The 72,089-nt window shown below is 38.9% G+C and overlaps 4 protein-coding genes across 4 annotated transcripts in view; 2 read left to right on the forward strand and 2 right to left on the reverse strand.

The window, feature by feature from the left end:
- Nucleotides 1-16,298: 16,298 nt before the first annotated feature.
- Nucleotides 16,299-24,547, forward strand: LOC108664895. Its single transcript, XM_047880662.1, has 12 exons — nt 16,299-16,412; nt 17,660-17,689; nt 17,851-18,058; nt 18,267-18,404; nt 18,512-18,775; nt 18,940-19,038; nt 20,004-20,210; nt 21,344-21,607; nt 21,789-21,869; nt 22,483-22,689; nt 23,152-23,340; nt 24,519-24,547. The coding sequence occupies exons 1-12, from the start codon at nt 16,365-16,367 to the stop codon at nt 24,545-24,547; spliced, it is 1,764 nt and encodes a 587-aa protein (XP_047736618.1). The 5' UTR covers nt 16,299-16,364.
- Nucleotides 24,548-25,015: 468 nt separating this feature from the next.
- Nucleotides 25,016-26,569, reverse strand: LOC125177932. The gene has a single exon (XM_047880660.1). The coding sequence runs from the start codon at nt 26,567-26,569 to the stop codon at nt 25,607-25,609; it is 963 nt and encodes a 320-aa protein (XP_047736616.1). The 3' UTR covers nt 25,016-25,606.
- Nucleotides 26,570-26,596: 27 nt separating this feature from the next.
- Nucleotides 26,597-28,405, reverse strand: LOC125177931. Its single transcript, XM_047880659.1, has one exon. The coding sequence runs from the start codon at nt 28,268-28,270 to the stop codon at nt 26,597-26,599; it is 1,674 nt and encodes a 557-aa protein (XP_047736615.1). The 5' UTR covers nt 28,271-28,405.
- Nucleotides 28,406-70,289: 41,884 nt separating this feature from the next.
- The window catches only part of LOC125177933, a 3,517-nt gene continuing 1,717 nt past the window's right edge, over nt 70,290-72,089 (forward strand). Inside the window, exons 1-2 of the mRNA XM_047880661.1 lie at nt 70,290-70,760; nt 71,259-71,394. Of these exons, the coding sequence (XP_047736617.1) occupies nt 70,653-70,760; nt 71,259-71,394 (244 nt within the window). The 5' untranslated portion in view covers nt 70,290-70,652. The remainder of the gene's footprint in view (nt 70,761-71,258; nt 71,395-72,089) is intronic.

Here is a 72,089-nt window from a genome sequence, read left to right on the forward strand (position 1 = left end):
TACGTTAAATTCCACTCTGTGTTAATTTCAACGCTTTGTTAATTTCATCGTTGAAGCAAGTTTAAACGTCATATTAATATCGTTGAACTAATCTCAACGTTGAATTAATTTCAACGCAGTGCTTGTTAGCGATGCAGTAATTGCAAGGACAGGCACAAAATTAGGAGGAAAAAGTTATCACTTAGAACGGCATAACACCTGTAAAAGAGACCGGAACTTATTTCCAAGAACCATTCCAGACGTCCATCTATTCCGTGGTATGGAAGTCCTGAAACATTGTAAACACGGTTTAAATTTAAACGGAAAAAGTTGTTATAACATGCATGGATTTTTGAACACAATACTAATGTTTTATCGATTTAATTTGTCTTAAATCGCGTTAATCTTGATCGCTGACATGTTTGCTCATCAAAGTGATCGTGGAAGCTCAAAATTTTACTCGTAATATAACGTGAAAGCTGGGTCAGCTACATGGAAGTGTAAAGTTCAGTTTGTTCCCCCAAGCCTACAAAGGTAGTTGAATAACCTTACTTCATGCCGGCATGTACTTTTTTGCATTGAATATGCGGGCAAATTGGTAACGGCAGGAATTTTTAGATCAAAAATGATAGATCTTCCAACAATTTTGTTGAAATATGAAGTTCAACACGACACAGAACAGTCAATTGTATGATGACTCTTCGAGCAAGCGCTTTTAACAACGGTGATTTCGTTGCCTTCCTCAATTCGTCATTAGTAAAGTTAGTGAAATATGAGTAGCTAGGTGCGTAGAGTTAAAAATATTTTTTGCTTGTTTCTAATCATCTATGCGTTGACTTTGAAGTGAAAATCAATACATTTAAAATCCTCACTTGTGATCAAACTATTATACATTCAATTGTAATTCCTCAGCATTATTGTTAGCTACAATTTTCTTCATATATGCTTATAATGACACACATTTGCACAAAACAAATTTTATAATATTGTGAAATCATTAAAATTAGCACTTATTTGAATAACGCAATTTGCAAAAATTCATGCATTTTCTGATGAATGGAAGATTTCCAAATGTTAATAAATTATTTTTCAACGAGCAACAGTAAAAGAAAAGGATTGTGCTTAGCGATTGTGCCCTTCCTCATCGCCTATTTTCCAGGTAAAAAAAGTTATTAAATTAGTAGTATAATTCATTATATTATTAGGGCTCGGTTTAGTGCTAGACTCTTAAAGCAATATTTTCAGTTTTCCCTCATAACTTTTCAATAATTGAACTTGACACTTGAAAATCTGCACGAAACTTGAAGATTTCTATTGCTGTATGTGTTCAGAAATTACAAGGCTTTAATTTCTACTTATTTTTGACTAGAAAGATAAATTAATTATTAATAATCAAATAATTATAGCCCCCCAAAAATAGTTCACTTGAATATCATCGCGTAATCATGCACTAAATAATTGTGCATTTATAGGATTAATGTGTTTCTTAATTTTAATTTGAGAAATTATAGCAAACAAATTAAATTATAATTTCAGTATAACTGGAAGCTAAACATACAGTTTAGGGAGAACAAACAATTAAAAATTAAAAAAAACAGTGAATCTTATTTTTCCAAAGAATTTCGCCAAAATTGCAAAATCACAAAATAGGCTATGTTGTGAAGGAGAATTTGAGAACATAAAATACGGCAAATAAACTCACCATATGTTCACTGAAAACATTTTCGATGAAAATGCAATGAATTTACTTAGTTACTTGGCACTATATTCTCCTTGAAATTCTCGGCAAGACGAGTCATTATCACACGAGACAGTCTCGCTTAACTTCAAGTCATTATTTAGAGATTCACGAGCAGAGTCGCTGGAAGTTGATTTACCGCGAGTTGCTATGTCGGATCTTCACCAAAGTTTAAACTTGTTGCGAGCTTCACTGTCGCCAAAGTGCGACGCGGCGAAGGATGCCGTAGTTGAGCAGCATTTGTTGAACTTACAGCAACATATGGAGCTCCTCGAGGAGGAGGTCGACAGGATTGACAGATTGCTGGAGAGAACCCTACTGAGAGAAAACCATGCACCTAACTCAGGCGAAGAAGCAGAGGAAGTTGTTGCCAGCGAGGAGCCGGCTACCAGGTCGCCTGTTCGGACCAGGTCTCGGGGATACGTGCGAGACGTACCAAGAGTCCAGCCTAGGACACTCGAATATCGTACTCGAAGGCGACGTGAAACACTGTAAGGATTTGGTACCCCAGCGTGATCCCTGGTCTTGGCGGGGGGGAATGTAGCTGCGCAGTTCCGCAGTCATTTTTGTAAACCAGTGATCCGCTGATAACTTGCGGACTGGGTCGGATTTAGTACGGGTTTTTCTTTTGTAACCGGACCGCGTAGCAGAGTGGTTGTCCCGTTCTGTCGTCGTCAGAGTTAGTGTTTCCGGTTTTGAGTGGCGGGTAAGGCTATGGACTGTGAGTCTCCCTTTACGCTGCCTATGGTTTCGGATGCCTATAGTGTTCGTGTGAATCAGTCGTGTTCGAATTGGTTAACCGAAAATGCCTAAACCTATTCTTTAATCGTGTTTAGCTTGTCTTGGTGAGTTTTGCTCATTTCGTGTATTGAATTATTACAGGTGGTGTGGGTACTACTAAACTTGGTATCTATCTTCTGGTGAAGCAATTACTGACACACAGCGGGGAAGATAACTGATACCAGCGGCGCTTTTTACGTTTGGTGACCGGCAGCGCCTGTGGAGTACTGCACCTAAGAACCTTACCTGAATGAGCTACATCTTTTGGAGAGTTCAGACGCCAATGAAGCGATCTGCTTGTCATTGATTTGCCACCAATCCTCGGCGGCAGGAAATAAAACCCTGGATAATTGAACTCGGTGCCCATAAACCGCGAGTTTTATAAATTCCGAGGAGGCATACAAGTGAGCTGAGCCTCGGCATCCATCAGCGGGTTTGGAGGCTCCAAGCGTGTCACAGCAGTCACGGCCGCCAATTCGTTTAGTTTGTTTAATTAGGCTGTTTGTATTTGGATGTGTGGGCCCGAATCCTTATCAGGGTGGTTCTTTGTAGTTTTGGGAAGGTTCTTAGTTATAATGTGCATTGTGGAGTAGATAGGGTATATGAATTGTTATATATTTGGGTTATTCTAGTTTCACTGGGTTTTATTACCACGCAAGAGTGGGAACTTGTGTAATAAAAATTTAAGAACCAGTTTTTAGAATTTCATTTTTTTACTTTACCTAATTTTTTCAGTTTCCTCACTATCAAGTCCGAAATAGACGGCGATAGCTAATATATGTTGTTGATCTCCCGCAACATATACTTTTTGGTGGCCAGTATGGGGAACTTTAAAATAGCCAATTTCGTTCACATGCAAATCATTTTATCGTTATTGATTAATTGCACAGCGCCAGGTTATTATTTTCCACTGAGTGATAATATAAAGGTTTGATTGTTGCATCCGTAATGCGTTTGATTGTTGCACCCGTAATGCGTTTGATTGTTGCATCCATAATAAGTTTGATTGTTACACACATAATACGTTTGATTGTGGCTCCCATTAACAACACTAGGTTGTATGCATTTAATTTTCTTTACAACACTTTAATAAAAGAAAGATAGCAAATTGAACTTTTATTTTATAACTTGATTCAAAGACGACACGTCCAGTAGCTTGAGAAAGCTAACAATCCAAAGAAAATTCAGAAGGAAAAAAATATTGCTTGTTAACGATGTAGTAAGTGCAGGGACAGGTGCAAAATAAGTAGGAACAAGTTATCATTAGAACGGCACATTTCCAGTGAAAATGTCAATGAAGTCTTTTCTATGACATTCGTTTATTAATGTATTATTAGGTGAACTATGAAATTAATCTCTAGGCTTTATCGCTCAACATGTTTATAATAACATGAATATTGCTATGTGCCACATTAGAACACATGCAATTTTCATTGGCGATAGTTATACCAAAATTACTAGATAAATGGTCATTTGCCGAATTAAATATGCGGGAAGAGTTCGAAACCTCCCGCGCCTCGCATCATGTGCGCTAGTCGCAAGCAATAATTCCTGTATAGGTGCTATTAGTACACTTATTATTTCTATTTTGGTTTCCATTTTTTGAATACTTAATTTCTGGCGAGGCACCGACGTAATTTCTTCGACTTCTTTCGTTTATGCGTTGGTCGTGCTTTTTTAGCGTTTGCATTTGCGATCAGCTTCCACGTCCATGATGAATCTTCCGCAATATCTTGCACGTTCTCGTCCATAGTACACGCGGGGATGCTGTTACTTATTAGTCGTGAGTTGGATGCAGTCCCGTATCGGTGACCGTCGCTGTAGCTGTTGTTAAGTGTTGCTCTTGGCGATGTGAAATTTATTTACAGTTATTCCTGTTGATTTTATTTTTGTTGACTCATCCATCAAGGGGACTGTAGTAGGAGTAGTAAGTAAGTAGGAATAGTAAGTTTTACTACTCTTAAAAAGTAAAAGCAACATGGATTTTACTAAGAAATTTTAAGCATAAAAGCTTTGCATAAATTGCATTATTCTACCTTCGTTTAGTGATAAACTCGATGATCTGAAGAGCTGCAGGAATTTCAAGGTAAGCAATTATAGCTCTATACCTCATCGCTGGTACCGGCGCTGCAGGTAATGTAAAAACATCAGCAGGCGCTTGTGCCGCTGATGGAACCATCTTCACAGATTTCGTCTTCATTGACGGGAAATCACTGCCATAAAATCATCCTAGGATACATTTCGCTCGAATAGGCATTTTCTTGTTTTATTTTGCCATTTAGTAAAGCGTCACTGCAATTATCGTATTTTACACTTAAGCGCTAATGTCAAGAATGTTTTTTCCAAAACATTCTTTGATTAATTTATTATAAGATGAACTATAAGAACTTACATCAATGACGTCAAGGAAGTTGATGAGTAGGATGCTACTGACAGCATGGGTGGTGACGTGCCTGACAAAAAAAAAACATTCTGCTAATCGGCACATATTTCCAAGAACTATTAAAAGGCGTGCAAACGTCTGTCTTTTCCGTGGTATGGAATGCCAGGAACATTGTAAATATGGTTTAAATTTATAAGGAAAAAGAGTCATTTTATCGAATTTACAGGTAACATGCATGAATTTTTAAACTTAATATCGGTGTTTATATTGATTTAATTAGTCTTAAATTGCGTTAATCTTGATCTCTGACATGTTTGCTCATCAAAGAGATCGTGGAAGCTCCAAATTTGCTTGTAATTTAACGGGAAAGCTGGGTCAGCCACATGGAAGTGTAAAGTTCAGTTTGTTCCCACAAGCCTACAAAGGCAGTAGAATACGCACCTTACTTCATGCCGGCAGATACTTTTTTGTATTGAATATGCGGGGAAATTGGTAACGACAGGAATTTTTGCATCAGAAATGATGCAAAAATTCCTGCCATTAATATTTCACTAATGTTCTGCAAACGTTAGTGAAATATTAGTAGCCAGGCGCGTAGAGTTAAAAATTATTTTTGCAAATTTCTAATCATCAATGCGTTGACTTTCAAGTAAAAATCAATACATTTAAAAGCATCACTTTTGATCAAACTAATAGCAAGTGTAATTTCATAGATGCCAACTACTTGTAATCGCAATTTTTGTCCAGACCTTGAGTCGCCCGTTTTAATTTGTTCGGCAGTGTCCTTGCCAGTTCTTCCGACACGTGTACTCGAGATGAGCCTTATAGGAGCGATATATTTCGGTGAGTTAGCTGCGTACCTCAACACTTTCTCTGTCATTAAATATGAATCCGAATGCTCTGCATACAGATTATGAAGCAATATTTTTTTAATTTTCGTGTAAAATCGAAGTTGATATTCAGCATTCCGCATTGTAGAAACTATATGCTGTTGAAAAACCCAAGAATAAAACTCTTCGGTAATCAAGTGTGGAAATTTCACTTACGCTTAAGGCTTAACACTATCGAACGTTCAATTGTAATTCCTCAGCATTATTGTTAGCTCCAATTTTCTTCATTTGTGCTTATGATGACGCATTTGCACGAAACAAATTCCATAACAGTTTGGAGGCATTAAAATTAACACTTATTTGCATTATCCTATTTGCAAAAATCATACCTTTTCTCACACATTGAAAAGTCTCAAATAATAAAAAATTACATCAGTACTCAATGCAGTGAGTGACAGAGAACGCATTTGCTCGTCCGTCCGTGAAGTCACGGACAGACACACGGACGGACGGACTGACATGACGAACACAGTAGCGCCTTTTTTCCATAAATGAGAAAATGCGCTAAAAATAAAAGATTGTGCTCAGCGATTGCGCACTTCCTGATCACATATTTTACAGGTCAAATAATTCATTCAATTAGTAGATAAATTCATAATAATTTTAGGGCTGAGTATGGTGCTAGCCTCTAAATAAATTCAGTTTCTTCTCCTTAAATTATGAAGGTTTAGACATAACTTTATAAAATTATTGCGAAACTTGAAGACTTCTATTACTGTATGAGCTCAAAAATTACCAGGCTTTTATTGCTTCTTGTTTTTGACTAAGAAGCTAAATTAAGCGAAATTGAAACAAGAAACTTTCGCAATAAACCTTACGCTGAAAAGAGACACATGAAAAAATTCTCTGCTTGAATTAAATATTTTAAAATAGCTTTTATATTCAGGGATTGATACCCGTTTCCTATTACCGTCCTTTCTTTGTTAAGCATGTTAAAGATTTGAGCCTATTTCAGGAGCCTAAAAATAAACTGGTTACATGAAATGAACATAATTCTACGGACTTTTCTCACCTCATTCCAGCCACTTGACTGCTGGCTGTTAACTATGCTCTATTTTTAAAACTCTTTAAATGGACTTGGTTTACCCAAATATGAATATAAATAATATGCGTTTAAAAATCACTTTTTTAAAGACAACACTTCTGAACAATCCAGTGTCTTGGATGTTACACATGTCCAATGAATTTTTTAATTTTATTTTCAAATATTAAAAAAAAATTATTTTTCCAACATTTTTTAAGATATCAAAATTTTGTAAATTTTCAAAATGATTTATTCTGTCAATTGATTCATGCATTGTCTCTGACTTTATGCAATTATGCAAAATTTCAGATCAATTGGACAGGTCAAATTGTGTCATACATAGATTATAAGATTTGTGGCAGACGAAATTATTTTTTACTTTTTTTAATAATAATTTTTTTTTAAATTAATAAAATTATTTATTCTGTCAATTGATTCATGCATTGCCTCCAACTTTATGCAAGTGTGTCAAATTTCAGATCGATTGGACAGACAGACAAACAAACAAGAAGTGAAGTTAAAGAGAAGTGTTGTAAAATGGCAGTAATAGTCCAAAAAATAATAATTTATTTATATATCATAAAATAAAAAATTGCTCAGATATAGGATTATTGCGTTTTTTCTATTTCAATTTGGGAAATTATAGTAAACAAATCAAATTACAATTGCAGTTTAACTTGGAGTTAAACAAACAGTTGTGGTAGAACAAACAAATAATAATTAGAAAAACTGTGAACCATATTTTCCTTTAATTAAAGAGCATAGAGTACGGCAAATAAACTCACCATATGTTCACTGAAAACATTTTCGACGAAAATGTAATAAATTTACTTAGTTACTTGGCATTATATTTTCCTTGAAGTTCTCGACAAGATAAGTCATTATTATACGAGACAGTCTCGCTTAACTTCAAGTCATTATTATACGAGACAGTCTCGCTTAACTTCAAGTCATTATTGCATGGCGTATGTCGAAATGTGACTCAATGAAAGGAATTAACATCCAAAATTGTTTTAAGTCACCTCGTGATTGTAGAATTTTGTTTTATAAGATTTTAACTTATACATTTTAACTTATAACTTTTAACATATAACATTTAAATTATGACTTTTACATTTTAACTTTTAACTTTTAACCTATGACTTTTAACTTATAACTTTTAACTCATCAATAACGATTCTAATCAAATGGCAACGACTAAAATTCATGTAGGGGAGAAGCTGTACGAATGCATTAGTTTCGAAGTGATAGCTACTGAAACTTAAAACGAAGCAATATTGTTAGTAATATTTTGTTTATTTATTCTTCCATGTAGAGTTTGGTTTTGGTTGATGTTGTAAAACTTTTCTCGAAATGTGACTCGATTTAAAAATAACGTATGAAACAGTATTAAAGTCATCTCAAGCTTGTAAAATTGTGTTGAATATTCTTTTAAGACGCGATATATTAATTGTATTTAACTCATAATATAATGGAAAGACATGAGCAAAGCTAACCGATAGATGGACTAAGCGACAAGAGACCTTGGACTTAGCACAGCTGTTACCAGTGTTTCATGGCGTTTACCACTTGTTTCATGGCGTTTACTTGTTACATGGCGTTTACCGCTAGTTTCATAGCACTATAACCACTATGTCTTATTTAAGTTATTTTCTGATTAGCAGTAACCCATTTCTTTTAGTTAAATAAAAATACCTAGTTTGGAAGATAGGGGTTACAATTGAATAAAAAAGCTTTTTTATTAGATTGGGGGTTAAGTTAAATAAGAAAAAAATTTGGTTAAAATATATGGGTTAAAGGTTTATACAAATAACTTATTTAAAAAATAGGGGTTGGAGTTGAATAAAAAATAACATGACAAAAATATGGCGGTTTAGGTTGAATAGAAAATAACTAGATTAAAAGATAAGTAAAAGACCAGAAATCGACACCCAAAAATTTTCGATTCTCGAATCGAACAGTTTTGGGGTACGATTTTGCCGGCGCAGAGCCGAGCTTTTTGCACCCCAAAATTTTCGAATTCTCGCCACATATTGGCAATCTCGCCAAAAAGTCGCCACTAAACCAGGACTTTGGAGGACGATTTTCAGAGGCTGATTTTGCCCGGTCAGAGCCGAGGTTTTGCCACCACCAGTTTTAGGCAGAGTCGCCAGGCCCTTGGCAACTTTAAATAAAGTCTCCACTCGATATCAGGTCGACTTGCCCGGCCACAGCCAAAAGATAATGGTTAGAGTTGAACAAAAACAACGGAGTTTTAAGATAGTGGTTAAAGTTAAATAAAAAATAACGTGATAAAAAGATAGAGGTTAAAATGATTAAAAAAAATTGATTAATGATAGGGGTTAAAGTTGACTAAAAATAACATGATTGAAATGTTGGGGTTAAAGTTGAGTAAATGAAAAAACATAACTGGAAAAAAGATAGGGGTTAAAGTTGAATAAAAAATTATTTTATCTTCGAACAAAATTAGGCAAAATATAACACTATATAAAAGTTGGTCTAGAATCTAGATGACTCACTTAGATAACTCAACCGCGTCCAAATAGCGATGCACATTTTTGACTCACCTGCCTCATTTGTGGGTCATACTGACCTATTACTCGCCCTGTTTTTGAGCACATGCAAAATTTCTAGTAAAATTATCTATCTAGTAAAGGATGTTCATTAATCATTAGGAAAAATTTTGCTGAGCAAACTTTTTAGATGTTTATGGAATTACTGAAAAGTAATTGTCAGAATTGTTGTTTTATCAAGTGTTAATTAAAATAGAATATTTGAATTAATAACTTTTAACAATGATATAATGATATTTGTGTGTCTGTATATATGTACTAATTATAAGGTACATAACAGAGTCCGGTTATGTACCTTACAATTAGTTTGTACTTAAAAACCGGACACGAAAATAAATGAACTACATTACCGGACATTCTAAAAAACGCCAACCTCGTTAGGTTAGGGTGAGGTGTGTATAAAACCCTTCTTTACATTGCTTGACACCTTTCTGCTAAGGTTAGGTAGGTTTTGGTAATAAATTGTTATAATACTTTCGTTGCATGTTGATTCATCGTCCGTTTGGTTTTGATGTGCTCAATACTTTGAAATTTTGCTGTAGATAGTTGTATTCGCATAACCGTTGTTCACGAGAATTTGCTTGCAAATTTCTTGCTATTGTTTGGAATGATTGACTGTAGTACTCGTTCATCCACTTTCTAGCCTCTGTTCATCTGGTTTTGGTAGAAGACCGTTGTGATGGTTTCATTGGATATGGTTTCAATGTTGTTTCGGTTTCCTCTACATTAGTATAAATTTGATATTTCAGTGTCACCTGTTCTATTTTAAAACTCATTATTTACCAGAATTCGTTTACACGATCTTTTGAAATCACTCTCGGATGTGCAGGCTTTTAATGCTCTTTGGATGAGAGCACTAACTGTGCTGGTTTTATAGCGTTGAGGCCAGCACAGTGCGCGCTCTCATCCAAAGAGCATAAAAATATAACTCAGTACTCACTGCAGTGAGTGACGGACAGACAGACAGTAGGAAAGACAGACAGACAGACGGACAGACAGACGGACAGACGGACAGACAGACATGGAGAGCACAATAGTGCATTTTTCCATAAATGAGAAAATGCGCAAAAACTGTATAGTGGACTGATGTAGAGTGTAGATGTGGTATGATGAAAACTATATAGTGGACTGATGCTGAGTGTAAATGTGGTCTGATGAAAACTGTTTAGTGGACTGATGCAAAGTGAAAATCTATAGTGATGAAAGACTGTATAGTGGATTGATGTGAAATGAAAATTTGGACCGATGAAAAAATGTTAACATGGACTGGAAAGAACTGTTAAGTTGGACTGATGAAAAATGTAAACGTAGACTGATGACAAATTTTAATGTGGATTAACTCAGAACGGAAAATATGGTATATAGTAAAACTGTAAATGTAGGTGCACGAACAAAATAATTCTGGACTGATAAAAAATGTAAAAGTGGACTGGTGAAAAGATTTAAACGTAGACGTGAAATGAAAAACTGTTAACGCGAAGAAAAGAATGAATAAAAATCTGGACTCGGTGTAAAATGTTTTAGGGGTATTGCATTAACCAAAACACACAGCATATTGGCAAGGTCAACACACAACCAATCACAGTCTGAATAGAATAACACCACAATCCCACAACCAAACACAGTCTGGGGAAAATAACATCACAACCAATCACAGCTGTGACCAATCACAAATACCTGTGGAATACCAGCTGTGACCAATCACAGTTACGTGGATGCAAGGCTCTTGCTCTTGCCGGGGGTGGACGACGCACCGCCGTCCCATTCTGCTGGTCGACACATTCGTGGTGGGACGCAAGCAGTGGCCTCCACCAGGTCAAGCCCAACGTAGTCAAGTGTCCGAGTGATGAAGGTGCTTAAAATTTTTCGGAATCCCCGGGACATCGGGGAATATTCTTCCGAATTTGATGTATACATGAAAATGTTTATGTATGCGGTGCCTTCGAAGTGGGAAAGAACAACTAGTGACAAAGTGTGGCCAGAAAGAGGAAGAAGAAAATGAAATGGTATGGTGGAACCAAGGTAGGCGCATTTCTTTTTATTAGGGAGATACATGAGAATATGGTGGGGCATGAAGGGAAGGAAGAAACTCGTCGGGGCTTTGATGGGTTTTTACACACGAGTGAGATGTCGGTGACGGACCCATTTATTGGTTGGAACTTGAAAAATTCGAACGTTTAAATTAATACAACGTTGAACTTATTTCAATTTTGAAATTAATTCAACGTTGAAATCAACGCAATGTTGGAATTAACGCTACTTCGAAATTAACGCAATGTTGAAGTCAACACAACGTAATTATTAACGCCATGTTGAAGTAAACAACGCAAAATTGACGCAACGCCTAAATCAAAGCATCGTTAGAATCATCACAACATTTGAATCGACGTCACGCTGAAATCAACGCAATGTTGAAATTTATTCAGCGATGGAATTAATTCAATGTTGAAATAAATTCAACGTTGAGATTAATTAAACGCTAAAATTATTTAAACGTTGAAATTAATTTAACACTGAAATTACTTCAACGTTGGATATACGCAAAAATAAAATAAACGTAACGTTGAAATTAATTCAAAAATTTAAATTAAATCAAAGTTGAATAATTTTAAAGTTGCGTTACCTTTGGCGGTGCGTTGATTAAACGTTGAATTAATTGCAACTTTGCGTTAATTACGACATGTGTTAATTTCAACGTTGCGTTAATTTCGGCGTTGAAGCAAATTTAAACGTCGTATTAATATAGTTGAACTAATCTCAACGGTGAATTAATTTCAACGTTGACGTAACTTTAACGTTGCGTTAAATTCCACTCTGTGTTAATATCAACGTTTTGTTAATTTCATCGCTGAAACAAATTTAAACGTCGTATTAATGTCGTTGAACTAACCTCAACGTTGGATTAATTTCAACGCAGTGCTTCTTAGCGATGCAGTAATTGCTGGGACAGGCACAAAATTAGGAGGAAAAAGTTATCACTTAGAACGGCATAACCCCTGTAAAAGAGACCAGAACTTGTTTCCAAGAACCATTCCAGACGTGCAAGCCTCCATCTATTCCGTGGCATGGAAGTCCTGGCACATTGTAAACACGGTTTAAATTTAAACGGAAAAAAGTAGTTATAACATGTATGGATTTTTAAACACAATACTAATGTTTTATCGATTTGATTTGTCTTCTACAAAGGCAGTAGAATATGCACCCTACTTAATGCCGGCATGTACATTTTGGCATTTAATATGCGGGGAATTGGTAACGGCAGGAATTTTTTAACATCAGAAATGATAGAACCTTCAACAACCGCGTTGAAATAGGAATTCGAACTAGCAATTTTAACAACGGTGATTTCGTTGCTATCCTTAATTCATCATTAGTAAAGTTAGTGAAATATTAGTAGCTAGGTTCGTAGAGTTAAAAATTATTTTTGCTAGTTTCTAATCATCTATGTATTGACCTAATACATTTAAAATCATCACTTGTGATCAAACTATTGGACATTCAATTTCCTCAGCACTGTTGTTAGCTCCAATTTTCTTCATATATATGCTTATGATGACACACATTTGCACGAAACAAATTCTATAACATTGCGAAGGCATTAAAATGAGCCCTTATTTGTATAACCCAATTTGCAAAAATTCATGCATTTTCTGATGAATGGAAGATTTCCAAATAATAATAAATTATTTTCCAACAAGTAACAGGACAAGAAAAAGGGTGTGCTTACCGATTGTGCACTTCCTCATCGCATATTTTACAGGTGAAAAAGTTGTTATAATAATTCTATGATTCATTACATTATTAGGGCTCAGTAAAAAACAAATTTTCAGTTTTCCCATCATAACTTTTCAATAATTGAACTTGACACTTGATAATCTGTACGAAACTTGAAGGCTTTTATTGCTGTACATGAAAATTACCAGGATTCTATTTCTACTTGTTTTTGACTAGAAAGATAAATTAATTATTAATAATCAAATTAATTGTAGCCCCCTAAAAATAGTTTACTTGAATTTCATGCAAGAAATAATTGTGCATTTATAGGATTAATGTGTTTTCTTATATTTCAATTTGAGAAATTATAGCAAACAAATTAAAATACAATTTCAGTTTAACTGAAAGTTAAACATACAGTTTAGGGAGAACAAACAATTAATAATTAAAGGACAGTGAATCTTATTTTCCTTGCAAAATTTTGCTAAAGAATATCGCCAAAATTGCAAAATCACAAAATAAGCTGTTATGAAGGAGAATTTGAGAGCATAGAATACGGCAAATAAACTACCATATGTCACTGAGAACGTTTTCGATGGAACTGTAATGAATTTACTTAGTTACTTGGCTTATTATTATTATTATTTTTCTTAACAGAACACGAATCAAATCTACAAGTTTTATTTTATAGCTTAAAATATGAAATGATCGAAGTATAAACATAAAAACCTGGTTGTATTGAACCACACAACACAACCCGCAATTAAACTGAGTAGCAGCTGCGCCGCTGCAGGACGAGACAGCAAATACACTTGCCAACGTTCACGTTAAAAACATAAATGTGGTCTGATGAAAACTGTATAGTGGGCTGATGCAGAGTGTAAATGTGGTCTGGTGAAAACTGTTTAGTAGACTNGACTGATGAAAAATTTTAATGCGGATTAATTCAAAACGGAAAATATGGTATATAGTAAAATTGTAAATGTAGACTCACGAAAAAAATAATTGTGGACTGATAAAAATGTAAATGTGGACTGGTGAAAAGATTTAAACGTAGGCAAATGAAAAACTTTTTACGCGGATAGATGAATGAATGTAAACCTGGACTCAGTGTAGAATTCTACAGGGGTATTGAATTAACCAAAACACACAGCATATTGGAAAGGCCATCACACAACCAATCACAGTCTGAATAGGATAAAATCACAATTTCATAACCAATCACAGTCTGGGAGGATGACATCACAACCAGTCACAGCTGTGACCAATCACAGTTACTTGGATGCAAGGCTAGCGTGATACAGGAGAAAAACACATATATAATACAAAAAATATAGTACATTAAATGTTATGATTCTACCCAACAGCACACTTTTCTACCCTACAACAATATGAACTGAGAAATAAATATAAATCTGAAATAATGGTAAACTGTAAATGTGGAAATATGAAAAAATGTATAAGTGCGCAGTCATTCACACGTGTCGCTTTCCCGTGCCACGTACACCCACGCCCTACGTCATATTATACTTTGCGGCACATAGGCGATTTTGATGCTCGGCTCTAGATGGTAAAGTCTGTATATTTTGTGTAAATCCGCGATGGCTTTGTATTTTTGGCTGGTAGAAGCAAGCCAGTTGGACAGATGCGTGCACTTGGAGTGGAGATCCTAAGACATTGCCTATTCTGAGGGATGCAGTTGTGCCTGTAAGACGGAGTTTGTGTAAAGGACGAGTTATGGTTTAGTAGGATCATCTTGTATACAAGTCCGGTGTGCCACTTCTTGTCTAAGTTCTTGGTCACATCGCGAAAACATAAACTCTTTACTGTCTCTGTGGTGGATTTATTATGTGCGTTTCGTGTGAATTGGCTAGTGCTGTGTGTGTTTCTTCAAATGTTTGGTTGTTCTTGATCGGTATTTTTTGCTGCTCAATTTTCTGATTTAATTTATGGTTAATCCCTATCGAAATTCGAAGACCTGTCAGCCGCTGGCACGCGGACGCCCCAAGTTCTTATGGCCGGGTAAATTAGAAGCTCTATGTCCGCATTAGGTTCCGGTTGCCGTAGCGAAATAAGCGCCGAAATGGAATCTTGTGAAATTACTCGTCGAGCTTGGGGCGATCGTGGGGCTGTCTCTTATACACATCTATACGTTCGGGACAGACACGGCCGAATATGAAAAATGCTTAAAAAAATGCCCCCTCCCTTCCCCCCCTGTCTCTTATACACATCTAGATGTGTATAAGAGACAGGATTTGGCCTACCGGGCAATTGACTTCCAAAAGAGGCTGGTAAATAGAAGCAAAACACCCTACGTGGCCGACTTGCTCCTGATTCACCCCTAAGCCGAATATAGTTCCTCTAAAACGACCTTAATCGGCACGAAAATTTTGACAGGGTGCTCCTGATTCACCCCTAAGCCGAATATAGTTCCTCTAAAACGACCTTAATCGGCACGAAAATTTTGACAGGGATTTGCCGTACGGCTAATTAACGGTCATAGTACGGAAACGGTCTACGTATGAGACTTTTTTGTACGTGTGGTCCTAGGCAGCGCTTCTGGAGCCTGACTTTATTGTTGTGCATTGTGTTTAGTGTGGTGTTAATTAACATTATGACCTGCTTGCATTTTGATGGATTGATTTTTGCGCCGTGTATGTGGGAACGAAGGATTTGATCAATATTTACAATATACTAGTGACAGTAACAACTAATAATCGTCCGTTGTTCCTATTGACACGAACTTACGGTTGGTTAACCTCTAAATCCAAGGAGATATGGAAGAAACAGAACTGAGCAATACTTAAAAAAAAATAAAATCTTATATCAAACTCAAATATTAAACGAAAGTGACGCGCTAAGATAGTTTGTAATCGTAAAAAATACTATGAATCAGTTAAAAATTACTTAAAATTATTATTATTTTATATTATTTATTATAATTATTACTTACAACTTAAATTATTGAATTGTGCGTGTTTGTGTGACCATTACACATTTACACAGCTTGCTTAAGCTAGTCGCGAGTATTCTTTGCTTTAATTGATACAACCGAATGCATTTTATTGTACCTAAAAAGGTCTAGAAATTATTTCGATGGACCTAATGGGAAATTGATTCGATGGACTCCCATCTATTCCTTATATTTTACAAGATAGATTTTAAAGCTAAGTTTTCACGCAACATATAATTAATAATATTGTATTTTTCAACAGTTATTTATCACTAAAAGGTCTTGTATCAGTTCACATTCAAAATTAAATAATAACGTCCATCCGTCACCATGAAGGCCAAGTTGGTAATTTCCGTCTGTCTCCTCCTGTCGACTTTGGTGAGTAGTAATTAAGGGTGAGGGTCTGGGGAAAATATTCCTTTACTAATTGTTAGGCCTTTCTGAAATTTTCTGCACACATGTAAAACAATAATACGAGCTCGTTTTGTTCGTGAGATTTTTTTAGGATACATAAAATGCGAAAACCTAAAGGAAACGTAAAATGGGGAGGGGCTTCAAAACGTCTCCAACTGGTACGGATCCAGAATAATAATAAAATAAATTATTAAATTTTAAAAAGTTATTACTACGCTTTTCAGTTCTTGGGCTCTTTTTCGATTTAATTTTACATTTTTTTATCTGATTTTTTTCCTCTTCCGTCCAAAAAAGAGCACAATATCAATTATATTTTCTAAAAAATAAATAAACTACCAACTGCTCTGAACTATGAAATCTACAAGCGTTCTTAGAAAATGACTTGCGGGGGTAACTCGAGTTCGTCACTTGAACTCGAATGACTTGCGGGGGTAACTGGAATGTTAGCGGGTAGCTGCTCTGAACTATAATGGCTAAAATCTCCAACCGTTCTTAGAAAATGACTTGCGGGGGTAACTCGAGGAAATACATGTAACTACAAACTCTTAAACGAGAACGTCACATCATTTATTTGTCCAGTTCAGCGTTGATAATAATATTCAAATCAATTATTATTTTAAATGAATATTCATGCCGACTGTATGGAATTGTGTTTTTCATATAATTTAGAAATCGCCTCAGGTACGAAATGAGGTCATCGCATACATTCAGTTGGCTGCATCAGAGGTTCCTTGTTCACAGTTACGAAATAGAACAACAAAATTACAAGGTAAACTTATTTTCTGAATCTCACCCGCACCAAAAACAATGTATTCAGTCCCTGATACTTATTCATAATTTGAACTCATTCGACTAAATGTTACGCTAAATTAAATCCCTTTTACCACTTTTTTCTACTGCAGTTCCACATTGTCATTGGCAATCCGGTTTTAAATTCTTTACTTTTATGACTGCTTGACACGTCCATCTGTCGCAAGAGTTTTAGAACTTTTAGTCGGCATAAGAATAAATAATTAGGAACAGATTATTTAAGAAAGGCTTGATAGAGCAAGTCTGCACAGCAATCTGTTTAGGTATAAGAATTGAAACTGTGTAACTACCTAATTAGTTCTACTCACCTGTGATTTATTAGTTTATTTTGTTCATTGTTTTTATTTTATTCAGTACTTACATCTATCCATCTTTTAATATGGTAATTTGATCTTCTGCAGGGAACCTGCGCTGATGAGTACACTGTCGCGGTGAGTGTGAACATTTTGCTGGGTTGTTGTTTAAAAACTGTGATATGAATCCTCTGCATTATCTACATAAGAACACGCCTTTTCTTTGTTTAAACGCCATTTAAAAAATAACATTTATTAACTTATTCTCAATAAATAACAACAAGTATTACCTCAAACAGGTCAAGTATCACGGCTCCAAGTCTGGCATGTCGTCCTGCGCGTCGCGGTCCGTCAACGTCAACTTTCGGTCCCTGGCGACGAAGTCAGGCGTCACTTACACGCGTCGCGCCATCACCGCCGCAACCAACGACTGCCTGAAGACCCTGGAGGAGAAGCTCAAGCCTGCGGCCGACCTGCGCTCCTGTGCGGAGCAGGCCGCCAAGACCAGTCAGTGCTGCATTAAGTAGTTTTAAGTGATGTGAATGATGAGCCTTCGATTTGTTCAATTCTCGTATATTATTCAGTACTTTAATAGCCTTACACCTCTTTGTAAACTATGCTTCATGAAGATTATAGAGACCAAAGTTGATACTTCGGATGCCGATCAAATAATGGTAACCGCCTACCCAATAATTTAGTTGGGTCATCATTTCAGACCACACGACCTTTGCTCTGCATGACGGTGCGTGTTGGGGCACCCGCGTGCCCTGGCCCGTGGGTGCCTCCTGCACCTCTGGGGGGGACCACGTCATCTACGTCGCCACCCAGCTGGCTAAACCTTCCGCTGAGAACGGTGATGAGCATGAAAGCCTATACCTTGACTAAATTTCGTAGCAAAAGTGAGATATGAGATCAGCGTTTTTATTGACAAATAATTAACAATAATTTATCAATCATCAGAGCCTAAGGTGTCGAACTTGAGCATCGGCGCAACGTACAACAACTCGCAAGTGATCTTCAACGTCACCTTCAATGACCTGAGCACAAGTCGGTGCTTTTCAACGTACCAGCTCAAGTTTGACGGCCAAACGAAGGTTGTGTCGAGCGGGGGTACGGTGGCGACAGAAGTGACCGGCTTTTGTCCAAACTTAACCTTCGTGCTCACCCGCCTCGTCATGGGGCAGCCTTGGGGGCCCAGCAGCTTGTACCAAATCCCAGTAAAAGGTGAAAAGAAAACGCGAAGTTATTGTTAATGATTTTTGTCAAGAATCTCATTTATAATGTTTGTTCATTACTTCGAGTTTCAGCGAATTAACCAGGAGAGATTTCTTGGAACATTTTACACTCATTTACTTTTGAAAATTCTAATCCGTGAAATTTGTGCACAGAATTGCCGGCCCCAGTAATCAACTCTTCAGCGCTCACCTACCAGCTCCCCGCGCTGAATGCGTCCGGAGGCGACTTGTCGTTCGCAGGCGTGATTCAGAGTGAGACGATGCAGGGTGGCCCAGTGGTTAAAGTTCAGAGTACCAAGATTGGCGCAGAGAGGCACGGGTTCGATCCCAGCTCTGGGCGCCAGTTTCTGGTCAGAATCGGCAAGGAGGCCGGGCGGTTAAGCACAGCAGAATTTGAATCAGTGAGTTGTGAGTTCGAGACCGCAACAAGCTGTGGATGTTCTGCGATGTTAAGAATCGGCGACAGGCCTCTGGCCTAAAAAAACGCTGAAACCGCTGTTATGTTAAACCAGCGACGTGGCGTAAAATTTATGGTGCGAAATCAAGCGCAGATAGCGGAATCGCTATCATCGCTATCACGATCACGAATAGCATTCGCGATAGCTTCTTAGCCTAAATGATTGATTTACGAGTTATGCTGCCACAATTTTGACCAGCCAACGATAAATATATTCTGTGCCTTTAAAGTTTGGAAGCAATCTCCCTCAAAAAATATTAGAAATATTTGTGAACAACACATCAAAGAGTGTGATGATCGGTCAAGCAAACAGAACAAATTTACAAGCAACTTTCGAAACATAATGGGAGCTTATTGCCAAAGCAATAGCCAATTTAATCACGTTTCAATAAATTTATTCATTTGCATTACTTTAAATTCTAATTAAATCGTGGTAATATTAATGCTTAAATTTAAGTCAAAAACAAGGTCAGCTGCTGTGAAGTTTGATTGGAATCCTGAGTACAAATTGAAATTATATGTGAGAATACAGTAGGAGCCGTGAGCGATAGTTAAGGGCCTTTACACAGTGCTATGTACCTATGTTTATTTAAAGCAGTTGTTAAAACTCTTCCTTATTGGATGTAAGAAATGGGTTACCATTTAAGGAGAGTTTTCGCTCTTTATTTTGGGATTGAAGATCTAAATTAAAATTTTCATGTACGCCGGCTTTTCTGCAGTAATGTAGAGGTATTTTAGATGACAAATTTTACAATTGCAGGCGATCCATGCAATCTCATCAGGGGCTTTGAAGCGACTTTAACAGGATCGATGGTGGGCCACAACGACACAGTCATTGAGGTGCCGAAACGCGACACCCACTTGCTCCTGCCCTGCCAAACAATAGAATTCTTCCAGAAGTTACAAACAACCATCCAAAGAGTCGACGGAGTGCAGATAAATACGAGCTTCCCAACAGTTAATCCACGTAAATCATGTTCATTGATCTCGGACAATAATCAAATATTTGTAATTTTGAAATTCGTGAAGGTACTAGTTTGTGCTATTAAGATAATATCTCAATGAAATTGTTGTGACATTGTTTCATATAATTAAGGGGTGAGATACTCGTACAAAATTAGATTTAACATTGCAAGAAGTAGAGTAAGTAGAGGAAAAAGTGAGAAAAGTGGTAACTTTGTTCACTCTTGGCAAAGTTACAGCGACAAAAGCGCGTTATGTCGCAGTCATTCGGTATGAACTCATTTGGGGCGGTCGGGGGGACGCGAGCGGCTAGGATGGCGTCATCCTGGGCAATGCCTTCACGGTGCACTCTTTATGATCTTAAATATTTTGAGGTTAAAAACTAAATATTTTGATGAAATTAAAGTTTGATGATTTCATTTTCACTTAAACCAAATGAGCGAATAATTTTTTATTCTTGGTCGTGATAACATAGAACCTCTTCTTATGAGAATATTCCTCTTACTTACGTACCACTCATGCGTGATTCATTGAAACAAAACACGGCAATTGTTACAGGGAAGATCTTGATGGCTCAGCATTAATTATATTGCTACCTTGTGAACTTTTATTTAGTTAGATTTTCTGGCTGAATAAATTGAATAATTTGCCTCTCACTTTTAATGTTGTGTATCATCTTTCTGCACTGTTTAATTTACTGAGGAAGTTGAGTAATTTTTCATGTAACTATAAACTAACGATAAATTTGAATGCTCGATTAGCTTAGATTTCTGGTATTCAAATGTTCTTGTCTATGTCGACGAGTAAGTGGTACTCACTCACTGGTATCCAAATGTTCTTATCTATGAACCTCAAATGAGACGGTAAACCTCATGTCTGTAAATGGTCGCACAGAAATGATTTGCCTGGCAGCGGTCGGAAAGATGCTACAGCGAATAGGTTACACAATTGAATTTTTGTACATCAGAAACCAACAATGAAGAAATAAACTTTCGCACGAGTCGCAAAATTTTCTTTGAAATTTTGAGACTTAATACTTATCCTACAAATTTTACTATTACTACATCCTACAAAAAGTGAGATATGAGATGGACTTTTTTATTGATCAAGAATTAATATGGTTTTGTCCACCAACAGAGCCGATGGTGTCGAACTTCAAAATCAGTGCAACGTACAACGGCCCGGATGTGAGCTTTATTGTCACTTTCAACGACCAGAGCACAAGTCGGTGCGTTTCAACGTACCAGCTCCAGTTTGACGGCCAAACGAAGGTTGTGTCGAGTGGGGGTACGGTCGCGACAAAAGTGAACGGGTCTTGTACAAACTTAACCTTCGTGCTGACCGGTCTCTTCATGGGGCAGCCTTGGGGACCCAGCAGCCTGTACCAAATCCCAGTAGGAGGTGAGAATGAAGCACTGAGTAATTGCGATAAGTTTTTGTCATGACTCACATGAAATTCTTGCATTGTCTACCATTCTGATTTCTACCAAATCGAATAATGTATTTATTCATTGAATAATTTGCACTTTTTAAATTCAGAAAGTTTTCTAAAGCGTTAATTTTGGTGTCCAAATTTTGGCAGCACCCGTGGTCAACCCTTCGGCACTCTCCTACTTCAACACGTATACGTACTCCAACCTCTCATTTGGAGGCGTCATTCAGAGTGAGACTTTGCACGTATGAATTGCAGTAACATTTTTGCTGCTCTGTATAGGAAATTTATCTTCAAAATCTGATTTCCTGGCAGGAACAAATCAGCGTGGATACGTGGGTTCTAACAATTATTAAGGATACAGTTAGAAGCGATAAACAAGACGGAAAACCTTGAAAATGGTTACTCCGTTCATTCAAACCAGAATTTTTGAATTATGTTCATTGTCAGTGATCGTAAAATTATAAAAGATTAGTTCATCTTATCTGAAGACTTACTCACATTTGATGATGGGTTGAGCGAGTAGCCATTTGCTACATGATGTCGGACATCTCTAGGTCATAAATCCGGAGCTGGCATTACAGATAAGCGCTATATACAGTAGTTCAAAAAGTTTATTTCAAACAGACTTTAGGAGGTTCTTGTCGAGTCTAGCAACTGAATTTTTATAAAATAATCGAATTCTAAAAAACCCAAATTGTTAATGATGCTAATATATTGGGCTAGACAGACAGATAATTTCGCCTTTACCATCATTATTCGAGATCTAAATTGGAGATTAAATGTATTTAATTTCGTGGCAAGAAGTTTAAAATACATTATTTAAAAAACTTTACACCTTCAGGTGACCCTTGCAATTTCATCCGGGGCTTCAATGTTGCTTTAAAAAACTCGATGCTGAATTACAACGACGTCGTCATTGAGGTGCCGATACGCGATACCCACTTGGACTTGGACTGTCAAACAACAGATGCGTTCCAGACGCTACAAACAACCTTCCAAACAGTGGATGGAGTGCAGATAACTGCGTACTTTGAGCGCTTCAGTCCAGGTAAACTTAGCTCATCAAGATAGAGGTATGATTAAATAGGTGTCTTTATTAGCCTCATAGAACGCTCGTTCATGATGTGGAAATAATAATATAACAAATTCCTTTAGCAGTACTTCAATTAAAATGAGAAAAGAAGTTCGCGTATAAAATCAGATTTTACATTGAAAGAACTTAGTAGAAGTAGACAAAGATATGAAATACTCCTACCTCAGCCGAATTGAAGTAACAGCGACAAATGTGTATTGCGTCACTATAGCGGCAGCGATGACCTCCAAATCGATAAGGTCGGGACGAGTGCCGCGCGTGGTCAAGGCGTTCGGATCTCAGCTATTCTTACACTGTTGACTCGTTATCATCTGAAATGTTTGAGAGTTGATTTCATTAATCAATACGTTTGAACTTAAAGCGGCGTACAATATTTTTATTCCAAGGAACGTACTAATGCCTACTAATTACTGACAGTTTGGTTTGCAAATGGCGATCTCAAGGCGTACGATAGAAATCTTCAGGCATGTCTTTCATCTCCAAACAAAGTGTATAACCTTCTCGCAAATAACCTCCAAGACTTCTGTGGGCCATTCGGGTTACAAGCTTTCGGCGAAGTGCACTACACGAAAGGCGTCACGCCTATTCAAAGCTTCGGCTTCTTCGGTATGTATCCTCTAGCTGGTTTTAAACGAAAAGCAGTGAGCACATTTTGATGAAAAATTTTAGCATGTGAAAATTTGAGCACAAAAGCTGCTAAGTTGGTAAGAGTCGCAATTAGAATATTTCTTCCTTAGAAACATTTTGAATACTTTTGAAAATTTACAGTAATTCGATTTAAAGTCGTTATAGGATCTTCAAAAAGTAGGATGGTGATGAACCAACGACCACGTGTTTATTTTAACATATTTTCTGCATTGATAAAGTATTCTCTTCTGTTGTCTCATCATTATTAATATTATTATTCTTCTTTGGCCACCACATTTTGAGGGATGACCAGCCATCTGCTATAGCTGTGATTCAATATTTCGGCCAAGCGGCACAAAAATGACAACAGTGTTTACTGGTTAAATCTGATTGGTTGTCGCTATAGCTACTACGCATTTACGCGACTGATTATATTATTAATTATATTATTAGATCATTGGTGTTGGTCAATCATTTTTTTAAAATATCAACAAGTTTAAATTCTGCAAGGTATAGCTGACGAACTCGTAAAGTAATTTATTTCTTATTTGGACGGTATTTTATGGAGCAAAAAATAATGAGTTCTGACGTGAGCATAACTTTCAATTGATGAAATTATCTGAAGACATTGGTGCAACTTCACGTGAAAAATAATCTAGCAATAAAAATTACATAAATATTTATCATGAATAACCCAAATATGATAAATTCAATCAGTTAGTGAAGCATGAAAGTCAGCGCGTTCTCGGTTATTTACATTTTTGCGCTGCAGCGCCGATGTACTTTAAAACACCGGCGAAACGCACTCAATTTTTTTACCGGGTTTAAGCGAGGTCTAAATTTCTATGTAGAAATTTTTTAACTTCCAATTGGTACTCTGATAATGATGGCGAAGTTTTGACATTAAATTGCTCGCCTACTCGGTGATGATCCATCATTGATTAAATTTTACTCATGACTGAATGAACCCATAACCAAAATGAACCCATAATTCTCACTGAATACACCTATTAATACAATAATAATACAGCGTTTATGACTCAATTAATTAACATTACACTCTCGGTAATTTCAAGTCGTCCTAAGTACTTATAAGCATTACAGGAATGGCCATAATTTATCAGAATTATTATGACGCAGACTTCTTCCCACTACAGAACAGGAATCTGATGTAAATATTGAATAGCGTTATGGTGCAGGTATTTTAATGATAGCTACATGAAGAATTGTTACTGATAGATTTAAGTGTCTGACGTATATAAGCAAGTTGATGGGAATTTACATGCAATAATGTCCTATAGGCAGTTATTAAAGAGTCTTCGGCCTCCCACAGATTTATGTAGCTACGATGAAAATATTCCAGAAATTCATTGAAAGAAATATATTTACGAGTGTCGATTTCTTGAAATATGTCTACTAAAAATTGCCTTCAAATAAACCATAGTAATTTTCAGCACCACACTGGCACGCTACCCTGACATGTTTCGAAATTAAAAATTCATGGTTAATAATTTTTGAACATAATACGTAATTCATAATATTATTTGAGATACAACCTCTGAGAAACTAAAGAGGGTACAAACAAAATACATCATATACATTTAACACATGAATAAAAGAATAAATCCAATAATATCCAATAATAAAAAAATAAATCCAGAATTCTTACTTACGCACTTTTTTTAAACTTTGAACATCAGGGTTATTTGTTATCTCAGATAAGGACAGTGCAAAGTTCGACATCATAAGTTAATGAGAATAGAAATACGGCATTTTTGCACATTTAACAGCAATTTCACTGGTGGTCCCCATATGGTGCTGAAGCATTCTCGCTCTTGAGCAGGCTGTTCTAAATTCGGCATAACCTACAAACGTAACGCCGACTCTCTAAACATAGCTGGCCGGACCTAACCAAATCTCATTGGTTGGGAGAGGGTGGAGAGTCGCTGTGGCGTGAGTACGTTAGGCCTGAGGGGACTAGGCCAGAGCAGGTGAGGCTGGATGCACAACTGCCTGCTTAAGTGCAGGCATGCTAAAGCATTGACTGCGGATTTACGGCGAATTATCAGTATGCAGTGTGTCACTGGTCTGGATTACGGTTTTCTAGCGTAGTCTGCGGCTTCTAGCTCTGAGGCTGAGTGTTGTTAATTCATGTTGAGGCAAGGCATTGACTCTCATTGACATTGAATAGCTTAGTTTATGGCCCAAGACAGCGCCTCCGTCATCGTACGTTACTCATATGGGACTAAGCGATCCAACTCAAAGTACGCGTTTCACACCCTCTGTGTTCGGGGAACACGTCACCGACGGAAATAATACCTGTTCTACGGACTCGTAAGGCAGCGGACCTAGGACGTGGAAACAGATTTATTTCCGAGCTCGAACTTGGCTTTTTGTGCACTGTTATCCAAAGGTCGTCTGTGGGCGACAGTTGCTCAATTTCAAGACCATGCCTTTTCAAATTTTCAAAGAAACTTTCGAGTTCTGACCCGGAGGGCGAAGAATAGCAGACTTTTTCTATATTTTCAAACATCAGAGCACGATGAACCAAGAGATATGCTTGCGTGGCGCTGCAATCAAGTGAACCGCCAAATTTTAAAGGTTCTTTCCAATCCCACGCTCTGACCAGCTCCTCTACTGCCGCCATGCTGATGGACAATCCAAAAAAGAAGATAAACCGAGCCTGCAAGCCGTTCTTTCCGGCCTTCAAGAATTTGATGAAAGATTTAATGTCGTCCCAGCTTGTATTGAGAACAAGAGTTGGGGTACAGCCTACAGCATTGAGTTCTCTTAAAGCGTTTTGAAAATTGTCTTCGGGAGCATTGAAAGTTATGCTCACGTCAGAACTCATTATTTTTTGCTGTATAAACTTTGTGATGATTGGCATACATTCAAAAGATAAAACAGCGGGCAACTTGGCCGTGTCCAAATTCTTTTTAAGCCCTCTAACGAAAGCTTCGTCGTTAGCGACCGCTTTAAGGATAGATCCTACGAAGAAAACGTTTTGTTCGTAGCACATGGGGAACTGTGAGGCGATGTACTCTGCGGTCTCTTCAGTCAACGTATAATTATTTTTCAAAATCTGCATCGAAAATAGTATCACGTTGACCATTTGTTCGGTGGGCTCACTTGAATGAGCAGGAATGCAACTAGTGAAAGATTTACCTTCTTCTTCGATTTCTTTGACGATGTAGAGAGCCGCCATCATTTCCTGTTGCGTGGTGTGGATGAAGGACTAAATCTTCTCGCAGCTGGAGAGGGTGATGCTTGTGTCGCACTGCAGGATGGAGGACATAGCGTCCTCGACGTCGAACTTGAGTGAGAGTTTCTTGCACTTGATTTTCAGGAAATTCATGTTGCGTTCGTCCAAAAATAACGTATTCTTTGCAATGCCTTCCAGAGCTACTTTTCCTAATAAGTGCAACCAGAAATCAATGTTAGCTTCTAATTCATTGTGGCGTGTACTGACAGCTGAAGACATATCACCGAGTCGCGTCAAAAGTCGACGCTTCATCATCTCGATGATCTTGAGGTGAATCTGGCTCTCAGAAGATACTTCGTCAATCTGGGAACGATCGTCAATCCACAGTAAAATAAGCAAAGCCAGAGTCAGCGGTAGGTTTATGATAGATTGCAGCTTGTTCCGTTGCAATATGTAATCGAGGAAGGCGTCTCCCATGGAGGCACTATTTAACACAGAGAAAAGCTTGTGAGAGTATTCACGAATACAACTAGTTTCAAAGCCCATAATTTTGAGACTGATCAGGTGTGGGCAAGCATGATTGTGCACAAGCTTGGCTGCCAGATTAGCATAAACATGAGGTCTGGAGGTGATGAGTATCTTAGCCGAGGGGAATTTATAGTGAATTTCAAGGACTAAGTTTTGTACTTCGTAGTCTGCTTCATCGTAACCATCGATGACGAATAATGGTTTGAACTTCTGCAGCATCTCAATTACTTCAGTCTCCGGGATCAAATAAAATGATTTTTTGAGCAAATCTTCCTTAATGAAAGCAGCAAAACCATTGGACTTGACATACCGACACTGAATGAACATCAACAGGTTCCACTCATCCAGCTCCTCTACTTCGCCGGTTTGTCCTGACCAGCTGTAAATGAGGAACCTGCACAGCGATGTTTTACCAGAGCCTGCAATGCCGGTGATGACAACTGTGGAGTAGTCGGATCCATGCTCGTCTTTGACTACGAGAACTTTTCCAATGTCAACACTGGTGTTGTTCCGACTCATAGTGAGTTTGGTGAATACCTTGTCGATGGTGATGCTTTTCAACTTGTCACTGACAAACCATGTAATGGGCGAAAGAACTCGCATTTTGCTGTACCTCTCTTTCAACTCTGCGACGGCATTCACCAGAATACTGTCTTGAATGTCTTCTCTAAATGCTTTCATCTGAGCGTTACGGTCTGTAAATTCCGCTTGCAAACTCGTTGAGACGCTGATGTTGTCTAACTCAGCAAGGAGCTCGTTCTTAGTGACTGGATCAACTCCCGCTTTATTGCACACATCATCCGAAATTTCTCGTATTTCTGTCAGTCTTGAATCTAGTTCAGTTTTCAACAATTTTACTGCTTCGTGGCCGAAGAAATTACGTTGTTCTTTCAGACGATACAACATGTTTTCAATCGAGTTCCCGGGATGTACCCAGAAGTTGGTGTCAGTACTCAAACCGCAGCATTTCTGTAGGAGTTTGTATAACATCGTAATGTCGTAATCTTGCAGAGTGTTGGGGACCAGCTTTTCTCTCTCCTTCTTACTGAAACACTTTAAATAATCAGAACCTAAATAATTAGAACAATATTCGTTGAGTGTGGTTGACCCGCGACCCGACAAAGCCTCAAATACAGCAGCGAATACTTTGGCGACGGGACTGCCTCTCCGCACCGCCATGAAGAACTTCAACGCGTTTATATCATCGTACGTGATGTCTGTAAGGCTTGCTGTTGAAACAGGTCTCTTGGCAGTCACTGTTGGCACTGCAACGATTGGTGTTACTGCTGATGATGTAACAACACGTGTAGCAACTGCAGGAACACATGGCCTTGACCAGGCACTGTAAGCTGCAACAATATTTGTGCCTGGCGATGCAGTACCAGCAGCAACATTTAGTCCAGACGATGCATTAGAAGATACAGCAACATTTGTTCCTGACGATGCATTACCAGCTGCAGCAACATTTAGTCCAGACGATGAACTAGATGATGTAGCATTGTTTGGTCCATGCATATTTATATCACCCAAGAAGGAGGTCTTCAATTTCGATGACGGCGTGACGGGAACGGAGGAAAGTGTTGATAAAACCGGCAGAATGCGACCAGGCTTCAAAGAGGCGCCCATTGCACTGGACGAACAACGACTCGATGCGGTGGTCGATGAACGGGACAACCTGGCGCCGGTTCTCTTTGGCTTAGATATTTTCGGTCCCATGATTTACGAATGAATTACCATAATTTGAATTGGCAATGAATGGTGAAACCCTCATGCAGTGAAGCAGTTTGGTCAAACTCTTGTCCGACGTCCGGCTCTTGAGCAGAAAAAAGTTGAGATGACGGAGATTACAGAGAGGGCCGCGCTGCTGCAACTTGCTGACCTGCAAATATGAGGAAATAATGAAAAATTCTGGATAATTGAGTACCAACGCGATTATGTGCTGCTATTGTGATACGATAGTGAACTGACTCAGCTGATGGATGAGCACCAGCGTGATAATGAAATTCTATTCGTAAAATATTGAGAGGTGTTATGTGAAGTATTAAAATTTCTTCGTTACTCTACTGAAACAGCTATAAAAGTTGTATATTCTTTGCCATAATAATTAATTATTAGTCCAAATACTTTTCACATCTAATCATAAAATTTTTACGTAATGATCCGCGTGTTCTACAATTCATGTTATTTGTCAGTGATATATTTCTTCAGCTTGTTGGACAAAATATATAGTGCCTGCAACTGTGGTTGGTAACGCATTCTTTTCCAAAATTATAATTTGAAGTAATAACATCCAATGAAGATCTTTGAAATCAGACTTATCCTAACCCAAAAAGACCCGAAATAATTGATGATTTTTATTCTCTTTTTGGTTGGATTGATTAATCAGCAGGCTGCCTTAAGAACTGTATTTCTGCCTAGCTGCGCGTTAAGTTGATGCAACTGCATGTATTGTTAAGGACAAGTAACGGCCGAGCAGATCATGTCCTATCTGAATGTTGGAAATCTACAATTTTAAAATCAAAATAATATATTGTTTAAAAAATATTTTGCACCGAAAAAATCTATGAAAACTTCAATTGATCGAAACTAAAACACGACGAAAGTTGAACCAAAATAAAACCATTCAAAACGGGGAGAAAGGAAAGCTTAAATAAGTGACATGAGTAAGTGACGTGAGTGAGTGACATGAGTAAGTGACATGAGTAAGTGACATGAGTAAGTGACATGAGTAAGTGACATGAGGAAGTGACATGAGGAAGTGACATGAGTGACATGAGTAAGTTGATTGTTGCACCCACAATACGTTAGATCATGGGTACAAACCCATAATCATAATTATGTTCGTTAACGCATAATTTTCCAAAACTTTTATCTAAAATAATAACATTCATTGAAGATCTTTGTAGTTTTGAATTATCCAAACTCTGCCTTAAGAACTGCATTTCTGCCTGCACGTTAAGTTGATGCAATTAACTTTATGTATTGTTAAAGACAATTAGGGGCCGGGAAGATCATGTACTAACTGAATGTTGGAAATCTAAAATTTCAAAATCAGAAGAATATATTGATTAAAGAATAGTTTGAACAAAAAAATCTATGAAAACGTCAATAAGTCGAATCTGAAACACAACGAAAGTTGAGCCAAAATAAAATTATTCATTATTTCACTTCAAAATAATAAAATCATTCTGCATTTAAGTCATGTTAGTATTCGAAGTAACCAATACCGAAGAAATTCACAAGTCATCCCTGCCGTAGGTATTCACAAGTCACCCCTGCCGTAGGTATTCACAAGTCACCCCTGCCGTAGGTATTCACAAGTCACCCCTGCCGTAGTTATTCACAAGTCACCCCTGCCGTAGTTATTCACAAGTCACCCCTGCCGTAGTTATTCACAAGTCACCCCTGCCGTAGTTATCCACAAGTCACCCCTGCCGTAGTTATTCACAAGTCACCCCTGCCGTAGTTATCCACAAGTCACCCCTGCCGTAGTTATCCACAAGTCACCCCTGCCGTAGGTATTAACAAGTCACCCCTGCCTGGTCCTCCAATCCATCGCTCATGTCATTCAACCTTAGCGGCAATTAGTACCAAGGTAAATGATACGAAAGTTCAATCTACATAACCACTTGAGTTCAAGCACTTCACTAAGTATTTAAATACGAGGAAAAGAAAGACAAGTAATGAAAAAGAAACCAAAGACATGCGAGCAAACAGTTCAGTCTTCTAAGTAGCTGCCGTGCATCCGCTAGCGCTTCCTTTCTAGATCGCCTCGAGCGCTGTGACGTCATTCATATCGATGACGTGCTGCGTTAGTAAACTAAGACATTTCATGTAAAAATTTACCACAAATAATTTCACGGAATAATTAAATTAAAAAGTAAATATTCGTTCATAATCGTTGGTGGCTGACGATGCTTGTGGTGTTGTGATGTGCGGTCTGCAAACTCGTTGATATACATGACGGTTTGGGTAGTTACTTGTGGTGGAACTTGATCTTTAAGAAGAATTTTAACACCACTTTAATCTTTGCTGCATCTTAGCTTCAAATTTGGTGAAATTGTGTAATTGATTTTCCTACCTGATCAATCACTCGTCTTCCGACTGATTTTGATGTTGAAAATTTTCCTGTTTCCAATGATAATGCATTTCGTAATTACTGTTACGTCATATCTGTTCTGATAATATCAACATAACAACATTTCACACATTATCATTTTACAAAGAATTATTTAAGGTTTTACAAGCCGATGCAAAACTATCAACCGCAATGGTTTAAATTTAACTATAACCTTGATTTCTTCTTATAGTCCTTTCATACTGATTATCATTGAAAATATTGCCATACTTACCACTGAACGCACCGCTATGCTTCCCCTGCGGCGACTGGCGGGGCACTGATTCTATACTGACAAGTTGACCGCTGTTTCATTTATCTAAATTAAACCAAGTTATTCGTATATGAAAAGTTCTTTCGACCTTTATCTGCTATATTTGCCTAACAAATAATTGTCACTTTCTAAGTCTAAATAAATATACCAAAAGAAATATGTTTATTTCCAATTATCAAATTTATTTCCAACAAAATAACGTGTTTTGTATAACTTGGGCATCAGAAGTGAGGTATGCGAAATCATCGTTTAAAACGGTGATTTGGCTGCCAAGTTAGCATAAACATAAGGTCTGGAGGTGATGAGTATCTTAGCAGAGGGAAATTTGAAACAGGTAGCCACCGGTTCTATCTCGAAACAGATAGAACCGGCGAGAATTGTAGCGGTTCTTGTGTAACTTGTTCGACAAACTTTTTTAATCATAATATTTTTCGCGAATTAAACTCATCTTGTGAATTGGAATATCATTCATTTTTTTCGGATTCCCGATTTTTATCTTATTCGGAACGATTTTAGACGCACCTGCACGCGTAAGCAAAATGTCGCCTCATTCCAAAACGATCTTCAGAATGACAGCAGGGTTATTATGATGCAACACATCACAGGGATAATCGGTCGAATAAACAACGCGTGTGCGTTAGCGTGGAGTACAGCGAGGGCTAGCCTGGCCTGAACCTGCGCTACCCCTGCTTTAAACCTGCGCTGAATGCAACCGTTAATTCCAAATACTCGGAAACGATTTATTCCTTCAATTCGTTGCCAATATCTTTATGATTAAATACATGATTTTACATGCTTATGGTGCATTGGCGACTCCACCTCATTTGCAAATAAAACGGCAAAACTGGTGCAAACGGGCGAATATACCAGAATATTAGCGTGCGAGTAGCAAACAATAATGCATTTAATAAGGCCTTCCAAGAGATTAACAGCCGCCAGAAAATTGGATCGTGATGAGCTGGGCATTCGAAAGAAGGTCAATCATTGTATTGGATATTGAAGAGTGGAATGTTGAGCAAAAGATACAGCATTGGTGGAATAATATACTGATCAATAAAATAATGAAGAGTACCAGACTTAGAACTTACCTTAGTGGTGAAATCTCGAATTATCGACTTTATTCCAAAGGAAAATTTTGCGCCTGTGCGAAAGCTTTTAGGTTTATCTGATAAAGACGACGGACAACAGAAACTTTGAAATTTTCTTGATCCAGCATTTCTTACAGCGAGAGATAAACAAATATTACAAATAATCAAGGAACTTGTCTCAGAAAATCCACTTGCTGCATCGCCAAAATGGGTCCGCATTCTTCAAAGGACGGTACATCACCTTCTACCAGACAGCAATGAATTACCATGGCTACGCCGACATACAAATCATTCCTCAACCTTAAGGCTCTCGAAGAGAAGCCGTATGAGAAGGCACTAATTTGTCTGTTTGACAGCGACTTACATCTTAAATTACGCACCTTGCAACAGAACGTTCCGTACCTACTTTTGAACTTATGTAGCAAATTAAGAAGGGCTAAGAAAATGGCACACAACGCCAAAAAATGTTGATACAAGATTTTAATGAGAGGGATCTTCGATGATAATGATAGTATACAATAACCTATACCAAATGTTGTAATTTGTTCTGTGCAAATTGACAAAAAACTTTTCTGTTCTTTACCCAATTAATAAATCAGGTCTTGTTGAGATAAAATTTAATGAAGTCAGCAAACCAGTATACCTGCTGGAGGCGCGCTGTGGGTCACAAATTTAACTCTTATGTAAGCCCTGGTGCCCAAGCGAGCCTTAGCATTTAATAAATACCATCAGCCTCAGAACTTAAAGTCCCAGATAACGCCGGAACACCGTAATTCAGGTCAGTGACACACTACTTAAAGGTAATCGCACAGCACGTAAGTTTTTAGTCAATACTTGAGCAAACTCGCCATGTGCAGTTTTTTTCAGCATCTGACCTCATCTAATCCAGCCCAACCTCTTCTGGTCCTGCTTATTCATCCTGCTCAGGTTAGCACATAAGTAGGTTAAGCTTGCAGAGGTTAGGCCAGATGTGGTTTTGACCATGCTCAACTTAGCCTGTTTATCGCTTAAACGGTGGCTGGACATACGGCGTTATGGTTTTAAGCACTTGACTTCATGGGTTGCTATGCCCTCGAGCATTCTTACCCACAGGGAGGAGTATAAACTAAAGTTTGAAACTGGGTAAGGTGGCCTCCGGCATGTTCCCTTTGCCTGGTGAGATGCATTTTTCCAGGGAACAATAATGTTCATTGGCATGCTCTGAAAATTTAATTGATAAATATTCTGACGCAATCCAATAACATTCGTTGTGATAAGTGTTATGGTAAAGTTGTCCCAGGAGTTATTCTGAAGTGCCTTGGGCAGTGGCACCATAACCACCATTATGCCCATGTTAGGTGGGCTTAAGCCGTATGCATTTTTTAATTTAAAATTAATTATTTTTACTGGATGAATGTAGTCGCTCTAGCAGGCCAAACATTGCTGTGGCCACAGCTCATTAACTTTAATGACTAAATATTTATTTTGAGGTTTCCGTATAGCAACATGTGCTAGACTTGTAGTTTGTGAATGCGAGATCTCCTGGCCGCCCACCATTCATGTGACTGTGACCACTGGCAGAGGTCCAGTCATTTTACCCGGCTGAGTTACCCTGTTGAAATTACCTGTTCATTACTCTAGGTGGTTCATTAATAGCTGATGCGTTTCTGTTTAGTGCTGATATTTCATTGATTATCTGATATTTATTTGCTACAACCGTACCAGTATTTCTATTGTGTGTTCATTTTTCAATATTTTATGCAGATTAACTCAATAATTGCAACTTGTTTGTTCCTTCATATAGTATAAAACCAACGAAACGAACCTAGTACTCATTTAATGAACCTCCTCTTTAGCTTAGAGCTCAGCAGTCAGCAAGTTAGGAGGCGTAAACTAATGCTGAACTGTTCTCAGTGTAGCGTCTTACGAAGAAGCCGTTAAAATTTTTTTCGAAAAAGCTCGACTGAATAACTGGCGCGTTGTTTTTTTCTTCAATTGCTCGAACACAAGAGTATGAGTTATCAGTAATTCTATCCATGTGATTTGGTAGCTAATAATGTAAATAGAGCAGCGCCCATGGTCAACGTCAGCCTGAAAATTAAATTGGGATTGTTGCGTTAACTAGAACAATGCCAATTATTTTTTAATGGAGGATAGATCATCAAAAATAGATATTGATCAAAAATTTTTAATGGGATATTGACGTTACTAACTGCAAGTGGCGGAATTAAACAAATCATATAAATGAATGAGTCATTTTTGAAATAAATTGCACAACTGCCTAACAACATTGGCGACAAAGTAAATACATCGTCTATCAATAGTGCCACTTTTCGTCTATAGTAAGACTATTTCTAAATTCATTGAGCGTTAAATAGGAAGATTATTAACTTTACTGTAGTCTTTCAGATGGAAACTTTGAGGAACCTTCACTGTAGTCTTCTTGATAGGAAAACTACAATAAAAATACGCCTATACGTCTGACTTGCAGCAGACGCCGCACCGCGGAGATCGTTCAGCAGTTAATTGTACCTAAGAATTCNGTTTGATGACCTCGTTGCAGCCTCTTACTGTTTGATGACCTCGTTGCAGCCTCTTACTGTTTGATGACCTCGTTGCAGCCTCTTACTGTTTGATGACCTCGTTGCAGCCTCTTACTGTTTGATGACCTCGTTGCAGCCTCTTACTGTTTGATGACCTCGTTGCAGCCTCTTACTGTTTGATGACCTCGTTGCAGCCTCTTACTGTTTGATGACCTCGTTGCAGCCTCTTACTGTTTGATGACCTCGTTGCAGCCTCTTACTGTTTGATGACCTCGTTGCAGCCTCTTACTGTTTGATGACCTCGTTGCAGCCTCTTACTGTTTGATGACCTCGTTGCAGCCTCTTACTGTTTGATGACCTCGTTGCAGCCTCTTACTGTTTGATGACCTCGTTGCAGCCTCTTACTGTTTGATGACCTCGTTGCAGCCTCTTACTGTTTGATGACCTCGTTGCAGCCTCTTACTGTTTGATGACCTCGTTGCAGCCTCTTACTGTTTGATGACCTCGTTGCAGCCTCTTACTGTTTGATGACCTCGTTGCAGCCTCTTACTGTTTGATGACCTCGTTGCAGCCTCTTACTGTTTGATGACCTCGTTCTAGCCTCTTACTGTTTGATGACCTCGTTGCAACCTCAAACTGTTGGCCGACCTCGTTGCAGCCTCTTTATTTACTGTTTGCTTTTGTGGTTGCAACCCGTTACTTTTTGCCTACATGGTTGCAACCAATTTCAGTGCACGCCACTAACGCGCTCATAAATGCTCTCGCGTGCAAAACGTTCCTGATCAGTTCACTTATTTAATGCATAACTCGTGCAGATAGCCTGGGTTATCAAGATAATGTTATTTTATTATGCTCTATGCCTCACTTCAAAGGCATGGAAGCTTCGATTCATTGCCAACACCTAGAGAAATAAATGAGTCAAATTGTCCATACAGTGACACATCTTTTTACCAAAACACGAGCAGACAACGGACGTAGTATTGATACGCTCTTTTGCTGAGGTGAACTGGATCAGGATGGCCCACTCGAGGGTATAAAGTGCATCGATATTTGGACAAAGTCCCACTCATTTCCCTGGGTGTATTATCGGCCCTAGAAAGTTCAATACAGTAAAACTTGTACACTGTATAAACTACACAGTATACCTTGTACACTGTTAAAAACTACAAAGTATACCCTGTACACTGTATGAACTACACAGTATACCCTGTACACTGTAAAAAACTACACAGTATACCCTGTACACTGTAAAAAACTACACAGTATACCCTGTACACTGTAAAAGGTACCATGATAAGATGATTCACTACATGCACCTCCGCATGTCCTAACTACACAGTATTCCCTGATAAGATAACATACTCTATGCACCTCTGCATGTCTAAACACCTAGTATACCTTGATAAGAGAACATATTCTATGCACCTCTATCTCGAAATACCTAGTTTACCCTGATAAGATAACGTATTCAAGACATTAACTCCTCGCATTTCTCTTTATGCGGAACCCAGAAGACTCGTGTCAGTGGCTTGGAAAGGCGGCAGTGACCTGAGCGCTGATCATTTGATAGCAATACTGATTTCTTCCATCGAAGAAAAATAAAATACTATACGAGAAATATACTATTAGTCATTTCAGAGCCATATCTGGTTCTATTCTGTAAAAGAGAAAAAACTTTACAATTATTGAAAATCTAAATATTTACCACCACAATAAGCATTCAAAGTATTTAAACAATCGATTCTAACAACTTGCGATTAGAAAATAATAAACATAACCGATCAGTAGAGAAAATTCCGAGATATTCAATAATCTCTCAGTTGTCATTGTATTAATTAATCAAAACAGCCATGAACTACGCCGCATTTTTATCCGCTATCCGCGCATTAGTTCTTTGGGTGCTGCTGGCCCTGCTGGACAGCGCGACAGGAGGACAGGTTTCCAACCTTTTCTCCAAGGTGAGCAATGAACGTCAGGACCTATACTCTAATGTGAGAAATGAGAGCCAGGACCTCTTCTCCAAGGTGAGCAATGAGAATCAGGACCTCTACTCTAAGGTGAGAAATGAGAACCAGGACCTCTTCTCTAAGGTGAGAAATGAGAGCCGAGACCTATACTCTAATGTGAGAAATGAGAGCCAGGACCTCTTATCCAATTAAGGTGAGCAATGAGAATCAGGACCTCTACTCTAAGGTGAGAAATGAGAGCCAGGACCTCTTCTCCAAGGTGAAAAATGAAAGCCGAGACCTATACTCTAAGGTGAGAAATGAGAGTCAGGACCTCTTCTCCAAGGTGAGAATTTAAAGCCGAGACCTGTACTCTAATGTGAGAAATGAGAGCCAGGACCACTTCTGCAAGGTGAGAAATGAAAGCCGAGACCTATACTCTAATTTGAGAAATGAGAGCCAGGACCACTTCTGCAAGGTGAGAAATTGTTTCTTTTGAAAGGTGAAAACTGAGAGTCGAGCCCTTTCTCCAAGGTGAGAACTGAGAGCCTAGCCTCTTTTCATGCCGATGCGAGCACACAACTCTAGTTTATGGTTCTCTTTGCCCAAGATTTTTGTCGTGAATTATCAGCAATGAAAATTTATGTATAAAAAATCGTTAGAGCACGTCATCTCGATATAAGTTAAAATCGTAATATCTTCAGGAAGCTATTCTAGTTTTCAAGAAATGTAATCCATCCGCAAATACCGGCTTTTTGTGGAAACTGAAATCAACATGAAAAATAAGTTGCTTATTAAAGAGCTTTTCCTCAGCGCAATTCTTGTCGTCGCGGCTCTGCCGAGAAAACTGCACGGAGTACAGAAGCTGAAATGACAAACACATTTCCTGGAATATAGATAAAAGTGATCAAAGAGAAATTTCTCAGTTGAGAAATTCCATGATAATCCATTAATATTATGTTATTGCCGTTTCGGCATTCATTGTTTTTCAGGTTGCCGGGAATGTGGTAAAGAACGAGTGCCTCCTGACGACCGCAGCGCCAGCCTCAGAGTTCCTGGGTCTGCGTGGCGCCTGCAGCCTCATGTGCCAGCAGACCGTCAGCTGCCACTTCTTCTGCTTACTCAAAAGTATGTAACTTGTTTCTTCTCTTTAAGGCCCTGATTGAAAGCCGTGCGAAGTCTGAGAGCGAGGTTTTCGCTACCATCGTGTAAAATCCTTGATCTGCCCGAAGCTCGGCCAGTCGCTACCCTCGAGCTTGTCCTCTTTGTAATATGATATCCTAGCCAGCCCCTTTCTCGCAGGAACTGGTGGCTTTCAGGTGGCCGAGGAATGGCCAACGGCCGGCTATAACTAATTGGACTAGGCGGACCACTGGCCACGTATTATTATTGGCCTCTCATTGAGTTCCCGGCACCATGCTGCCCGTCGTGAACTGACAGTACAGTAATTTACGACGTCTCTTTCCCCTCAAACTTTCCACAACGCCTCCATTTGAGCAGCTAGTTTGCGGGATTTTCCCTCCGCGTATCAGCAGGCTCGATTATAACTATTTGAGAAAGAATATTTACAACAAGGAGGCTGATCAAAGAATGTCGAGTATACCATTGAATGGAAAATAAAAATTACAACCCTTTTACATCTCCAAAAAAGTAAAAAGTCGCAGACTTGATGAACAATAATATTCAAAGTTTCTTGAAATTTTCTCTCATTAAAACTCTTTTAATACAAAGTTTACATGTTTTTTGTTACTGGTCGCCGCTTAGTCGCCGCTAAATAGCTGGGTAAGCATGGAAAAATCCATATCGCCATCTCATTTGCGAGTGGAGTAAAGTCTACTCTAATTTGTGAAGAAACGGATAGCGAAGAGCCGAGCCTGTTCGAAGCCTCGCGACCCTCAACCAGGGCCTTAACCTGTCATGTATTCTACAAGGTTTTATGATTTATGGAAAAACCAACACATTAAGTACAATAGTAGCCTATAAAACGCTGCGGGATGATGCGTGCTTGTATGTGTATGGGTAATAGCAGACGGTCTAAAGAAAATCAACCTGCACGTGTATAAAAAAAAATAGAGAAACAAGTTTGAATCTGTTTATGATGTATTTTACAACTAAGACGTATACTGCTCAAGCATCTATTGATCCCAAGTGAAATTTTAGCAACGCGAGGGTTGAATGTGCGCAGCAGGTTTCTCTCAACACTCTGAGTTATTTTTTAACTGCAGGCAGTTAAAATTGACAAGGTTTGCAGGTGACATCATTTATATGTATGAGCAAAGTGAATTTACTAACTGTTTGATAAGATTGTTGTTACTAACAAAAATATGAATATTTAGTTTGACCTATAGATTTCGCTTCAGTTATTAACAGGATTCGCTTACGTAACAGGTACAGGCAGGTGCGCTCTGTTCAAAGCCTTCGTTGCCGTGCGATGGACGGGCCATGCTGCGTCTGCGTCCACCACATCGTACGACGCGTGCTACACGGCGTGGGGGGACCCCCGGGACATCGTCAAGACAAACTCCTCCTTCACTTACTCCACGGCTCTGGGAAGCTATGATCTGAAGTCTGCTACCGATGGATACGCCTGCGTATCCCCCGCATACTTCGCTACGCAGAATCAGCCTAACAGCTTCACGCAGATAGACTTGGAACTGACCACTCGAGTGCAGACGGTAATCATAGCCACGGCTTGGGGTTCGGAAATGGCTAACATGGACGTGATCCTCAGCAACACGAGTGACTACCACCTCGGCCAGAAAATAGGACGAGTTGACGGTGCCCCGCCGGACTGGTCGACGTACACCATCGTCACCAACACCAACGTGGCCGGACGGTACATCACGACATTCAAGGCAGCGACTGGCTACCATAGCTACGCCGAAATACAAGTCGTTCCGCTGCCTTAATGCCTTAAGCCCGTCCAAATTTATGAAGAATGTCCAACTCAAACTTATTTTCGGTCTAAAAAATTATTTTTTTTTTTTGCTCAGGAGCAGTCTAAAGTTGGACTGACACAGCGTGCTACAGCTGGTGAAATATGCTGTGGTAATTCATCGCGAATTAGAGTGTTAGAATTGCAGTAAGGTTCACTTACCAACCTTGAATACCTGCTTTTGTTTCTTGATTTATATGAATAGGAAACAGAAAATAAAAACTTGCCAGACCGTAATTAAGTCAAGAAATCAGGCTGCAGTCGCAGATTATGATAAGTCATGTTCAGTACAAATTACTGAAAATTTTCCTTTGTAGAATTAGGCAAGTTCTAGCTAGCCATAGAAATTTGTATCACAGTTAGCGGGTTGCGACTGGTGCGACAGAACGGTGCCCTCACTGTTTTGGTAAGGAACTATTTATTTTTGGATACTTATTACGTATTTTCATTCTAGAGTACTTCTGTTGGAATGATGAGTTATTCATGATTATTTCACTATTCTATTATAATTTACGCTTGTTCATTTGTGTGCTAATTTGTTTGCAGAAACCGTTTGCGGTATGTTAAATAAAAATGAAGAACCTAGCACAAGTTAATGACATACTGCAACGAGTTATTTCAGCAGTATGGGAATTTAATACGAAAGACGACGAAGAAAGTGGCTGCTAATGTAGAAGTCGTCTTTACAGGCTATAAGATCATCACAAAATCCGGAATTTACATAATATTTACTCACTGCCTCAAGTGGGTGAAAATTTTCCTCGTCCCTCTCAGTGTCACAATTTCCCCTCGGCCATCTCGATGTCACAATCTCCCCTCGGCCCTCTCAGTGTCACAATTTCCCCTCGGCCCTCTGGGTGTCACATTTCCCCTCGGCCCTCTCAGTGTCACAATTTCCCCTCGTCCCTCGGGGTATCAGAATTTCCTCTCGGCCCTCTCGATGTCACAATCTCCCCTCGGCCCTCTCAGTGTCACAATTTCCCCTCGGCCCTCTCGGTGTCACACTTCCCCTCGGTCCTCTCAGTTTCAAAATTTTCCCTCGTCCCTCTGGGTATCACAGTTTCCTCTCGGCCCTCTCGATGTCACAATTTCCCCTCGGCCCTCTCAGTGTCACAATTTCCCTTCGGCCCTCTCAGTGTCACAATTTCCCCTCGGCCCCCTCAGTGTTACAATTTCCTCTCGTCCCTCTCGGTGTCACGATTTAACCTCGGCGCTATCGGTGTCACAATTTCCCCTCGTCCCTCTCGGTGTCACAATTTCCCCTCGTCCCTCTCCTGTCTCTTATACACATCTAGATGTGTATAAGAGACAGATTTATGACTTCTTCTGCAGTCTCAAGAGTATGTATCTATTTTCTTANCCCTCGTCCCTCTCGGTGTCACAATTTCCCCTCGTCCCTCTCGGTGTCACAATTTCCCCTCGGCCCTCTCGGTGTCTCAATTTCCCCTCGGCCCTCTCGGTGTTACAAATTCCCTCGGCCCTCTCGATGTCACAATTTTCTACAATTCTGACTTCACTACGTGCGATCTGCTGGAACAACTGCTACGACAAAATCTTGACAGATGCATTGGGAATAATTGAATCTAATTATCCGTTTCTTGTCCAAGTAATCAACTTCTCTGCTCTATTTCGGCAAAGTATCACTGCTCGGAAAGATCGATCTATCCAACCATTACTATTCAAGTTCTTGCTTATTTTTGTCAACGAGATGCTATCTGAAGTCAACATGAAACTGTTATATATTCAAGTCTCGATAAACCTTTGTTTACTAGCGGTAAATATATGAAGCAGGCCTCTTTTACATCACTTCTCTTTAAATTCACTTCTTGTTGTTTGTTTGTCTGTCTGCTACAAATCTTATAATCGATATTTAACACACTTCTACCTTTCTAATCAATCTGAAATTTTGCACACTTGCGTAAAGTTGGAGACAATGCATATTTTTAATGCATTGTCAATATATTTTTTAATTTAATCAAATTTAAAAAGTAACTTTGTCTTCGTGTGTAACATCGGAGACACTGGATTCTTTAGAAGTGTTGTCGTTAAAAGTAATTTTTAAACGCATATAATTTAACGAATAGCTTTAACGACGGCAAAAATGTACCTATATAATTAACAGGCGGCGAATGTACCTATATAAACGAATAGTTTTAACGACGGCAAATATGTACCTATATACCTCCCATTCAGTCGCTTGGCAGCTCCATGCAGGCACCAACACCAGGCTGAGTATGTATTGATATGCTGAATTTGCATTGCATTTTCTTTAATAATAAACCTATAACAAGCGCAATAAGTAAATGAACTGTTTTACAATAACGGAAAGATTCTGCAAATTGTTGGATAGCATGCTTTCTTTGTAAGCCTTTCTTTGAAATATAACTAACATGAAATCGTTCATAAACCCGAGCATATTCGTTGTTTCCTCCACTCGTTCAAGTTAGTAGAAATTTTGATAGAAATAGTATTGTCGGCGATAAATGTGTCGGTAAACTTATAAGTAAAGTTAGTCTTAGCTTAACCACTAATAGGCACCACTCACCAGCACGCACCGCTCACCAGCACGCACCACTCACCAGCACGCACCACTCACCGACACTTGTACCCCACGACGCCTCCAGCGCCACACGCTGACTGTTGCAGCTCTAGCACCGCAGATTTTTATTTGCTTGCCCTGTTAGTACATCTGTTTTGTCTCAAATTAGCCTATATACTGATATATTATAAGTGAATAATACTACACATTCACATGTTTCATGTTTCTTTCTGTTTTCCTCAAACTGCATATCCAATATACTTCTGGTGCATGGTTGAGGTTAGGGGCACAATTAATGATATCAGATTGAATAATGTGATAGGTACTTATTGCAACCTCTACAAGAAATCGTGGTTTAGTACCACGATTTCTTTAGCATTTAGTGTTCACCTAAAGTGTTATTTCTCATAATTGTATCAAATGTTATTTATGTGTTGTATCCCTCCAAGTTTACTAGCATTTACATTTTACATTCATACAGAAATCTAGTGGTTCACCGACGTTTTAATACTGGTCACTTTTTCGCCGAAAAGAAGCAAGTGCCTCACTACTGGAGTTGCTTTCAGAAATAAAGTTTGCAGATGCGTGTTTATGATATTTATTAATTGTGTATTGCCATACAAGTAGCGGTAAGCATCGATATTAAGTCTTACCTACGTCTATTATTTTAGGTTTCAGAACTTCACCCATCAGTTTAGTTATTACGAACAGTGAATTAGTTCGTGACATTCGTTGAGCTTCTAAATCTGCTATACATTAACCTTCACGCGTGTCTTCAATATCAATAAAGTTGTAAAAAATACCAAACTCACTTCCCTGCTCGGTAAATGTTCATAAGGTTCTGTCTGTCTGGAGCTGAAGTCAGAGCGTTCCCACCAATCACAATCACGCTTAGAAAAGTTATAATGAATGACGTCAGTGCAATTGATGGCAAATGGTTGTGTGGATAACTGATCGGCTAGTCGATCAATTAAACACACTCTCACCAGCGTTATCAGAATGTACCTTGATGCAATTAAAATTCCACTTTATGCAGTTAAACGCACCCTGATGTCGTTAAACCAGCATTTGTGTCAATTAATTGTGCATTCGAAGAGGACTGCATGATCACTGGCAAGATTTGTGGATGCTGGAGGCAAATGCAAATAGGAAGGGAGTCCACCTGACCATAATATGTAGCAAGTTGTCTCCCGTTCCATGGGTGGTTGCACCTACCCGCAGAGCTACTGTAGTCCTGGCCCGACTCCGCCTGGGCCATGTAGTCCTTGGCGCATATCTATTTTGCTATGGTATGCTACCCTCTCCAATGTGGGGCAACTGCAACGTGGAAGATACAATTGAGCATTACCTTCTTACATGTGGATTACACAAAGAAGCTCGGCGGCAGCTTACAAGTGCGGTGGCCACCTATACTTTGGATCTTATTAGAGTCTGTAGGTGGTGCGAGTATGGTGATGTTTGCGAACCTGCTGGTGATATGGAAACTGACGCCTAGCTACAGCAGGTGGTGCAAGTATGGTGATGTTTGTGCTCTTTGTGATGACTTGAAAACTGATGCCTATTTACAGTAGGTGGTGCAAGTTTGGTGATGTTTGTGAGCCTGGTGGTGATACGGGAACTGACATCCAGTTACAGTAGGTTGTGCGAGTGTAGTGTTGTTGTGATAGTAAAGTATTATGGAAATTTTCATCTAGGTGAATTTTCTGCTGTTTTTGATGATTCTGCTTATGTGTACAGAAATGAGGGTCCAGTGCTAGCGTCTTAAAACTTTTAAATATCCGGCCGGTGCGGCAATGCGTTGTGGCGGTATAGCGAGTTTATTCTAGAGCTTTGGGTCCAATGATTTAATGGTGGACAAACTGAATTGAGAGAGAACTGAAATGAACTATGTTACTGACGGGGATTTAAGGTTGGGGATTGATGATTGGGTTTAGATAAGGATATTATGGAGCGGGCGACGGAGGAGAACAAAGGTACAGAAGGCAGTGTAAAATGACTAGTGCCTATCTATCTAGAACGAAGATAGGGCGAGGAGAGGACCAAAAAATAGAGGCGAATAGTAGTATAGACTTAGCGGTTGTGATCAAGTAAAATATACAACAAAATGGAAGGATCAAATTCGGGGAAAGAATAATGTCACTGGGTTTTAATTGGAGACATTTTTTGAAATTTTAGGTTTAGAGACAGCCTCGCTGTTCACGTCCGCACTCTAGAAACGCTGCGCTTAGTTATAGTTTGGTGCGGAGACGTGACGGAGGAAAGTTTAGGACTTGAACTTGAAAAATTAAATAAGGAATACAAGTGAATTTTGAATTCCCTCGGAACACAAACAAGTGTGGGTTTGAATGACGATCATGGGTCGCATTTAAACACTGATGCTTGGTCCTAGTTGGCTTTTAGAGTGAGCCCACAGCATCACTAGTTCCTAGAGATACGCACTTTCGATCAAGCATATGCTAAATCCGATATAGGCTGACAGATATGACAGCACTCAAACAACGTTCAGGTACCTACACTACCAGTTACCTCACTCTTCCAGTTATCTCACTTTCCCAGTTACCTCACTCTACCAGTTACCTCACTCTACCAGTTACCTCACTCTACCAGTTAGGGGAGGATATCATGCCACATATTATATGCAGGTACTTGCGTCCAATAGAGAGGTGCTTGCACACTAGGACAGTAGTAGCGGTCAGTACAAATTTTGAATACAACTGCCTCCGAGTACTGTGCAATGGCCTAACGTATGAGCGCTTCTGGCCACGGAAGGACCCAGTAGTCCTTTACACGGGGCCAGTAGCATGATGATAAGTAGTTGTCAGCATTATAAAGTTGGGGAGAAGAACTGGCCACAAGTACTTATACTGGCTGCCACTACTTACTGGCTGCACTTGTACTAGCAGCCTGATCTGTCATGGAGAAGAGTCAAGTTTAACAATAAACTAGCTTCACAAATTTTTTTATTGAGTTGTTGAACGAATATTTTAGAATATTTCCTGGTAAACATTATGACAAAACTATGGTGAAAAATTTGGTAAAGGAACTAGTCCTAAAAACTAATTGAATTGATTCAAACTATTTAAAAATACTGTCGAATATGTCACAAGTTTCTTTAGGGATATAAAAGGCAGGGCTTGGAAGATGATAGAGGTCTATGATAGTATTATCTATCTATGATTGTGTTAAGTGACAATTTTCATTTAGTTTTTTTACAAAAAAATAACAAATTCTCTGGTCTTCAGTGAAATCTGCTTAGAGAGTATAGATAACTATGAAAGCCTGGAGGATAAAGAACTTATAAAACATTCATCAGTTGAGAAGTTGTAAGCAATGCCCGTATCCGTGATATCACGCTACGACATGCCTTCTGCAACTATTAATTCAATAATTTCTTTTAATCTAAAATTCCCATAACTCATTGAAACTTAAAACTCACAGATAGACAGTTTTTGTTAATGATAGAAATCGAACGTCGATTTCTTGGATAGTAGATGAATCTTAATTGCCACCAATTCGGCACATTGAGCTAAATCGACTCCATGTGTACCGCTCACCAGCTACCAAACATCATTCAAATCATTCATTAGCTACTAAATATTCATATGGAAGTGCTCCTTAATCACACGTTAATCCCTTTTGCAAGTGCAGTGTTGTTTTGAGACAAAAATTAGACTTTAAGGCAATGAGGAGGAAACACAATAATTAGTTCTCCGATTTTCATTCGAAAGGTTGCAATAACCTACGAGAATTTAGACTGGCTTTAAAATGTCGCTCATGTCAATGGTAATACCCGTGATAAAAGCCATTAGTGATGATATTCGAATACAAATCTCCTACAAATTCATGGATGGATTCTAATGAATACTATAACTTCTTACCCTACCAGGTTGTCGGGAATGTCGTAAAGAACGAGTGCCTCCTGACGGGAGCGCAGCCGTGGGTAACAAAATTGACTCGTAAACAGGCCCTGCGCCTAACGCCAACCAGCAGCATGCAATATCTACACATAGCCTCAGACCAATGAGCTGTGGGTAACTCCGGCTAACAGTAAATCCGCTTTGATGTGTCAAAAGCTGTGAAGATGCCCGGCTGCGTTACGCTCGGGAAGGTACATATATGAATCGCACTGTGGACTTGGGCTATGCTGACCTCTAGCTATCCACCCCCTCCTGACGACCGCAGCGCCAGCCTCGACCGAGTCCCTGGGTCTGCGTGGCGCCTGCAGCCTTATGTGCCAGCAGACCGCCAGCTACCACTTCTTTTGCAGCCTTAAGAGTATGTAACTCTTTTATTAAAACTGATCCTACAGGTCCATGTATAATGTGTTATAGAGTGCAATAAATCGTGTTTTTTAATGGAAGTGCTCAACAGGCAGGGGTTTAAGGGGACCTGCTACCCTAAATTGGAGGTAGCCTATAACTCCTACAGTTGATATCCGAGCATCATGAAACTTCACAAACATACGTAAAATGTAAAAATAATAACATTTTACTTCTACAAATTTTTCGAAAAAATTGATAGAAAACGTGATATTCATAGAAAACGGACAAATAACGGGTACTATAGAAAATCTATCTCCCCCCACAAATATCGTCCGACAATATCGAGACACATATCATTAGATTCGTAAAGACCATACCTATCAACTATACCATCACTTTTTTCATTTTCCCATAGTTTTTTTTATGCGCGTTTTTCTCATTTTTTCACTTTTTTTACCCCCTCCCCCCCTTCTCCCCCATATATAAGACGAACCATGCACAAATTAAAAAAAAACGATGGATAGGTCGATAGATATGGTCTTTACGAATCGAATGATATAATTCTCATTGCTGTAGCTTGAAAACTGTAGGAGGAGATAGGTTTTCCGTGACAATAAGTTGAACTTTTCAAACTTTTCAGGACGGCGCGACAAAGTCCCGTGCACCTCGAAATAGGCACTCAATGTAGCATGGATACCAAACTACAGGCTTCTGTAGCTTAATCCACTCAAGGATGCTAGCAGCAACTTGTAGCGCACCTCTACGTACAATGTTAGGAGGGTAACTGAGCTCAGATGCCAGATACACCAAGATATGTAGTCTTGCCGCTTTAATTTTCTAAGGTCTATTTAGTGAAGGAACTCCACCCCCCGCCCCCCATTAAAGCCCGGCCATCTGCGTCAATATTGCCGTACATGGAACGCAGTAGTATCGTTGGAAAGCTCAGAATGTCAGCTTTAAGATGAGATTAAGCATGTAACTGCAGCACAACTCAAGTAGAAACTATATTCAAAGATTTCAGCAGCTAATTACTTTATATCGAATTACTTAAAGAACTCTCCCACCCGCTTCTTTTTAAAGAGACGTCATGAACGTAAATATTGGCGTACAGCGATGGCAGTGGTACCATTGGAAAGAGCAGAATTCCAGCTTTCAGATGAGCACAAAAACCGAAAAACGCCAAAATTGAAAATTTTAGGTAGCAGGTCCCCTTAACCGTAAGTCCGTTTGGCTATCGCTACTAAGCGCATATATAATCTCAAGATAAGGGAAAACGACGAATGTCAGTGCTTCTCGTGCACAACGGATAAATATCACCAAAATCGTAAAGGTCTCATGAGGTAAGATGGTCACCTGAACAGGGCTTGTCAGCTATCGTTAAAGTCAGCGCGAACAAGACGGCGCTGAGGCCTGCTGCCTCAGCTGACCTCAACTCTTTCCATAATAAGTGGGTTCTTCGAACTCAGAATACATAAATCGTTAACAATTAACCTGCATTGGCTATGCTTACCATTACAGGGTGGCCTTGCTTAGCCATATGGCGCACGTACTAGCGGAATGCTAATGCCCTTACTTACACTAACTCTTAACTAGCGCTGTAAGTCTTTGTCCTCCTGACGTTAAATCAATACTTCAAAACAGGTACGTCTATGACACCTTTCTTATTTTCAAGCATCTCTCTCATGTTAAACTTTTTTTCGATTGCCTGAACTTGCAATATAATTCTTTTATATTTACCATGGAACTAGAATCAAACCATAGTTTGTTTTTTCTCGACTGCAATATTACTGAATCTAATGGTCGTTTTCAAACATCTGTTTACCGAAAATCAACTTTCACCGGCCTAAACACCCGCTTTTTTAGCATCTGCACGTTTAGATTCAAGTTTAACGGGCTTTAAACACAATTACACCACGGCTTTCGTATTTTCTCGACTTTCCATGTCATGCATTCTGAATTTGAATTTTTGCGCAATATCTTCTCGCTTAATGGATTTCCTTCTAGCTTGGTGATTACCCTAATTAAGAAATTCATGTCTAAGCAATACAGTGAAGTTGTTCCAGAGCCTGATAATAGGAACGTTGTTTACTGTTCTCTTCCATGCTTCGGCCATGCGTCCGAAGGTATGTCCAGATAATCAAAAGATTTGTTATGAAATACTTTCCGAAAATCAATCTTCAAACGCACCCTGCAATAGAACGTTCAGTACCTACTTTTGAACTTATGTAGCAAATAAAAAATCCTGTTGAAAATTTTAAATAATTTCAAAAATAAATAAAGATTCTAGATGCTGATGCGTAAAAGGAATCTTTGATGACGATGTTGATGAGTATATTCTATAACCTAGACGAAATGTCAGAATCTGTTATGTGGAAATTGACAAATAACCTATCGGTTCTTCGCCCTACAATAAACGAGCTCGTCATAGAACAAGATACAATGTAAATGCAGCAATCCGTCATAGCCTGTTTAGGCATAATATCCAGAAAATTGACACGTTATAGAAATTAAATTATTATTTATTCTGGCACAATGCAGTAACTCGTATTGTGATTCATGTTCTTGGTTATTTATTTTGTGATATTTTTCATCATTATGAATGATACGTAATATTTATCTTTTAAACCTTAAGATCTACATCAAATAATTTTTTGATAAATGTTATAGCAATGTTGTGTCAGAGTTAACCTCGAGTACCTCGGGCATTGGCGTCATTTAGGGGGCTTCAGCCTATGAAATATTCATAAGCTCTCTTAAATAGTTTATGCTCTTTAATTAAAATGAAGATTTTCGCTAAAAAATGCTCAAAATTTTAGGGTAATGTGAACCGAATATGTAGTTAATGATGTAAACATACATGTAGTTACTCTCTGTGTTCGTTGTTGTACTGTACCAATGATTTTGTTAGCTGTTTGTGAAATTAAACGTTTGTTCACATCTTTTACAATGTACATCTCCTTAGGGCTTAGCCTCCGCTGTTCTTAAACCTCGTGACGCATCGAGTGAACTTGATAACAAACTTTATGTCAAACTCATTACGTAAAAAGCTGATATTATCAGTCGTGATGCATCAGTCGCGATGCGTCATGCATCACGACTGATGATTCATACCCACATGCATCAGTCGTGATGAATCAGTGGATATCATTCGTCTTGATGCATCATTAGGTATCATCAGTCACGATTCATCAGTGGGTATCGCGGATACCATCGACACACGCAACGGAATGGACCACACATTTCTACATTTGTCAATGGACCACACAATTCCATAAATTTGTCTTGCCCTTTTCGATCACTTGCATTGCGTATTTTACAAATTTCATATGCGCTTTTACGCATTATTCCTTACCATACATTTATTTTTCTTAATTTTTCATTTATTTCCCGTTTAAAGTCCATACATTCTTGGAATTTCAAGGCCATATTATACAACCAAAGAAATAGACGGACATTAATTATAATAGAGAATAAATATATTTTTGTTTATATGTAGGGTTAATTGAACGCATATTTTGACGCAAGAAAACCAAGATAACTTTTGTTTCTAAATTAGTTTTTAATTCTTGATGTATTTAGTCGTACCAGCAGATAAAACATTTTTTCGAGAACGCCTGAATGACAGGAGCAAAATCTCTTCCCAAGAGCATGTGGAAGCCAATACTCGTATATCGGGTGCTGGAATAAGAGCATGTAAGCAGCCAATACTCGTATATCGGGTGCTGGAATAAGAGCATGTGAGCAGCCAATACTCGTATATCGGGTGCTGGAATAAGAGCATGTGAGCAGCCAATACTCGTATATCGGGTGCTGGAATAAGAGCATGTAAGCAGCCAATACTCGTATATCGGGTGCTGGAATAAGAGCATGTGAGCAGCCAATACTCGTATATCGGGTGCTGGAATAAGAGCATGTGAGCCTGTCTCTTATACACATCTAGATGTGTATAAGAGACAGGAATAAGAGCATGTGAGCAGCCATTACTCGCACATCGGTTACTGGAATAAGAGCATGTGAGCAGCCATTACTCGTATATCGGTTACTGGAATAAGAGCATGTGAGCAGCCATTACTCGCACATCGGTTACTGGAATAAGAGCATGTGAGCAGCTATTATAGTGCTTGTCTCCTTGTTGGATAGTTAACCTACTCGTATATCGGGCGCGCAAATTATTAACATCAGCCTGAAAAATTGGATCCGAATTATCGGGTCAACTCGAAGAGCGCTTATTATTTTTAGTTGGATATTGATCAGCCAGGCGTTGGTAGTGATCTGGCACTGAAAACTCAACCTGATGAAACAGGAATAACTTACCCACATGAAAATACCAAACAATGCGCAGGTGATATGATCAGCATCACTGATTAAAAATAAATGGGTCATTATGTTCGCAAAAACTACAAAACCGAATGAAAATTTTGACGAGTATGCAAAAAATTTTTTAACAATTGTACCATATTTCTCTATAGTAAAACTATACATCAATTCGGCGTATACGCGGAATGGGAAAATGATTACGTTTTCTGTAGTCATACTAATGGGAACATTGAGTTTTTTGTACACGCGGGGACAAACTTTTTAGCGCATTTTCTCATTTATGAAAGAAATTCACTATTGTGCTCGCCATGTCCGTCTGTCCATCCGTCTGTCCGTCTGTCTGTCCGTCCGTGGCTTCACGTTTTCGTCGACGAGAAAATGCGCTCTCTGTCATTCGCTGCAGTGAGTACTGAGTCATGTTTTTTTCTTTTAAGACTATTGACTTAATGACTTCTTCCGTCGTAATGGCAGCAGACGCCACGTACTGCCCACAGCGCGGCGATCGTTCAGTAGTTAATATATCAGAGATGTCGACCGCGTTTATTTTAATAGGTGTTATATGATTTAGATTGATGGTTTACGTGTCACTCGGGATAAATTTTATTAGATGGTAATAATATAGCATGGAAAATATTCATTTACTGGCAAACAGTAAGGGTTTTCTCAAGGGATTGTGTGTGGTACAGAAGAGGTTAGTCCTGCTAACCCAGTGAGGGTTGGTAGCTTGAAGTAACCGAGTAACAGGGAATCTAAGCTAACACAGCGAAGAAAAGTAACCGTGTTATCCATGCAACTGTGTTATCCACTCAACCGTGTTATCAACTCAACCGTGTTATCTACGCAACCGTGTTATCCACGCAACCGTACGTGTTATCCACGCAACCGTGTTATCCACGCAATCGTGTTATCTACGCAACCGTGTTATCCACGCAACCGTGTTATCCACGCAACCGTGTTATTCACTCAACGGTGTTATCCACGCAACCGTGTTATCTACGCAACCGTGTTAACCACGCAACTGTGTTATCCACTCCACCGTGTTATCCACTCAACCGTGTTATCCACGCAACCGTGTTATCCACACAACCGTGATATCCACTCCACCGTGTCATCCACTCAACCGTGTTATCCACTCAACCGTGTCATCAACGCAATCGTGTTATCCACGTAACCGTGTTATCCATGCAACCGTGTTATCCACACAACCATGTTATCCACTCAACCGTGTTTTCCACGCAACCGTGTTATCCACACAACCGTGTTATCCACTCCACCGTGTTATCCACTCAACCGGGTTACCCACGCAACCGTGTTATCAACGCAATCGTGTTATCCACGTAACCGTGTTATCCACGCAACCGTGTTGTCCACTCAACCGTGTTATCCACTCAACCGTGTTATCCACTCAACCGTGTTATCAACGCAATCGTGTTATCCACGTAACCGTGTTATCCACGCAACCGTGTTATCCACGCAACCGTGTTATCCACGCAACCGTGTTATCCACGCAACCGTGTTATCCACGCAACCGTGTTATCCACGCAACCGTGTTATCCACTCAACCGTGTTATCCACTCAACCGTGTTATCCACTCAACCGTGTTATCCACGCAACCGTGTTATCCACTCAACCGCGTTATCCACTCAACCGTGTTATCCACGCAACCGTGTTATCCACGCAACCGTGTTATCCACGCAATAGTGTTAGCCACGATACCAAGGTAGGCTTTGAACATACAGATAAATTTAACGTAAACGCATAAAAATGCATAGGTGTCAATATTAATTTCTAAATTTCTCAACATTATTACTTTGCACATTTCAATGCCAGCTCCGTACTAAAAAACTCCCACACAAAACTATCAGAGGCAGCAAACAATCAAGGCTTCATCACGCAAATTTTATACCTGAGATGCCAGAGCCTGTGAATAAAACAGCTTAACACATTCACGCTCGCCTTAGTTTTCATGTGATCCAATTTACACGAACGGCTCTAGCCATCCAATTTAGCAGTGCAGAAGAAACAAGGTACGTGAAGAGCCGCCGTTGCTACGTGTTATTACATACGAGTGAATAAGAGATACGCCTATGGTGCCAAGTTTTGCGCTAATGTATGCATGACTGTGTTAAACCAGCTGTTATTGTTCAAAGCACTTTCTATTGTTGACGCCTATAGACGTTAACATTTTGTGCAAATTCAACATGACGGATATAGCCGTCAATTAGCGTGAATGTGTTAAAATCATAAGCACACACGAGGAGAACAATGCGGACATCGATTCTTCTCAGCTATGTTTACTGAACTCATTCCAACAATTTTTTGTTTGCTGACTTGATTGAAACCAATTTCAGTGCACACCAGTAACGTGCTTCTCCATGATATCGTGCAAAACGTATTTATCAAGTCACATTTCCAATGCATAGGCTCATTCCACTTTGCTATTGCGTACGCCGAGAAAGTTCTCCATTTCAGACGACTCGCGTCACTGAGTCGAGGTGGGAACGGAGAGAAAGACGTGTTGCTAGCGTATCTAAGTGATAAGTCGAAGAAAAAGTATTCAAGATGCAAGTCAACTTTTATCCACATAAACAAATATGAATAAACTCCCCACCATCGTTCAGGCGTTTCAGACTTCCATATTATCTTCATAATTAGACTCCAAAATAACAATCATCACTTAAAATCTGAAGATTTGATCTTTAAATTAAAAACCCATGTTCCAACAGCAAAAATATCTTCTTTTGGCTTCTGTTCAACTTCAGTCTTTATTGAATCTAGTCCCTAGATTCTCAATGCAGCTATGCTGTCGTCAGCTCATCAGTTATTCATATTAGAGTTGGTGGTGTCACTAATGCTACCAGGGGGCGCGACAGGGGGGCAAGTATCGGGCCGCTTCTACAAGGTGAGTGATGTTGTACGGTGCATTAAAGTCTCAAAAATTGTCGTTAGTGTGTTAAGTGAGTTATAAACAGAGCTGGGCAGCGCTACTTTGAAATGTAGCGGCTGCTACCGCTACCGCTACATGCTCTAAATGTAGCGGGCGCTACCGCTACCGCTACATATCTTTAAATGTAGCGCCGCTACCGCTACTGAAAATGTAGGCGCTACTGCCCACCTCTGGACTTATAAATATGTACTATGTCTAAATCATCTAAGAACGGCGTTGACAATTAAAGAGCAAGTATCATCGGAATTAAGTCCTTTATATAAAACATTTGAATTACATGCCGTCCTTCAGGTTGCCGGGAATTTAGTGGAGAAGAATTGCTTTCTAGCGACCGCAGCGCCAGGCTCGACGGGGCTAGGCCTGCGTGCCACCTGCAGACAGTCAACTGCCGCTTCTTCTGCAGCCTCAAGAGTTAGTTGTTCCAACTTAATTAATCCGACTAATGTTATTCATCTTAATGTAAGACGTGTCAAAATTTAACTTTGATAAATTGTCTTTCTTATACAAGTATGTAATTTAATAAGATGAAACCTAGCAGCGTTTTCATGAACAGTCTGATCGATGAGAGCGAAAGAATTTTCATCTTCCTCACTTTATAACTTATCATGGAGTAACAACAATAGTCGAATACGGAGTGCATCAATTATATTCGTGTATAAAAATTGTTCATATGCCGAATCACGCCTTAATTTGTCACAAGTTGCAGGTTTTTAATGTGTTATTTTTTTTCACGGCCTTATCAAATTTATGTTCAGCAGAAGCAAGTCCTCCATGTAAATCTAACTGAAGTGGTCTTAATTAACATGAAAATTTTTTTCATGAGCTACTATTTTTGGTGGATAACTATGGCATTCAATTATTCCGTTGAAATCGGTATCAAACGAAGTGGAATGTTAGCTCCTGTCAATATTACAACTTAAGAAAACTTATTAAGTAACAATGCAACATTTGCTTAATCAATTTAAAGTAAAGAAAATTTTAGTCCTGCGTAGTTAGGCTCTGATATTACTCTTACTTTAGCCTCTGAAGTTGTGTAGCCAGGAGAGACAGACTGGATCGACTGGCTTTGGACGTAGGATAGGTACGAGTGCCGTCCCCTTGCCAGAAAATTAGTCACCACGAGAGGGTATACATATATTCTGTCGAAATATTTTCCGTTAGTATGTCAGATTAAATTGGATTTTACTGTCGATTTGGCATCAATAGTAAAGAATAAGATAAGAATATAATTCGTTATTTAGTTGTGCCTTGAGGTTGAATGCGCTTCTTTTAATTTATGGAAAGCGTTGATGTACTGTATTTGATTGTTTACCGGAACTGACTCAACAACAGGTACAGGCACGTGCGCGCTGTTCAAAGCATTTGTCGCCGTGCGTTGGCAGGGCCATCCGGTTTCGACAACAGGAACAAAGTACGACGCTTGCTATACATCGTGGGGGGACCCCCGGGACATCGTCAGGACAAACTCACCTTTCACTTACTCCACTGTTCTGACTGTTTCATCCATCACTTACTCCCCGCAGTTTGCTACGGATGGATACGCCTGCGTCGCCCCCGCATACTTCGTTACACAATTCTTATCGAACAGCTTCTCGCAGATAGACCTGGAACAGACCACTCGAGTGCAGAAAGTGATTGCAGCCACGGCCTGGACACGCCACATTATTGACATGGACGTCATCCTCAGCAACACGAGTGACTACAACCTCGGCCAGAAAATAGGACGAGTTGTCGACGTGCACCATCGTCACCAACACCAGCGTGGCAGGACGGTACATCACCTTCTACCAGACAACAATGAATCACCATGGCTACGCCGATATACAAGTTATTCCTCAGCCTTGAGGCTCTCCTGCCATATTCTTTGTCAGCTGGCGCCAAATGACATGGGTAGCAGCGATCGACATTTCACATTAGCACTCAGTAAGGGCACATTCAGTCCCGACTAGTAAACTCATGGAGCATATGAAGAACAGTAAAAAAATTGGCACAATGCAAAAAAAGTTTATTACATGATGCTAATATGCGGAATATGTGTCAATAGTGAAGATATCATGAACTATATTAACATGTCCAGGATAGTTCCGGAGGTCTTGATAAAGCCCAACAAAACCGGAGGTCCTGATGAAGTCCAACAACGCACAACTCTGAATGTACTTCTTATTTCCGTATGCAAGCATGATAGATGGCATATAAGCCCATGCAAAAGCGCTAAAAGTACTAGCGAATTCCCGTCCCCAGCCACTGCTTACAACTCCCCTCACTTAACAATCATTTCATGGCCGTACCGCTAGTCCGCGACATTCTCAACCTAACCTATTTCATTGGCTGCTGAGAAAGTCAAGAGACTGTTAGGTGTGGAGTTGGAGCCCAGATGGGTCTATATATGTTAAATTCAGTCACTATAATTAACTAGGGAGAAGCGGGAAAAGAAGTTGGAGGGTAAAATCGCCAGTTTCGTGAACTCATAGGTTTGTGAATGTAATTTTTATTTCCAGAAATTGAACCGAAGCTGTCGTGATCTAACGAAAGATCGTGTTGAAAAAGTCATTTGCAGCTGGAAAGTGTCCAGTACTTTTTGCACAGAATTACTTAACTAACATTTTGGAGGGTTACGCAAGAGAAGAACAAGTTCATTTTAGTACCATAAATTTTATTACAAATTAGCAAAAACTGAAAACTAAAGAACATACCTTATCAACTTCTAGGCTGATTTTAACAACAGTTTAGGCTGGGCGTTTAAGCTACAAGGGGTAGGTAGCAAACGAGTTGAATTTGTGGCACACGGCTGCGCTCTCTTTAAGTCGAGCAGCAGTTTCCGATCAAGCTGTCTTATTCATTCAGTTTAGTGTTTATATACTTCGCCGCTTAGTTTTATTATAATTATTTTTACCGCAAGATGGTGCTTATTTTGTTATACACATTACTTCTAGATTCCAGGCAATACGTTATGTCTTGATTACAGTCAGGGTACCTGTTTTTCACCTATTTAATAGAATACTGGCACACCGGCTGCATCATTAGTTGTTTTCATGAATACACATGTTGCTAATAAATATAAAGGCTTAAAATTCTGTATTTAAAGATGATATTTATGCGAATATTCTTGACTCATTTATTCTAATTTGAAAGACTCTAAAATCTACTTACAAGTGTAGATAAAAGCTATTCGATAGGCGAATCACGAGCAAATTAGAAACGGAAAAATTTCAGCGGGGCTATTTCTAGCCTAAATTCTAACTTGACCTTTATTTTCGAAATGTTCGTAAGTAACTACCAGTACATTTGTCCAATAAAATGATCCGTAAATAAACTTACTCGTTCAGGGCTCCACTTTAAAAGCACGGATGTAGCACCGGTTTTCAAATAAATATATGATGAATGTTTAATTGATGAGCATACATTATCCGCTGCAAAATTTATATGATAAACAAAAGCCGTATTATCTACTTGACAATTTATGCTTTTTCCATCCTATATAATGCGTTATTCAATGTCACTTGGCTTCGTCTTTTTCCACCCCGTATAAGCGTTCAATTAAGCGGTCACTGGATCGGCATCGACAGCAAGCGAAGATTTTGAATTCATATTCTTTGCCCTAAGTTATTGTATCCAAGAATTGGCCATTTTTTTCAAGGTTTATAACTGATTGGTCATTAGGCAAGCGAAACTTGAACTCTACAAATGAAATATCAACAAAACTTCTTCAATATCAACAAAACTTCTTCAATATCAACAAAACTTCTTCAATCATCATTGGATTTTGAATGAACTCACTTCGAACTCTCACCGATTATATACAAATTGAAAAAAATCTCGTCAGCTTTTTAATCTAACAATAAGTTCGAATTGGGGTAGAATCAAAATAAACAACTTACAATCGAAATTAAGTAGCTGAAGTATATTATTCTCATTGTCCCGCTATAGATATGGAAAATACAAAGTTCTCAATTTTGGAACAATACGGAGCATAAATTTCTTACAATTCTGTCACAATTCAATAAACATAATATATAAGTTTGCTGTAGAACTGCTCCTAGGGGCCGCTTAGTGACAAACCAGATTTTTTTTAGAATCAGTTCATTTTTAATTTCCTCATTTACTCAAGATTTAAACCCATTTCTTACGTATGATAATATAAGTATCCATGATACTTTACTGGTGTACTATTAGGACTCTAAAATGAACTTGAGGGGCACAGTCTAAAAACTCTCTGCTTTGTCACTAAACAAGGGCGAAATTCTCTGCAATAGCCAGCTCATTTTAAAGTTTCATCAACATCATTTTGTCGATTATTCTATGTTGATGTAACATTGAATGCCCTTCCTTCTGTTTAGACTCCTCTAAATCAAGTCGGTATTTTTTAGCGCATTTTCTCATTTATGGAAAAAAATGCACTATTGTGACACCACTCATGAATACGCACCACTCACCAGCACGCACCACTCACTAGCGCCCACCACTCATGAATACGCACCACTCACTAGCACCCACCACTCATGATTACGCACCACTCATGTGCACCGATACTCTTACCCCACGATTCCTCGAATGCGCCGCACGCTGACTGTTGCAGCTCTAGCACCGCTGATTTTTATTTGCTTGCCCTGTTAGTACAGCTGTTGTGTCTTAAAGTAGCCTGTATACTGATATAAGTGAATAATACTTCACATTTACGTGTTTCTTTCTGTTTTCCTCAAACTGCATATCCAATATACTTCTGGTGCAAGGTTGAGGTTAGGGGCACAATTAATGTTATCACATTGAATAATGTGATAGGTACTTATTGCAACCTCTATAAGAAATCGTGATTTTATACCACGATTTCCTAACATTTAGTTGTCATTTAAAGTGTTATTTCTCATAATTGTATCAAATTTTATTTGTGTGTTTAATCCCTCCGAGTTTACAAGAATTTATATTTTACATTCATACAGAAACCAAGTGGTTCACCGACGTTTCAATACTGGTCACTTTTTCGTCGATAAGAAGCATGTGCCTCACTACTGGAGTTGCTTTCAGAAATAAAGTTTGCAGATGTCTGTTTATGGTATTTATTAATTGTGCATTGCCATACAAGTAGCGGTAAGCATCAATATTACGTCTTATCTACGTCTATTATTTTAGGTTCACCTTCACGCGTGTCTTCAATATCAATAAAGTTGTAAAAAATACCAAACTCACTTCCCTGCTCGGTAAATGTTCATAAGGTTCTGTCTGTCTGGCGCTGAAGTCAGAGCGTTCCCACCAATCACAATCACGCTTAGAAAAGTTATAATGAATGGCGTCAACGTCAATGAAGTGTAATTCATAGCAAATGTTCGTGTGGATAACTGATCGGCTGAATAACTGATAACTGATCGGCTGATAACTGATCGACAAAACATCATTTTTTCGAGAACGGCTGAATGAGGAACACAATCTTTTCCTGTTTCATTGCTGGAATAAGAGCATGTGAGCAGCCATTAAAGTTCTGGTCATCTTATTGGGTAGTTAACCTGCTAACCTACTCGTAGATGGAGTGCGCAAATTATTAACATCAGCCTGAAAAAATTGGATCCGAATTGTCGAGTCAACTCGAAGAGCGCCTATTATTTTTAATTGGATATTGATCAGCCAGGCATTGGTAGTGATCAGGCAGTGAAAACTCAACCTGATGAAACACGAAGAACTTGCCTACATGAAAATCCCAAACAATGCGCAGTTACTATGACTAACATCACTGATAAAAATAAATGGGTCATTATGTTAGCAAAAACTACAAAACTGAATCAATATTTTAACGACCGTGCAAAAAAACTGTTTAACAATTGCACCACTTTTTCTCTTTAGTAAAACTATACGCAAATTCATTGTACGCGAAATGGTTAAATCATAACGTTTTCTGTAGTCTTACTGATGGGAACTTTGAGTTTTTTTTTGTACACGCGGGACAAGCTTTTTTCTTTAATTAAAGACTATTGACTTAATAATTTCTTCCGTCGCAATGGCAGCAGACGCCACAGCGCGACAAGCCTTCAGCTGTTAATATACCAGAGATGTCGACATCTTGTATTTTATAAGGTGTTATGTGATTATCTTCGATGGTTTACATATCACTGCGGGTAAATTCCCTTAGATGGTATTAATATAGCCTGGAAAATATTCCTTTACTGGCAAACAGTACGGGTTTTCTCAAAGGATTGTGTGTGGTACAGAAGAGGTTAGTCCTGCTAACCCAGTGAGGGTTGGTAGCTTGAAGTAACCGAGTAACGGGGAATCTAAGGTAACAACAGCGAGGAAAAGTAACCGTGTTATCCACGCAACCGTGTTATCCACGCAACCGTGTTATCCACGCAACCGCGTTATCCACGCAACCGTGTTATCTACGCAACCGTGTTATCCACGCAACCGTGTTATCCACGCAACCGTGTTATCTACGCAACCGTGTTATCTACGCAACCGTGTTATCCACGCAACCGTGTTATCCACGCAACCGTGTTATCCACGCAACCGTGTTATCCACGCAACCGTGTTATCCACGCAACCGTGTTATCCACGCAACCGTGTTATCCACGCAACCGTGTTATCCACGCAACCGTGTTATCCACGCAACCGTGTTATCCACGCAACCGTGTTATCCACGCAACCGTGTTATCCACGCAACCGTGTTATCCACGCAACCGTGTTATCCACGCAACCGTGTTATCCACGCAACCGTGTTATCCACGCAACCGTGTTATCCACGCAACCGTGTTATCCACGCAACCGTGTTATCCACGCAACCGTGTTATCCACGCAACCGTGTTATCCACGCAACCGTGTTATCCACGCAACCGTGTTATCCACGCAACCGTGTTATCCACGCAACCGTGTTATCCACGCAACCGTGTTATCCACGCAACCGTGTTATCCACGCAACCGTGTTATCCACGCAACCGTGTTATCCACGCAACCGTGTTATCCACGCAACCGTGTTATCCACGCAACCGTGTTATCCACGCAACCGTGTTATCCACGCAACCGTGTTATCCACGCAACCGTGTTATCCACGCAACCGTGTTATCCACGATACCAAGGTAGGCTTTGTACATACAGTTAAAAAACAACGTATATGCATAAAAATGCAAAGGTGTCAATATTAATTTCTAAAATCTTCCACATTATTACTTTGCACATTTCAACGCCAGCTCTGTACTAAATTTCGTACTGAAAAACTCCCACACAAAACTCTCAGAGGCAGAAAATAATCGAACATTCAAAACTTCATCACACAAATTTTACACATGAGATGCTTGATCCTGTTAATAAAACAGCTTAAAACCATAAGCACACGCGAGGAGAGCAATTCGGTCATCGATTCTTCTCAGCTCTGTTAGCTTAACTCATTGTAACAATTTTTTGTTTGCTGACTTGATTGCAACCAATTTCAATGCACACCAGTAACGTTCTTTTACATGTTATCGTGCAAAACGTATTTATTAAGTCACATTTCCAATGCATAGGCTCATTCCACTTTGCTATTGCGTACGCCGAGAATGTTCTGCATTTCAGACGACTTGCGTCACTGACCCGAGGTGGGAACGGAGAGACGTGTTGCTAGCGTATCCAAGTGATAAGTCGAAGAAAATGTATTCAAGATGCAAGTCAACTTTTCTCCGCATAAACAAATGTGAATAAACTCCCCACCATCGTTTAAGCCCGGTCCACACGCTCAGTTTTACACAACGATTTGTCTGCGCAGTTCTAATCGTTGCAGATAAAACGTTGCGTGTGGACGGGAAAACTGAATTCATTGAGCGTTAAATAGGAAGATTATTAACTTTACTGTAGTCTTTCAGATGGAAACTTTGAGGAACCTTCACTGTAGTCTTCTTGATAGGAAAACTACAATAAAAATACGCCTATACGTCTGACTTGCAGCAGACGCCGCACCGCGGAGATCGTTCAGCAGTTAATTGTACAAAAGAATTCTAATTTTGTTTTGATTTAGTTTCCGTGATTTAGATTCCGTCAGATGTCGATGGTACAGCTAACAGAATATTTTTTAATTGCATACTAGCGCGGGGTTTATGGAGAGGTTGCGTGGTGTAAATAATTATAACAGGTTCGCTCGGCTAACACGGCGGGGGTGGGTCACTTGAAGGCACTTGGTAACTCGGCTTTCTAGGGTAATCCGGCAAAGATGGTAACATAAAGTAACTGGATATTCTGGCTTTCTAGTGTAATCCAGCAGAGATGGGTAACATAAAGTCACTGGATATTCTTGCTTTCTAGGGTAATTCAGCAAAGATGGGTAACATAAAGTAACTGGATATTCCGGCTTTCTAGGATAATCCAGCAAAGATGGGAAACATAAAGTAACTGGATATTCCGGCTTTCTAGGATAATCCAGCAAAGATGGGAAACATAAAGTAACCAGATAACCCGGCATGATGGAATAACCGTGTTATCTACTTAACCCGAGGGTCGACAGTGCAGATATTTTATTCACAAGTGTGGCCTTGCTTGCAATGCATGGAAGCTTCGATTGCTTATCGATGCTCGGCCTTTGAACAAAGGAATACGATTTCTGCTTCTCATATGAGCAGCTAAATGTGATAATGGCATCAGTGATACCAAGTGAGGCTTAAAACACACTAACAATTTTTCTATGTAAAAATATCAAAATTTGTAGTTTAATTTATAAAAATTCGCAATGTGAGGTCGAAGATTACAATACATCCTCCATTCTTGCTGAGATTTGTCACACAAAGAAAACACGCACACAAATAAAAACTTCCGAGGACAGCAAATCACTAAACCTACATATTTTACTTCATCACAAAAGCATCACAAGCGTGATGCCTAAGCGTGTACAGAAAGTAGCTTAAATTTATAAGCACACACTAGAACAACATGGCCATCCATTTTCGGCTCAATTTTATGACCTCGCTGCAACTCGATATTTTGGCTCCTGAAATAGACTATGATCTTTAAGATCATAGAGACGCTTTTAACCTATTAAAAAAATGGTAATGGTAAAAATGATCAAACCCTTTCAGAATGAATAATATTTAAATATATACAACACTTAGAAAATTTTTTCCGTACTTTTTCGGAACTTATTGGGTTGTCCCTGCAAAAATGTATTTTATTATTATTACTACACTTCTCTTTAACTTCGCTTCTTGTCTGTCTGTCTGTCTGTCCGCTACAAATCTTATAATCGAAATTTAACACACTTCTACTTATCCTATCGATCTGAAATTTTGCACGCTTTCATAAAGTTTGAGACAATGCACGAATCAGATGACAAAATGAATGATTCTAAAAATTACCAAAAACAAATTTTTTTCTATATTAAAAAAATTGAATAAATAATTTTGTCAGCTACAAATCTTATAACTGATATTTGACACACTTTCACCTGTCCAATTTATCTGAAATTTCGCACACTTGTGTGAAGTCGGAGGCAATGCATGAATCAATTGACAGAATAAATAATTTGAAAAAAATTACATATTAAAATGATTGAAAAATTAATTTTTTAATATCCGAAAATAAAATGAGAAATTCATTGTACATCTGTAACATTGGAGACACTGGATTCTTTAGAAGTGTTGTCTTTAAAAAGTAATTTTTGAATGTATATTAATTTAAATTGTTCCTCATAGTTGATAATGTTGGCAATGCACTTTTGATATTCTTTTTCGTGTAAAGGGTCTCATAAGTTCATAAAATCAATTTGAAAAATATGTCATAACTAAAAGCCCACAATCATGTCCATGAAATGAATGAAGTTGGTAATGATATAAGAAAAGCAAAGTCCGTAGACTTTATACAACACTCTTCCTCAACTTCACAGTCTTCTTGTTGTTTGTTTGTCTGTCTGTCCGCTACAAATCTTATAATCCATATTTAACACACTTTTACCTGTCCAATCGATCTGAAATTTGGCACACTTGCATAAAGTTGGAGACAATGCATGAATCAATTGACTGGATAAATGATTTTTAATTTTTTTTTTCAATATTAAAAATATTAAAAATAATTTTGTCAGCTACAAATCTTATTATCGATATTTGACACGCTTCTACCTGTCCAATCGATCTGAAATTTGCACAATTGCACAAAGTCAGAGACAATGCATGAATCAGTTGACAGATTAAATAATTTTGAAAATGCACAAAATTTTGATATCATAACAAAAAATTGAAAATAATTCTTTTAATATTTGATAAATAAAATTTGAAATTCATTGTACATGTGTAACATCAAAGACACTGGATTCCTCAGAAGTGTTGTCTTTAAAAAGTAATTTTTAAACGCATATTATTACTTATGACCTGTTCATATTTTGGCTCTTGAAATTGACTACTATCTTAACATAGCTCTTTAACTTCCTTAATATGGCTGGCAATAAGAAGAAAGATTTAATTTTCTATGTATGTATTGGGACCTCTTGGCAACCCCTTACTGTTGGCTGAACTTGACGCAACCCCTTCCTGTTTGATGACCTCGTTGCAGCCTCTTACTGTTTGATGACCTCGTTGCAGCCTCTTACTGTTTGATGACCTCGTTGCAGCCTCTTACTGTTTGATGACCTCGTTGCAGCCTCTTACTGTTTGATGANCTGTTTTCTGACCTCATATCAACTCTTACTGCGGCTGACCTCATATCAACTCTTACTGTTGGCTGACCTTGGATCAACTCCTTACTGTTTTCTGACCTCATATCAACTCTTACTGCGGCTGACCTCATATCAACTCTTACTGTTTGCTGACCTCGTTGCAGCCTCTTAACTTACTGTTTGCCTTCGTGGTTGCAACCCGTTGCTGCTTGCTGACATCATTGCAACCCGTTACTATTTGCTGGCAAGGTTGCAAACCGTTTCTGTTTGCCGACATGGTTGCAACCAATTTCAGTGCACGCCAGTAACGCGCTCATAAATGCTCTCGATCGTGCAAAAGGCTCCTGATCAGTTCACTTATTTAATGCATAACCCGTGCAGATAGCCTGGGTTATCAAGATAATTTTATTTTTTTATGCTCTTTGCCTCACTTCAAAGGCATGGAAGCTTCGATTCATTGCCAACACCTAGAGAAATAAATGAGTCATATTGTCCAAATAGTGACACATCTTCTCACCAAAACACGAGCAGACAACGGAAGTAGCATTGATACGCTCTTTTGCTGAGGTGAACTGGGTCAGGATGGCCCACTCGAGGGGATAAAGTGCATCGATAATTGGACAAAGTCCCACTCATTTTCCTGAGTGTATTATCGGCTCTAGAGAGAGCAATACGGCATACTCTGAACACTGTACTCTGTACACATAAGTTGACGGCATGCCGATAAGATAACATATTCAAGGCACCTCTGCATGCATGTCCAAACTCCATAACAACCCTACCCTGAAAAGATAACATATTCAATTAACCTCTTTATATCCAAACTACACAGTTACCCTGATATGATAACATATTCTATGCACCTCTGCATGTCTAAACACCTAGTATACCCAGATAAGATAACATATTCCAGGCACCTCTGCACGTCCAAATTTCTAGTTTACCCTGATAAGATAACGTATTCAAGACATGAACTCCTCGCATTTCTCTTTACGCGGAACCCAGAAGATTCGCGTCGGCGTCACGGAAAGGCGGCAGTGACCTGAGCGCTGATAGTTTCATAGCAATACTGATTTGTTTCAGCAAAGAAAACAAAAAAATACTATACAAGAAACGTTCAAGCAGTCATTTCAGAGCCATATTTGATTCTGTTCTGTAAAAGAGAAAAAACGTTACAATTATTGAAAATCTAAATATTTACCACCACATGAGCATTCAAAGTATTTAAACCATCGATTCTAGCAGTTTGCGACTAGAAAATAATATACCTAACCGATCAGTAAAGAAAATTTCCCAGATATTCAATAATCTCTCATTGTAATTTAATTCATCAATACAGCCATGAACTACGCCGCATTTCTATCCGCTATCCGCGCATTTGTTCTCTGGGTGCTGCTGGCCCTGCTGGACAGCGCGACCGGAGGACAGATTTCCAACCTTTTTGCTAAGGTGAGAAATAAGAGCCTGGACCTCTGCTCTAAGGTGAGAAATGAAAGCCGAGACCTATACTCTAATGTGAGAAATGAGAGCCTGGACCACTTCTGCAAGGTGAGAAACGAGCGCTGAGATTTCTTCTGAAAGGTGAGAACTGAGACCCTAGCCTCTTTTCATGTCGATCCGAGCACACAACTCCAGTTTATTGTTCTCTTTGCCCAAGATTTTTGTGGTGAGTTATTAGTAATGGAAAGTTATGCATAAAAATCGTTAGAGCACGTCATCTCGACACAAGTTAAAATCGTAATATCTTCAGGAAGCTATTCCAGGTTTCAAGAAATTTAATCCATCCGCAAGTACCGGCTTTTCATGAGCACCAGCGTGATTATGTGCTGCTGTTGTGATATGATAGTGAACTGGCTCAGCTGATGGATGAGCACCAGCGTGATTATGTGCTGCTTTGTGATACGATAGTGAACTGACTCAGCTGATGGATGAGCACCAGCGTGATTATGTAATTCTATTCGAAAACTATTGAGAGGTGTTATGTGACCTATTGAAATTTCTTCGTTACATTACCGAAACAGCTATACAGTATAAGTTGTATATTCTTTGCCATAATAATTAGTTATTCCTCCGAATACTTTTCATATCTAATCATAACATTTAACGTAATGATCCGCGTGTTCTACTACTCATGTTCTTTGTAAGTAAGTTGTAATAACATCCAATGAAGATATTTGAAAATTGGATTTATCCTAAATCAAAAAGACCCGAAAAAATTGATGATTTTTATTCTCATTTTGGATGGATTTCTGAATCAGCAGGCTGCAGTAAGAACTGCATTTCTGCCTGCACGTTAAGTTGATGCAACTGCATGTATTGTTCAGGACAAGTAGCGGCCGAAAAGATCGTATCCTATCTGAATGTCGCAAATCTAAAATTTCAAAATCAGATGAATATATTAATTAAAGAATGTTTTGCACCGGAAAAATTTACGAAAACTTCAATAAGTCGAAACTAAAACACGACGAAAGTTGAACCAAAATAAAACCATTCAAAACGGGGAGAAAAGAAAGCTTAAAAACTGTATTGGAGTCGTATTGGTATTCGAAGGTACCAAGACCGTAGGTATTCACAAGTCACCCCTGCCATAAGTTTTCACAAGTCACCCCTGCCATAAGTATTCACAAGTCACCCCTGCCATAAGTATTCGCAAGTCACCCCTGCCGTAGGTATTTACAAGTCACTCCGGCCGTAGGTATACGAAAGTTCAATCCACATAATCACTTGAGTTCAAGCACTTCACTAAATATTTAAATACGAGGAAAAGAAAGACAAGTAACGAAAAAAGCAACCAAACACATGCGAGCAACAGTTCGGTCTTCTAAGTAGCTGCCGTGCATCCGCTAGCGCTTCCTTTCTAGATCGCCTCGAGCGCTGTGACGTCATTCATATCGATGACGTGCTGCGTTAGTAAACTAAGATATTTCACGTTAAAATTTACCACAAAAATTCTTTACGATTAATTAAATTAAAAAGTATATTATTAATATATATTTGTTCATAATTAATGATTGCTGTAGACGTTTGTGGTGTTGTGATGTACGGTCTGCAAACTGGCTGATATTACATGACGGTTTGAGTAGTTACTTGTGGTGGAACTTAATATTTAAGAAGAATTTTAAAACCACTTTAATCTTTGCTGTAGCGGAGCAACAAATTTTGTGAAATTGTGTAATTGCCTTTCTTACCTGATCAGTCACTTGCCATCCGACTGATTTTAATGTTGAAAATTTTCCTGTTTCCAATGATAATACATTTCGTCATTACTGTTACGTCATATCTGTTCGGATAATCTCAACATAACAACATTTCACACATCATTTTGCATAGAATTATTTAAAGTTTTAAAAGCCGGTGCAAAACATTCAACCGCAATGGTTTAAATTTAACGATAACCTTAACGTCTTCTTATAGTCCCTTCATACTAATTATTATTGAAAATATTCCCATACTTACGTACCACTGAACGCACCGTTATGCTTCCCCTGCGGCGACTGGCGGGGCACTGATGCTATACTGTCAAGTTGACGGCTGTTTCATTTATTAAAATTAAACCAAGTTATGCGTATATGAAAAGTTCTTTCGACCTTTATCTGCTATATCTGCCTAACATTTATTTAGACATCACTTTCTATGTCTAAATAAATATACCAAGAGAAATATGTTCATTTCCATTAATCAAATTTATTTCCAATAAAATAACGTGTTCTGTAAACTTGGGCACCAGAAGTGAGGTATGCGAGATCACCAAGTTTAAAAACATTGGCAAACAGATAGAATCGTCGAGAACTTTTGCAGGTCTTTTGTAAGTTGTTCGACAAATTTTTTAATCGTAATATTTTTCGTGAATTAAACGCATTTTGTGAATTGGAATATCGTGCATTTTTTTCGCATTTCCGATTTTTTTTTAATTTTGAATGATTTTAGACGCACCAACACGCGTAAGCAAAATGTCGCCATATTCGACAACGATCGTCAGAATGACAACAGGGTCATTATGAAGCAATACATCACTGGAATAATCGGTCGGACAAACAACGCGTGTGCGTTAGCGTGGGGTACAGTGTGGGCCATCCCGGCCCTGAACCTGCGCTACCCCTGCTTTAAACCTGCGCTGAATTCAACCAGTAATTACCAAAAACTCGGAAAGGATTTATTCCTTCAATTCGTTGTCAATAATATGAAATTAAATAGATGATTTTACATGCGCATGGCGCATTGGCGACTCCACCTCATTTGCAAATAAAACGGCATAACGGGTGCAAACCGGCGAATACCAGAATAGGCGCGTGCGAGTTGTAAATAATGATAGAGCCTTACAAGAGATTGACATTCTCCACAAAATTGGATCGTGATGAGCTGGGCACTCGAAAGAAGGTCAATAATTGTGTTGGATATGGAAGAGTCGAATGTTGAGCAAAAGATACAGCATTGGCGGAATAATATACTGATCAATAAAATAATAAAGAGTACCAGACTTGAAACTTACATACCTTAGTGGAGAAATATCGAATTATCGACTTTCTTCCAAAGGAACATTTTGCGCGTGTGCGAACGCTTTTGGGTTTGTCTGATAAAGATGACGGACTACAGAAACTTTTAAATTTTCTTTATCCAGCATTTCTTACAGCGAGAGATAAACAAAATATTACAAAGAATCAAGGAACATGTCTCAGAAAATCCACTTGCAACATCACCAAAACAAGTCCGCATTCTTCTACTAAAATCAAGTCTGCATGGTTTTTATTTTAAGTTCTATCAGGGGATATATTTATCGTACTCAGTTCTATCAGCAGTTCAAGGCCTGGTAACCCCAGCTACTTCGGTCACCAAAGTATTCAATAGTTACTGTACCCTTGAGGCATGAGTACGTTGCCAACCAGACAAACCTCATGACAATTGGCAGAGCTCAACCGAGTTAATTTCTTGAGCATGTACCGCACCCTGTCATTTATGGAGCTCTTCTGATTGCCTGCGCTATAATGGCAGCAGAAGCCATCAGGCGGCTCTCGTTCAGCAGTTAATGCACAAAAAAACTCTATTCCTTTTTTCTTATTTTCTGTGATTTAGATTGCACTCCGGGGTATTCCATCATGTGTTGATGGTAGAGTTCGGGACATTCATTTACTTGAATGCTATTCCGGCGTTTCGCAGATTTTGGGCTGGATAAATAATTGGTTCGTCTGGCTATTTCAGCAGTCACGGCAGGCTTACTCTTAATTATAGGTTTACTTATAGGTTTTGCATGTGCCAGGTTTACTCTTAAAATCCTGCAGACCTCTCTCTGTTGCCAGTATACTTGCCGTGTTGCAGTTGAGCTTTACTACCAGCTGTGCGTTGTCGGCTTGCTTGTACACAAGGGGCTAAATTCTCATAGCAGGTTGACCCTGAGTGGCAGGGTTAACGAGTAAATCATCAAAGCGTCTCATCAGAGTTGGGGCAAACAGCACCCTCATCATGAGCCGTACAATCAAAACTCGTCTGAATATAGATAGAAGCATAAGTACGCACAGCGACATTAAAGCGTCAATTATCATCTGTGATTGGTGGGTTTAGCTGAAAATTCCGTCAGTGGTTGGCTGACTGAGTAATAAATTGGCAACTATTTTTGATAGCACGGCCCCAGGCCGCGTATCCAATGCGGGGACTCATTTCGTTTTGTTGCACGTGGAACTTAGCTTTTAATTCAGAAGACTCGTGCAAGCGTCAGGATGAGGTTGTAGGTGACGAGAGAGCTTAAAGTGAAGAAGAAAATAAACCCTTGTGTGAGCAATAAGTACCAAAAAAGTAATACTGGTTTGCATAATTAAATTATAGTTTACCTCTAGAGGTAACGTTGATAGAGTCAATATATTAGATAGAGATTAGAAAAAAAAATTCCACAAACGACATCTGCAGATCGACGGTGCACTGTGCGTCCAAAGCTTTTCAAATCAATCAAAGTCGCTCACATTCTTCAACGACAAAAGTCTTAGATATACGCATTCATACAGTCGCCATTGTTTCAATTTTTAAATACAGCCATGAACTACGCCGGATTTTCATCTGCCGTCCGTACATTAGTGTTCTGGGTGTTGCTGGTCCTGCTGGACAGCGTGATGGGAGGGCAGGTTACCAGCCTCTTCTCCAAGGTGAGAATTGAGAGTCAAGTCCCTTTTTCTAAGAGAGAAATGAGAGTTGAATCTATTCTCCAAGACACGAGGTGTTTGTACAACTACTGCAGCAACGATATTTATGGTTCTTCTAGATTCTAGAATAAGATATTTTGCAATGGACTAATTATAGTGGAAGTGAAGAGGTCGACCTATAAAATGTTTCATTCTACTTTATCTCATAGATTTTAGATCGAGATATTTTCAGAAGATGATTAGGAAATACAAATAATATTATTAATTTACTAATGTCGGTAATTTGTGCACACTTGAATCCTTATGAATGATAATTAGTTAATACAAGAATTTTTTCTTACCTTGACATCTCTCCGTTGACTACTGCTGAGAACATGGAAGGTGAGGTGACGAAGAATGCATTCGGTGATTTTCAACAATATAGTTTAAAATTAGTGAATTTATTCTATGATATCCATACAATCTTCTCTAATTGCCATTCAAACGTCAATTGGTGACCAGGTTGGCGGGAGCTTCGTGGAGAAAGAGTGTCTCTTGTCGACCGTCGTGCCAGCCACGACCGGCATGGACTTGCGGAGAGCCTGCAGCAGCATCTGCATGCTGACTGCCAGCTGTAGCTTCTTCTGCAGTCTTACGAGTGTGTTACTCATTTATTTATATCAACAGTAGCGTCCTAAGTAATTTTAAGAGAATGTAACTAGTTCATTTATATCAGCTATCGCTTCTTGTGTAATTTAAGAGAGAGTAACTCGTTTATTTTCCCAGCTGTCGTTTATTTTGCAGTCCCATGCGTATGTTACTGATTTACTGATATCAACTCTCGCTCCATCATCAGTTTCAAGAGTTTATAATTGCACTAACTAATTTATTTACATTCACTGTCATCGCTTCTTCTGCATTATCAAAAGTATGTATCTGACTATTTATATCAATTATCACTTCTTCTGCAGTCTCAAGAGTTTGTAACTATTTTCTTAAGTCAATTGTAAGTTCAGAACACTCAGATGCCTGTACCACATTTATTCATCGCAACTTTCACATCTTTTGATGTCACATAAGTATGCAACTCAATTTCTTATAAGAATTGTGACTCCTTCTGAAGTCTCAAAAGTTTATAACTTAATTCTGAGTAAGTAACTGATTTCGAAAATTTGTCACGAGAGGTAAAGAATATTACAATTTTTGTGCGTTTCCTTTGTCAAAAATAGAATAGACTAGATTTGCTCTCGACGCGGAAACAGAGAAGTATGATGTCAGAACTTGTGTAATTTATTCATAGCTACCGGCAGACATTGGTATTAACGAGCTGTATTCAATTAATGGCATATTTGT

This window comes from Hyalella azteca, unplaced genomic scaffold (genome assembly GCF_000764305.2).
Source record: "Hyalella azteca isolate HAZT.00-mixed unplaced genomic scaffold, Hazt_2.0.2 contig5839, whole genome shotgun sequence".
NCBI lineage: Eukaryota > Metazoa > Arthropoda > Malacostraca > Amphipoda > Hyalellidae > Hyalella > Hyalella azteca.

Bases quoted from the DNA above. Each gene is read 5' to 3' on its own strand.
- LOC108664895 (XM_047880662.1), top strand. From the start codon at position 16,365: ATGAAGGCCAAGTTGGTAATTTCCGTCTGTCTCCTCCTGTCGACTTTG. The intron at 16,413-17,659 runs GTGAGTAGTAAT...GATCTTCTGCAG, and splicing joins GTCTCCTCCTGTCGACTTTG to GGAACCTGCGCTGATGAGTA. The intron at 21,870-22,482 runs GTGAGACTTTGC...TTACACCTTCAG, and splicing joins ATTTGGAGGCGTCATTCAGA to GTGACCCTTGCAATTTCATC.
- LOC125177932 (XM_047880660.1), bottom strand. From the start codon at position 26,569: ATGATGGCGGCTCTCTACATCGTCAAAGAAATCGAAGAAGAAGGTAAA.
- LOC125177931 (XM_047880659.1), bottom strand. From the start codon at position 28,270: ATGGCGGTGCGGAGAGGCAGTCCCGTCGCCAAAGTATTCGCTGCTGTA.